Source organism: Ylistrum balloti, unplaced genomic scaffold (assembly GCF_031769215.1).
Source record: "Ylistrum balloti isolate Yb309-2 unplaced genomic scaffold, AGI_CSIRO_Ybal_v1 Utg372492, whole genome shotgun sequence".
In the NCBI taxonomy this organism is placed as follows: domain Eukaryota; kingdom Metazoa; phylum Mollusca; class Bivalvia; order Pectinida; family Pectinidae; genus Ylistrum; species Ylistrum balloti.
The window spans coordinates 1-54,075 of NW_026783112.1; the positions used below are offsets into that span (position 1 = coordinate 1).

General features: G+C 31.9%; 10 protein-coding genes and 1 non-coding gene across 11 annotated transcripts; 5 read left to right on the top strand and 6 right to left on the bottom strand.

Moving 5' to 3' along the window:
* Positions 1-2,402: 2,402 nt before the first annotated feature.
* On the bottom strand, positions 2,403-3,476 carry LOC132564667 (peptide chain release factor 1-like). The gene has a single exon (XM_060229305.1). The coding sequence runs from the start codon at positions 3,474-3,476 to the stop codon at positions 2,403-2,405; it is 1,074 nt and encodes a 357-aa protein (XP_060085288.1).
* Positions 3,477-3,485: 9 nt separating this feature from the next.
* Positions 3,486-4,622, bottom strand: LOC132564668 (5-methylthioadenosine/S-adenosylhomocysteine deaminase-like). Its single transcript, XM_060229306.1, has one exon. It carries the CDS (start codon positions 4,620-4,622, stop codon positions 3,486-3,488), a length of 1,137 nt encoding a protein of 378 aa, XP_060085289.1.
* A 1,030-nt stretch (positions 4,623-5,652) lies between these two features.
* LOC132564669 (swarming motility protein SwrC-like) lies at positions 5,653-8,604 on the bottom strand. Its single transcript, XM_060229307.1, has one exon. The coding sequence runs from the start codon at positions 8,602-8,604 to the stop codon at positions 5,653-5,655; it is 2,952 nt and encodes a 983-aa protein (XP_060085290.1).
* A 1,100-nt stretch (positions 8,605-9,704) lies between these two features.
* On the bottom strand, positions 9,705-10,799 carry LOC132564670 (beta-ketoacyl-[acyl-carrier-protein] synthase III 1-like). Its single transcript, XM_060229308.1, has one exon. It carries the CDS (start codon positions 10,797-10,799, stop codon positions 9,705-9,707), a length of 1,095 nt encoding a protein of 364 aa, XP_060085291.1.
* A 2,788-nt stretch (positions 10,800-13,587) lies between these two features.
* Positions 13,588-16,197, top strand: LOC132564671 (DNA translocase FtsK-like). Its single transcript, XM_060229309.1, has 2 exons — positions 13,588-13,595; positions 14,553-16,197. Exons 1-2 carry the CDS (start codon positions 13,588-13,590, stop codon positions 16,195-16,197), a joined length of 1,653 nt encoding a protein of 550 aa, XP_060085292.1.
* A 2,797-nt stretch (positions 16,198-18,994) lies between these two features.
* Trnaa-ugc (transfer RNA alanine (anticodon UGC)) lies at positions 18,995-19,067 on the top strand. Its single transcript has one exon. It is a non-coding gene; the product is annotated as a tRNA-Ala (tRNA).
* Positions 19,068-20,626: 1,559 nt separating this feature from the next.
* LOC132564672 (adenylosuccinate synthetase-like) lies at positions 20,627-21,898 on the bottom strand. The gene has a single exon (XM_060229310.1). It carries the CDS (start codon positions 21,896-21,898, stop codon positions 20,627-20,629), a length of 1,272 nt encoding a protein of 423 aa, XP_060085293.1.
* A 1,065-nt stretch (positions 21,899-22,963) lies between these two features.
* On the bottom strand, positions 22,964-23,488 carry LOC132564673 (flavodoxin-like). The gene has a single exon (XM_060229311.1). The coding sequence runs from the start codon at positions 23,486-23,488 to the stop codon at positions 22,964-22,966; it is 525 nt and encodes a 174-aa protein (XP_060085294.1).
* Positions 23,489-24,654: 1,166 nt separating this feature from the next.
* Positions 24,655-25,731, top strand: LOC132564676 (aspartate-semialdehyde dehydrogenase 1-like). Its single transcript, XM_060229312.1, has one exon. The coding sequence runs from the start codon at positions 24,655-24,657 to the stop codon at positions 25,729-25,731; it is 1,077 nt and encodes a 358-aa protein (XP_060085295.1).
* A 72-nt stretch (positions 25,732-25,803) lies between these two features.
* LOC132564677 (uncharacterized) lies at positions 25,804-26,673 on the top strand. The gene has a single exon (XM_060229313.1). It carries the CDS (start codon positions 25,804-25,806, stop codon positions 26,671-26,673), a length of 870 nt encoding a protein of 289 aa, XP_060085296.1.
* Positions 26,674-31,570: 4,897 nt separating this feature from the next.
* LOC132564678 (enoyl-[acyl-carrier-protein] reductase [NADH]-like) lies at positions 31,571-32,779 on the top strand. The gene has a single exon (XM_060229314.1). It carries the CDS (start codon positions 31,571-31,573, stop codon positions 32,777-32,779), a length of 1,209 nt encoding a protein of 402 aa, XP_060085297.1.
* The last annotated feature ends 21,296 nt before the right edge of the window (positions 32,780-54,075 follow it).

Sequence of the window (54,075 nt, forward strand, 5' to 3'; positions counted from 1 at the left end):
ACCTTTGATTCGATACCGAACCCGTGATTTAACCAAAATTCTACCAAGCAGTAGTCGGACAATGAGAAGAATTGACCGTATCAAAGGAAGAACCGATGACATGTTGATCATTAAGGGGGTCAATGTATTCCCTTCACAAATAGAAGAATTAATCTTTCAGTTTTCTGATTTCGAACCTGTCTTCCAATTACAGGAGGTTAAAGAAGGAGCTTTAAATAACCTTCACATTTTTGTTGAGTTAAAAGAGCATGGTGATCCAAATAAAGCTAAAGATTTACGGCAAAAAATTAAAGGAATGATTGGTATTAATAGCCAAATTTTTATTAAAAATAAAGGTAGCTTACCACGATCTCAGGGTAAGGCTGTTCGCATTAAATAGTGGTTACTAATATTAATTGGTTTAATTGAATTTATATTACAATAATGAATTAAAAGTTTTACGTTATTATTTAATAGCGGACTCTAATTGCCCTTCAATTTTCTCCTCTTTTTTATTTTTTAAATTTGAATTTTTTCCAAGATAGACAAGCAATTCTTCCTTTGATAAAGGAATGGAAGAAACAAGGATATACCATTGGTTTCACTTCAGGAAGTTTTGACCTCATCCATTATGGGCATCTTTCTTATTTAATGCAAGCGAAGAAAGTTTGTGATCGGTTGGTGGTAGCGGTCAATAGTGATAGCTCCGTAAGAAAATACAAAGGTTTGAGAAGACCAATCATACAAGAACAAAATCGACTGGAAATTGTAGCCAGCTTGGGAATGGTTGATGCTGCTTTTTTATTCATTGAAGAAAAAAATCAAGAAAACATCTTGACTATTCAACCGAATTTCTATGTTAAGGGTGGAGATTACAAAGGTAGTCAACTGAGCTCTGCAAAATACCTTAAGCAGTGGGGAGGAGAGGTTGTTATTATTAATTTTGAAAAAGGTTGCTCCACAACTAAGATCATTGAAAAGATTCTTGCCAAGTATCATGATACTCTTCCAGTATCCTTGCCTTTACCTGACACTCCTAAAAAGCCAACTATTTTTCTTGACCGAGATGGAGTCATCAATAAGGAAATAGAATACTTGCACGATCCAAGAGATCTTATTCTTTATCCCGATGTTGTTGGTGCTTTAAAAAGGCTAAAGGACGAGAGTTTTAGTTTGGTGATTGTCACCAATCAAGCGGGAATTGGTTTAGGCTATTTTAGCAAAGAAGATTTTTTCAAAGTTAATAAGAAGATGCTGTCAATTTTCAGTAAAAATCAAATCATCATTGATAAGGTTTACTACTGTCCACATTCACTTGGTCAGAAGTGTCAATGCCGTAAACCCGAAACCTTATTGATAGAAAGGGGAATTGCTGATGTAAATGTTGACATTGAAAAAAGTTTTTTCATAGGAGACAAGACTTCCGATATTTTAGCTGGCAGTAAGATGGGACTCAAAACAATTTTGATGAAAACAGGTCATGGAGGAGGAGATCAAGAATATGAAGTGTCACCCGATCATGTAGCGGATGATCTCAATCAAGCAGTTAATTGGATATTGACAAATAAATAATATGGGAAGAGTAAAAAAGTTCCATCTGAAATTCAGCGATCATGAAAATTTAAAGGGTAATCGAAAAAAAGAATCCAATTACTATCGCCGGCTCATCGCTTCCAAAAAAATAACCTACATTCATAGTTTAATTGAAAACATTGATCAACTTAGCATTGTAAGTTCCTTTGTCCATCCCGAAATTAAGTCCGGTTTAATTGATCGTTTTCTGGTGCTTGCTCACCACTTTAGTAAGGACGTCTTTATTGTTCTTACAAAAAGTGACTTGGTTGATAAAGAAGTGATTCAATATTATGAATCCATTTATAAAAATTACTATCGTGTTTTCGTAATTTCTAATAATGAAATTTCTAATAATGATAATGATGAAAAAAAAACCAAAGAAAAGAAAGGTGATTTTGAAAGAATAAAAAAAGTCTTTAAAAATTGCCATACAGCTATTATTGGACATTCGGGGGTAGGAAAAACTTCTCTGCTTAACAATATTGATGAGAATTTCAAAGGTAGATTTCAGGAAGTTTCAAGTTACACTCGTCGAGGTAGGCATACAACAACCCGAATAAAAAAACATGATTTTTATTTCGGAGGAGTGGTCTATGACATGCCGGGTCTTAAAGAAATTGATTACATTGACTTAGAAAAAAATGAATTAAAAAACTATTATCCCGAATTCAGAAATTTTGAAAATGGCTGTGCCTATAAAAACTGTCTCCACATTCACGAACCGAACTGTCAAGTAAAGCAGGCAGTTGAAAAAGAAGAGATTCATCCAATACGTTACCAAAATTATTTAAACATTTTGGGAGACCTTAGTCATTAGTATTTAGAATGGATGGTTGGAGAAAAAAAGTTTAGGAGTTAAAAGCCAAAATTTTTTCTTTGTTTTCTTTTTCTTTAAGTTTTTCGATTACCTCTTCAATATTGCCTTCCATGAAACTTTCAAGCCGGTAGAGGGTTAATTGAATTCGGTGATCACTGATTCGAGATTGGGGATAGTTGTAAGTTCTTATTTTTTCGGACCTTTCTCCAGTCCCAATTTGGCTCTTTCTCTGTTGGTCTTGGTTTTCTTTAAATTGTTTTTGTTGCTGTTCATATAATCTTGCTCTTAGAATCACCATGGCTTTATTTCTGTTTTTTGATTGTGATCTTTCGTCTTGGCAGGTTGCGACGACTTTGGTTGGAAGGTGAGTGATGCGAATGGCAGAGTCTGTCGTGTTAACATGTTGCCCTCCAGCGCCACTCGCACGATAGGTATCGATTTTTAAATCCTTTTCTAATATTTCAATATCTTTTTCCTCAGCTTCCGGAAGAACAGCTACGGTAACGGTAGAGGTGTGAATTCTTCCATTGGTTTCAGTCCGGGGAATTCTTTGAACCCGATGCACTCCAGTTTCATATTTGAGGCTTTCAAAAACACTTTTTCCAGTAATTGAGAAAATAATTTCTTTAAAGCCTTTAAGTCCACTTGAAGAACTGGATAGGGTTTCTAATTTCCATTTTTTTTTTTCGCAAAAAAAAGAATACATCCTAAAGAGGTCTGCAGAAAACAAACTTGCTTCTTCTCCACCAGTGCCAGCTCGAATTTCCATAACGACATTCCGATTGTCTTCAAGCGATCTAGGAAGCATGAGAATTTTTAGTTTTTCCCTTTGTTTATCAAGAGAAGCTTCTTCAGTAGTGAGTTCTTCTTTGATATAGGAAACCATGTCCTGATCTTTTTCTTCCTTAAGCATTTTCTTATAATCTGAAACCTTGGTCTCGGTTTTTTTAATCTCTTGCGAATGAGAATGAATTTCTTCTAATCGATTAAATTCATGAATGGTTTTTTTATAGTTGTGTGGATCCTTAATTAAATTGGGGTCGGAGAGTTTTTCTCTTAATAACTTGTAGTTAGCTTTAATGGCAACTAATTGCTTTTCAAACATGAATGGAAATTAAATTATGGGAATAAACTCAAGTTCTTTTTTAAAATTAACACTTTCGTTAATTTTCTTCTTAAGGAGATGGGGTTTCCCAATAAGATAGGCAGTAATTTTCCCTCCTTTAGACTCTAGACAAACCTTTTCGTAATTCTGTAAGATTGCTTTGGGAAGTTTAGAATAATATTCCTCTTTGAAATAAAGAGGCACCCCTTCCTTCCAAAGCATTTCGATGTCTTCCGTATTGGCGTTCACCACTTTTTTGTAAGGGTCAACCTCCTTGGATTTTTTTAAAATTAAGATATCAGCTAGTTTGCCTTCTTCAATTGTGCCCAGTTGTTGATCCAGTCTAAAAGCTTTTGCTGGATTGATTGTGATCATTTTAAAAAGCAACTTGGGAGAAATTTTACTTCCGTACAATTTTTGGTAGGTCTTTTGAGCGAATTGCAGTTCTGCAAAAAGGTTTACGCTTCCGGACATTGGTGAGTCGGTACCTAAGCAAACATTCACCCCTTGTTCAATGAAGTCTTTGATCTTGGCGGTTTGATTGAACATGTAATAGTTAGAGTTGGGACACCAAACCATGGATGCTTTCTGTTTAGCAATAAGTTTGATGTCCTCTAAAGAACAACTAACACAGTGAACCAATACCGAGTTTTTAAAAATTCCTTTCTTCCTGTGAAGGATTTCTGTACCTTGTTTAGATTCTTCATCAAAGCCCTCTTCCAAATGAGTGATAAAAGGAATGTTTTTCTTCTTAGCTCTTTCAATTTCAACCTTGTGATCATCTCCCCATTTTAATTCGTAAGAAGAAATTTCGTGAGCCAAGCAATATTCTTTAATAATTCTAACAAATGATCCACCTAAGAAGTCTTTATGAACAATGTGAGGAATGTGATCGCAGACGGTGGTGACTCCAGAAAGAATTTGGCGATAATAAGATATTTGGTAAATGTGTGCGTTTGTCAGCATGGATCGTTCTTGATAGAGGTCAGATGTTTTAAGATCATCGTCCCATGGTTTCCAGCTTAGATAGGGACCTCTTCCAACACGTGGCAGGTAAGTTCCCAACAAGTGATCATGGGCATTGAATAAACCTGGGTAGGCAATGCAATTCTTGAAGTCTAACGGGTTGTTAAGGGACTTACCCATTTTTTTAAAACTGATTTTCCCATTAACTAAATGTATTGTTTGGTTAGATGTCAATTTATCGGGATTACAAAGATCCACATGATTGAGCGAAAAAGAAATTTTTTTCGGAAAGGTTTGTTGCATTCCTTAAATTTTATTATAAAAAATCTTTTAATTGAGTATTTAACTCAGAATTCTTTATTTTAGAAAGAGCCCCTTTATTAATTTGTCTAATCCTTTCGCCTGATAACTTAAATTCTTTTTTAATTTCGTTAAATTTTTTTCGCGAATTATTGTTCAGTCCGTAATACATGGTGATAATTTTAAATTCTTGAGGAGTAAGGATTTTTTCAATTTTTTTTAGGTTCTCTTGGAGAGTTTTTTGAAAGAGATTTTTCTCTGGGAAGTTTTGGTCTTTTTGATTGTCGTTCAACTTACTGTCGACGTATTCTTGTTCAATATTTCCAATAGTTTTTTGGTAGATTTTTTTAGATAAATTACGAATTGCTTTATGCATTATTGATGTATCTACCCCAATTTGTTTTTCAAAAGGTTGGAAAGGGACCGGCGTTTCCCCTACTCTATTACTTCTTGAGATAGAAGTGAAATTTCGATTGTCGTAATAGAATTGACTGGAGATTCTACGAGTAATCTTTTCACGGTGCATGATGGCAGTAAGAATAGCATTCTTAACAACGAAACTCGCAAAGGTAGAAAACTTAATGTTTTTTTTATAGTCAAAGTGATCCACGGCTTTGATAAGTGCCAAATTACCTTCCTCAATCAGGTCGAATAATTGAATATAGCGATTTCGGTATTTCTTTGCAATTTGAACAACAATTAAATAACAACTTTCAACCAGACTATTTCGATAAACCTTAATTTTGTCTTCAATTTCTTTTTGTATTGTTTTGTTTTCAATTCTTTTAAATTTACTTTTTAATTGAGATATTTTTTTTGCGTAGTCTAATTGTTCATCTTTGTTAAGAATTTTCTTCCTACTGATTTCCTTTAGATAGATTTTTTCGCCGTAGCTGTGTTGAACCAAAATCTAATTTGTTTTCCTAAATAAATCTTTAAAATAGTTCACTATTGTATCATTAATAATAAACAATATCGGTACAATAAACAAAGCAGATAGAGTTCCAAAAAGCATTCCCCAAAGCATCCCCATAGTCATAGGAGAGACAATACTGTCTGTTTCTCCTATCACTTTATAAGCAATAGGGATGAATCCTATGACTGTGGTGATGGAAGTGATTAAAATAGGGCGAAACCTTGCTATTGCCCCTTGAATCACAGCTTGCTGAACAGACAAAGAGGGGACTGTTTCAGGATGACTTTCTTTGTTTTGGCTATTAATGAAGTCGATCATAATAATGGAAGAATTAATTACTACTCCACTGAAGCCGAGAATTCCAATCAAAGTAAGGAAGGTGATGTTCATATCTTGTAAGGCGAAAGCAAAAAAAATGCCAACGACTCCAAAGGGTATTGAAGAGATAACAAGGAATGGTTGGCTTAAGTTTTTAAATTGAATTACCAGGATTAAATAAATAAAAAACACAGATGCAAGAATAGCAAAACTAAATTTCGTTAAAGTGTCTTGACTCTCAATTGCTTCTCCAGAAAAAGTGATTTTCAAATCTGGATACTGCTCTTGCAAGGGAAAATATTCCTGGCTCAATTCTTCAATGATCAAACCCGAGTTCACTTTCTCGGTATCAAAACTGGCTGTAATGGTATTTTTAGTTCTTCCTTGTTCCTTGATTATTTCAGGTAAGCCAGTAGATTCTTCCAATTTCACTAATTCTTTGATGTGAACTAATTGCCTGAGAGGGTTGAGGAGGTAAATATCTTCTAATGGGTCTTCAATGTTTCTTGATGCTTCGTCAAGTTTAATAACCCACTCGAGATTGTCATTATCTTGATGAACCTCATTGACTTTAACTCCTTCATAAGAAAATCGAAGGGTGTTTGCAATACTAGAAGTAGTGATTCCCGAAAAGGAGATCTGTTCATTAGGAGTCACTTTAAATTCGGATTGGTTTTCTTCTAAGTCGGTGGAGATTCCCGAAAAGTAATTTCGGGTAGTCATGTGTTGCTTGACGAAATCAACGACTTTTTTTCGAGTTTGTGAGTTGTGTGAAAAAATATTCACCTCTATAGGCTTTCCAGCAGGTGGTCCACCAGAGTCAATATGAAAATCAATGGAGTTCAATTTAATGTTGGGGTCATGGGATATGGCTTGCTTAATAAAGTCTTGCACCTCTTGGGCAATAAGTTCTCTTTCAAGGAAAGGGGTAAGGGATAGGTAAATATTGAAATTATTTTCTGCATTGCCACCCACAATGGTTCTGTAAGCATGGACAATGTTTTCTGGCAATTGGTCGATGATCTTTTCTATTTTAGCGACCTGCTCACTCGTAAAATTAAGGTTTTTGTTTAATTGAGTGGATCCAGAAATGAAGATTTTACTTGCTTGATCATTTGAGAAAAGAAAGAAATTAATTTGTTGAATAGACCAAAAGGCTACTCCAGTAGCTAAGGCTAAAATCAAAAGGAAATAAATAAAAGGCCTTTTCAAAAACCTGATCAAAAGTTTCTGATAGAAGATGATAAGTTTTTGAATGAAGACATCTCCATAGGGTTGTTTGCTTGTTAATTTAGCGTGTGCAAGGTGACTTGGTAGAATAAACATGGATTCAAAAAAACTTGACAGCATCATGAAACTCACTGTGATGGGTATTTCAATGGCAAAATCACCTAACATCCCTGGAATAAAGAATATGGAAAGGAAAGCTCCAATATTAGTAATCAAAGCAAAGAGAAGGGGTTTAAAAATTTTCTTCACTCCCATGATGCTTGCCTCTTCGGATGAGTAGCCTTTTTCTTGGTAAGAGCAAACAAGTTCACCAATGACGGCTGGGTTGTCAACGATAATTCCAAGGGTGAGGATGATGCCGCAAAGTGAGACATTGTTAATGGTGATGTCGGTTAGCCACATGAGAGTTAAAGTCAGCAAAATTGTGACAGGAATTTCAAAAACTGCCCAAAACGCAATAGACTTTCTCAAGAAAATAAAAATAGTAATAAAAATAAGAACAAAACTCGTATAGCCATTATTAAGAGCGATGGAAAGGCGTTGTTCTGTTTCTGAAGCCCCGTTCTCTAAAATGACAACTTCTATATTAGGGTGATCTTTTGAAAATTTTTCGACTAATGGGATGATGTTTTCTGAAAAATCAAGAATATCACTTTGGGGTTTCTTAACCACATCCAATTTATACCCATTTTTACCATTATACTTAGTGATGAATTTTTGTTTTTCTAGAGCGTAGCGAACTTCTCCAATATCTTTAACTCTTAAAACGATTCCTTCTGTTTCATTAAGACCACTTGCACGAAGTGAAATATTAGCAATTTCTTCTGGATTTTGTGCTTCTGATAATGTGATGATATTTTTGATTTGGGTTTTGGATTCTAAATTACCAGCAGTTAGCCTTACTTGGCTTGACTTGATCATTTGATAAACTTCTTCAAAAGTGATTTTGAATTCCTTCATTTTTTTTTTATCAAGTAAAATGTGAAGTTGTTTTTTGGGAATGTCTTCATAAATTTGGGAAACGAGATCAGAGTTTAAGATAATATTTTTAAGCTCTAATGTTTTTTCTCTTAATTCAAATGCATCGATATTTTTAGAAACCAAACCCAGTAAAAGAGTGGGCATGTTATCAATTTTGATTTCAGAAGTTTTGGGTCGACTTAACATTTCTGATGGAAAGTCAGCAATGTCGCTGACCTCATCTCGTATCTTTCTTTTCACGTCTTCTGCTTCTGCTTCGGTATCAATTTCAATGAAGATAAAGGATCGGTCTGCAGATGAGGTGGAGGTATATTTTTTAATCCCTCCGATGGTTTCTAACCTTTCTTCTATTTTACTTGTTACTCTAGAGTTAATTTCAAATACGGAAAATCCTGGGACAATTGTTTCAATAGTCATTTGATTGAGGTCAACTCGGGGGTAGGCGAAACGTTTGAGATTGGTGATGGCAATAACCGCAACGGAAAATATCATTAAAATGAGTATCCATTTAATTAAAGTATTCTTAATGAGGAAAAGAATAATTTTTGACATATCTTCTTTATGAGTTTAGTTTTAGTGGAAGCTAATAGAGAACAACGGGAAAGTCCCATTTGATTCCATTTAAAAAGTCTCTACTTGAAAGTGTTTTCTTGTTAGATCGTTTGATTGCGGTAATTTCCAAACAACCGTCACTGAGACAAAGTATGAGTTTTCCTCCTTCCTTGTTAATGCTTCCGGGATTGATTGCTTTATTTTTTTTGATTTTTGATAACCCTTGTATCTCATATCTTATATTATTAACAAAAAAAAAAAGTCCTGGCCAAGGTTGGTAAGCAAGAAATTTAGCGTAAACTTCATCGGTTGTTTGATCTGTTTTAAGAAATCCTGCTTGTTTTTTTATTTTTTTACAATAAGTTGCTTTCTTATCTTCTTGAGGAGTGTAGGTTAAGTTGTCATCAAGTAATTTTTCAATAAAAATCGATAAAAGATCTCGGCTAGTTTCTTGACTTTTTTTGAAAACCTCTTGACTATTAAGACCTTTAATAGAGAAACTTTTTTGAAAAACAATGTCTCCTGCATCCAATTGATTATTAATTTTTTGAATCGTTACTCCACTTTTATTTTCTTGATGAAGGATGGCACTTTGTACTGGAGAGGCTCCTCGATACTTGGGGAGCAGGGAATAGTGTAGATTGAAACTTCCCAAAGGAGGAAGAGAAAAAAAACCTTGAGGAAGTATTTTCCCATATGATACAACAAAAATAAAGTCGCAGGAGAGATTTTTTAAAAAATGGATTTCCTCTTCGTCAATCTTATGGGGCTCCCTTAAATGGAGGTCGGGCAAAATGGGTTTTAACTCTTGATAATAACAAGCAATCTTACTTGATCGACTTTGCAGTCCCCTACCGTGTTTTTTGGGGGGAGTCGTCCAAAGAGCTTGAAGCGAGATTTCCGGGTGCTCCATCATCACAGATAAAATCTCCCTAGAGATAGCAGGTGAACCCATGAAGGCTAATTTAAGGGTTTTTGATTTTTGTACTGAGAGCACTATAGGTGTATCCTCCTCCTACTGAAATAAATAAGAAATTTAAATATTCGAGATTGGAATAATCTTTGGAATGGTTTTCTGTAAGGTGTAATTTTTCTTTTTTTTCTTTGAACTCTCTTAGAAAGCAATCCAAGGTCACAGGGATACTGGCACTGGAAAGATTTCCCAGTCTTTCAATTTGTTTGAGAATGACAGTGTTCGGAGTTTGGATTTTTTTTTCAAAACTCATTAAAATTCTCAGATTGGCTTGGTGGGGTACGATGTATTGAATATCTTCAAAACTTTGTTGACTGTTTTTTAATGTTTTAACAGCAATCCCGTGCATGGTGTTGACAGCATTTCTTTCTACCAGTGGTCCACTGTTAAAGAAAATATTTCCTGTTCTCTCCATGTAGACTTGTTCGCTGAAGGTAACCCCAGAAGCGAATCCCAAAACACCCTGTTGTTTGGATTTTTGAATAATGCAAGCTCCAGATCCATCACTAAAAATAATAGAGGATTTTGGATCATTAAAATCCATTTTGTCGCTTAAATTTTCTGAGGCAACAACTAATATCGTTTCAAAATGTTTGGATTCAACTTTTATTGCCGCATCTATTAAAGCATCTAAAAACCCGCTACAAGCCCCGTTCATGGTCACGGCTGAGGCTCGTTTCAAGTTGAGAAGACTTTTTAGTGTGGTTGCTGGAGAAGGCATGGTTCGACTGGAACTATAAGTTGAAAAAATAATTTGGTCGATGCTATCTGGATCAATACCAGCAGATGAAATAGCCTTTTTGGATGCCTCTGCGGCCATCAATTCAACAAAGATTTTTTTTTCCTTTCCTAAATCATGAATTTCGTCTTCTTCTGAAATGAATGGTCGGGAGATAATACCGCATACCTGTCTTACCCAAGTGTCGAAAATTTCCTCGTCACTAGAATAGGTGACATCGAAATTTTTTTTAAGAAGTGATTCTTTAGCTTTCTCTAATTCAAAATTTGAGATTTTTTGATAAAGCTCTTTATTGTCAATAATTTTTGAAGGGATAAATGAACCAACGCTAGTAATTTCAACATTCATAATGACAAAAAGTAATCATTATTATATCATATTTAGTTTTTGTAAAAATGAGGGGTGATGAAGCATTATTAATGTTTATCAGTTTAAAAAAAAATGGATTTAGTTGAATGATGGTTAAAAATCAATGAATCAAAAATCAATAATTATGCTACAATAGAAAGGTTAACAATCTTACTTTTATACTTACTTTTATAGAAAGAAGAGGATAGCACATGATACAACTCGAAGTTAGAAATGTCGTTAAGAATTTTAAAAAAACCAATGTATTAAAAAATATTTCTTTTGAAGTAGAAAAAGGAGAGTTCATTGTTCTTGTTGGTCCTTCAGGATGTGGCAAGTCGACTTTGCTCAGGATCATTGCTGGGTTAGAAGATTGTACTTCAGGCATGATCAAAATCGAAGACCAAGTTGTTAATGATATCGATCCGTCTGACAGAGGTATTTCCATGGTTTTTCAGTCCTACGCTCTCTACCCACATATGAATGTCATGGAAAACATGAGTTTTGGGTTAAAGATGACCAAAACCCCTAAAAGTGTGATTAAAAGAAAAGTTGAAGAAGCTGCAGAAATCTTAAAAATTCAAAATTTACTAAAAAGAAAGCCCAAGGAGCTTTCAGGAGGACAAAGGCAGAGGGTTGCTATTGGAAGAGCAATTGTTCGTGAACCCAAGATTTTTCTTTTTGATGAACCTCTTTCAAACTTGGATGCTGAATTACGGGTGCAGATGAGATTGGAAATTGCTAAATTGCATGAAAGTTTAAAAAGTACGATGATTTATGTGACCCATGATCAAGTCGAAGCGATGACCATGTCCGACCGAATTGTTGTTCTCAATAAAGGTGAAATCGAACAATTTGGCAAGCCTTTGGAACTGTATTCCAATCCCAAGAATTTGTTTGTGGCGGGATTCATCGGATCTCCTAAAATGAATTTTTTTAAAGTTTATGTCAGTAAAATTTCAGATAGAAATTTAGAGATCGCTTTCAAATCAGAAAAGTTAAAAATTAACTTGCCTATTAGCAAGAAAGATCAAACAAAAGCAAACCTTTCTAAAAATCAAGAATTGAATGTAGGTATCCGACCAGAGCACCTTCATTTAAAGAAGCATTCTCGCAATTCAATTCCCATGGAGTTAACCACGATGATTACCGAACGGCTTGGAAGTTTGTCCCACATTCATTGCAAGACAAAGACGAATGCTGATGTCGTCATCGAGCAAAGGGGTTACATCTCTCTTCCACCGAAGAAAAAAATCAAGACTTTTTTTGAGAAATCACATATCTATGTTTTCGATTTAGAAGGTAATCGAAAATTTTAATAAGTAAATTTGAACATATTGATTGTTGGATCAGGGGGAAGAGAGCATGCCCTGGCCTATATTGTTGAGAAATCTATCTCACGGTTTTCTAAGCGGGGGAAGGTCTTTGTCGCACCGGGTAATGGAGGAACGGATTTTCACTATGAAAATTTAGAAGTAAAAATAAAGCCCCCCTTCAATGAATTATTAGATACCATTAAAAAAAATAAAATTGATTTAGTTGTCGTTGGACCAGAAGATTATCTTTCATTAGGAATCACCGATCATCTCCAAAGTAATGGAGTCAAGGTCTTTGGGCCAAGTCAGAAAGCCGCACAGTTGGAAAGCTCCAAATCATTTGCAAAAGAAGTGATGCAAGAAGCAGGAGTGCCTACTGCGCCATTTCATACCTTCACTAATCATGCATCAGCAAAACAATTTCTTTTAGAAAGTGATCAAAATTGGGTTTTAAAAGCAGATGGTCTTTGTGCTGGTAAGGGAGTGATTATCCCTCAAAACAAGAATGAAGCAATTGCCTCTTTAGATCACTATTTTCTTGAAAAAAAATTTGGAAGTGCCGGAGAAAAAATTGTTATTGAACAATTAATGCAAGGACATGAAGCTTCTGTATTGGCTTTTACTGATGGAAAAACAGTTCGAACTTTACCAGTTTCACAAGATCACAAGAGAGTTTTTGATAATGACTATGGCCCAAACACTGGAGGGATGGGGGTTTATTCGCCCGTTCCTTTTTTTACTGGTTTCCACCAACAAATTGTAGAGGAGCAAATCATTATTCCAACACTAAAAGAAATGAGAAAACGAAACATGCCTTTTAAAGGGGTACTCTATGCAGGTTTGATGATTAATAATGAAGATATTCGAGTGGTGGAATTCAATGTCCGTTTGGGCGATCCCGAATGTCAATGTGTTTTGCCTTTGTTGGACGGTGACTTGGTAGAAATTTTAATCGCTTGTGTCGAAGAGAGACTTGATCAAGTGGATTTTAAAATACAAAAGAGACCCTCTTGCACGGTTGTCATGGCAAGTGGCGGTTATCCAGGTCAGTATGAGATTAATAAACCTATTAGTGGGCTGGATGCTGTTGATAAAGATTGCATGGTTTTTCATGCTGGAACAACCTACAAAAACGGAAAATTTTATACTAATGGAGGAAGAGTCCTATCCGTCACTGCTTTAGCTAAGAATGGCCAATCTTTTCTTAAAACTATAGAAAACTGCTATCAAGAGGTGGAGAAAATTCAATTTGAAAATGCTCACTACCGAAGAGATATAGGTCAAAAATCTCAAGGTTTATTTGATTCTATCTAGATCTACCTATAGTTATTAAAAAACTATAGAATAGCCATAAAATAAAATATCATTCTTTTTTTATTAAAAATAATTTGAAAACTTGAATTTTTTTTTAAAGGCAAAAAAATTCAAGAATAAAAACCCAAAAACGGATAATTATTAAGACAATCTTTTAAATGGCAGAGTTGGTCCGTACATTTTTCAATTCTTTTTCGAGTGGGAATAAGTATCTTAGTAGAAGTATTTATATTTTTTTAATTCTCATTTCACAGTTTTTATTCCTTATTTTAATTAGTTATACAGGTCAAGAAAATCACATTTTAGGGAAATGGGGGTATACCATTTCAAACACTTTGATGAAGGATTTTATAGGAATCACGGCTTTTGTTTTTCCTATAGGAATGTTTTATTTGGGTTTTTCACTTTTGAAAAAAACTCATAACATTAGTGAAATCATTCGGCATCTTACCTGGTTTGGAGCAGCATTTTTTTCTCTCAATTTGCTTTTACTCAATAGTTCTATCATCAATACTCCATGGGCAGGTCTTTTCCCAAGGTTTTTCCATGCCATTATCGTACATGGTTTTTCTCAGGAATTTGGGTTTAATTTTTTCGCATTTTTTTTTGAATTAGGATTTTTTATCCTTTTCACGGGGTTATTGATTAGAAGTTATCACGGGCTGGCATTTTATGAAATAATTAAAACTCTTAAAAGTCTCTTGACTAAAGGATTAACCTACACGAGGGGTTTTAAAAAGAAATGGGCTAATTTCTTTAAGATGGATGTTAGTTCCGACTCTAAAGTTTCGTTCATAAAAAGGGTCAAAGAGAAATTCATCGTTTTTTTCGATAATTATTTCAATCACTTAGTCGAGAAAGTTAATGAAGAAAATTTAGGTGACTATTTAAGTAAAGACCATCCTAAGGATTTCGTAGTTGCCACGGTTACTGGTCATCAAGCAAATTCGAATGAGAATAAACAAGGAAATAATGTACATTCTCATTTCCAACAAGATGCATCTGATGAATCTAGCTTACAAGTAGATGATTCTCAAGAACCTCAATCGATCAAAGAGGAAATGGAATTTGATTTAAAAAACAAAGAAATCATTGATTTGAGTTTACAAAATTTCTTTAAAAGTATTAATGAGGGTTTGGGGATTAGTGGTGAGGTAGACGAATCGAAAGCATCATTAGATGAGTTAGGTCATACAGATAAAGATAAAAAAGAAGAAAAAGAAAATGCTTCACTAAATAAACAGCCTCACTATGAACTGGCTGACGAAACTCTGGCGGGAGAAGGAGATCTTCAAACAGAGTTAGAAAAGTCAGGGCTAAGTGTAATCAATTTGGTTACCGACATTTCAAAGGAAAAATGTTTGGCGGATTCCAAACTCTTAGTTTTCTCTAACAATCCCCAAAAGTCTAAAAATTTAGAAGAAGAAATACAACAAACATGTAAAAAGCTTGAAAACACCATTCAAGAATTTGGCATTCAAACACAGGTGGTTAATGTCTCCCAAGGTCCAGTGATTACACAATACGAGCTGACCATTGAACCTGGTGTTCACATTAATAAAATTGTTTCTTTAGCGGATAACATTGCGTTGGCACTTGCTGCCGAATCTGTAAGAATTGTTGCTCCTATACCAGGCAAGCCGGTAATTGGAATTGAAATTCCAAATAAAATAAGAGAAATGGTCACTCTAAGGGATATTGTGGAAAGGGATGTTTTTAAAACTAAGAAAAATGCCCTACCCATTGCATTAGGGTCTTCAATTTCTGGTAATCCGATTATTTCAGATTTATCAATCACACCTCATTTGTTGGTAGCAGGTGCAACGGGAAGTGGAAAATCGGTATGTGTGAACTCGATCATTTGTTCTCTACTTTTAAGGTGCACACCGCATCAAGTACGTTTTTTAATGATCGACCCTAAGATGGTGGAGCTCAATATTTATAATGGTATTCCTCACCTATTGGCTCCCGTCATTACCGATCCTCCCAAGGCTTCCGCTGCTTTAAAATGGGCAATTGCTGAAATGGAAGCACGTTACCGACTTTTAGAAAAACATGGTGTGAGGAATATAGCTTCTTACAATGAAATAGCCGAAAAAGCCGAAAAAAAAAATGATTCAAAACTAGGTATCCTTCCCTACATTGTTATTATTATTGATGAATTCGCTGATTTGATGATGGTTGCAAGAAAAGAAATTGAAGATTCCGTTTCAAGATTAGCAGCAATGAGTCGAGCAATTGGCATTCACCTCTTGCTTGCTACCCAAAGACCCAGTGTCGATGTGATTACGGGAGTTATTAAGGCTAATTTCCCTTCAAGAATCGCCTTTCAGGTTTCTTCGAAAATTGATTCTCGAACCATCATTGATTGCATGGGAGCAGAAAAATTACTTGGTAAAGGTGACATGCTTTTCCAAAACGTCGCATCCAATGGACCTAAAAGAATCCAAGGAACTTTCCTAAGTGATCAAGAAGTAAGAGAAATTGTATCGGATCTAAGGAATAAAGGAGAGGAAGAATACATTCTTGATTTTAAAGATGGCTCCAAATCATTGAACAATTTTTCCCAGGATCATGGAGATGAAATCTTTGAAAAAGCAATTGAAATTGCCATGAAGGAAGGGAAGGTATCAACTTCTTTTCTACAAAGGAGACTTAGAATAGGTTATAATAGAGCTGCAAGGATTGTAGAAATTATGGAAGAAAAAGGAATTGTAGGAGCATCTGATGGTGTTAAGCCTCGAGAGGTTTTGGTTTCAAATTTCTAAATTTTTTTGCGGGCTTTCTTTTTTAACGAAAAAGCTATGGATCATTCTTTTAGCTTTGCTATCATTTCTATGTTCTCAGGACTTTAAAGAAATTAATCTTGAAGAGATTGGTGGATTTATCCAAAAAGTACAAGATCATCGTGACACCTATACAAATATTCAATTAGATTTTCGAGAGTATTCAAGAGGACGTTTAGTCATCGGGAAACTCTATTTCCAAAAACCTAATCAACTAAGAATAACTTACTATCAAGGAAGCCAACCAGCAACGGAGATTTATCTTGGTGAATCTCAATTAATCATTTACTTTATAAACAAATCAATTGTTTACCAACAAGAAAATTTCAATCGAATACCTAATGTCGCTAATTTAAGATTAGGTTCATTGGATTACTTATTAGAAAAATACAATGTCAATTTTAAAGAAAAAGATCCTGTATCGGCTTTTCAAAACAATGATTTCTTAAAATTTAATTTACCCAAAAACCCTGAACAACTTGCCTTTCACATGGTTCTCACTCCAAAGGATGTGACAAGTGGATTGGATGACATGGAGTTATGGTTTTTGGCTGAAGAAGATAAGGGTTTCATAGGGGAGGAACGCTATTATCCCACCCATATCGTTCGAAGTTTTTCAAAAAGTATTACTGGATTGAAAAGTGAAATTTACTTTTTTAATATCAAATTGGATAAACAATTTCCAACAAAAACATTTGAATTCGTTATCCCAAGACATGTTAGGATTGTCAGGAATTTCTTCTCACCGTTAGAGAATGACATTTTAGAAGAGGATTTGGGAATTGAGGTAAATGAGTAATTAAAAAGAAAGACCCAAGAATGGAAGAACCTCCAAATGATCATCAAGTAGATGCTCTTATCGATTTTGGTCAAAAAATCAAAGAGCATCGTCTAAGTAAAAATCTCAGCTACGAAGAACTCCAACAAAAAACTAAGGTTTCTTATAATTTTATTAGATTTCTTGAGGAAGAAAAATGGGATCAGTTACCAGCCTTTGCCTATTCTTATGGTTTGTTGGAAAATCTTTTGGAAGCGATGAGGTTGAGAGAAGAGGAAAAAAAAAAAATATTGATGGCTTTTAAAGAAATCAATCAAAATCCAAAGTCAACTATTGAGATTAAATTTCTAGAAGGCGATCAACAAGAAGAGAAAAAGGTTGATCCCAATGAAAAGAGTTTAAAAACGCATAGTGTTTGGCTTTTATTTTTTCTATTGATCCTTATTTTTTTATTGTTCTTTTATTTCAGTAGAGAAAAGAACGATAGCTTATTAAAAAGTTCTTCTTTGGAAGAAGAAACTGTTAAAAAAACCTATTACCTGTATAATAAATTCAATACTTTTGATTTAATTCCTAAGGATGAGGTGAGAGTTTTTTATAAAAATCAAACTTTGAGCTTTACTTTAAAAGAAATCCTCTCTTTAGACAGTGAACATATAGCGGTTTTAGATTTTAACAATCAAAAGATTATGAAAGTGAAACTTTTTGAAGAGGTAAGGTTGGATTTGGATGATGACCAGGCAAATGATTTGATCATTAAATTCCAAAAAACTATTGGAGAGGTTTCGATTATTTATTTTGCTATGATCAATGAAAATGTTGAAGATGTCAACTTTGAAATCATTTGGAATAGTCAGGAGAAAATTGAGATTGGACGAAAAGAATACACCTTAATAAAAAACCAAAGAAAAAGTCCAATCCAAATTTTTATTAAAGCTACCACTCTTCCTGTTTATCTTTCCTATAATATTGACGGTCAACGGCAAAACTCTATTAACTTGCAACCAGGCAACTCAGTAACTCTCATAGGACAGGATCATTTTGAAATTCAAATCGGTAATTTCCGTTCCGTCACATTGGTTGTTAACTATGTCCCGATTATATTTAAATTAGAAAATGAAAACCAATTCGGAATTACGAAACTAGTTAAGTGGCTTCCCAGTTTCAGAAATGAAACCATGTTTGATCTTGTAGTGAGGGATTTGGTTGAATGACAAACAATAAGGTTTTTACCATTCCTAATTTCATTACCTTATTTAGGTTTGTTGTACTTATTCTTCTTATTTGGGTATGGTTTGGAGTTTCTTTTAAAGATGAAATTGCAAGGCTCCTTCTTATAGTTTCCTTATTTATAATTGGTTCGGTCAGTGATCTTATTGATGGTTATTGGGCAAGAAAATATAAGGAGAAAAGCAAGGTAGGAGCTTTCTTAGATCCTCTTGTAGACAAGGTTTTTACACTTTCAATTTTTGTAGCCTATTTGTGGGTTGACTATATTGAAGTTTGGTGGGGGTTTGTTGCCCTGATTTTTTTGCGTGAAATCTATGTCACCCTTATTAGGGTTTATGCAACTATTCAAAATAAAGTCTTAATTACAGAAAAACACGGAAAAACCAAAATGTTGACCCAGGTTATTTGCCAATCGGTTATTTGGTTTTTCTTCCTTCAATATGCAATTACTTTTGAAATCCGTTTATTCAAAGACTACCTTATTGCTAATAACTTTCAATTAGACTTGTTAAATCTTAACTTTGAGGTATTTTCAAATTTTTATACGAATGTTTACGGTTTAGACAGTTTTTGGATTCAGTTTCTCTATTATGCTCCTAATTGCTTGGTGGGTTATACAGCTTTTTTCACCGTGTACTCAGGTATTAAATATATTATCAGCAATCAGAAAACTCAAGAAGCCTAATACCTTTGATCCATTACTTTTAAAATCAATTTAAAAATAAGATCCAATGATTGATTCACTCTTAGAATATGTTATAATATAACTTAGGGGGCGTAGCTCAGTTGGGAGAGCACTAGCTTTGCACGCTAGGGGTCGTGAGTTCAATCCTCATCGCCTCCATTTTATTTTAATAGCGAGGTATGAAAATGAAAAATAAAATTTTAGTCGTAATATTGATAACATTACTTTGTTTCAATTTTGTGTTAGGTGTTTCATATAATGTGGACAAGGCTCATTCGTCTGTTGGATTTGAAGTAACCCACCTATTGGTGAGTGAAGTGGATGGAGTTTTTGAAGATTATAAAATCGAACTGGATATGGTTAAAAATAATATTCGAAAATTCAATATTACTATCCAGGCAGATTCTATTGATACAAGGAATTCCAAGAGAGATGATCATTTGCGATCCAAGGATTTTTTTGAAGCAAAAAAATATGGAACAATTACATTTAAAAGTGTCGGTTATAAAAGAATTAATAAAAATCAAGGAATGATTCCTGGTGACCTGATTATGAAAGATGTTAAGAAAAGGGTTATCTTAAATGTAAAAATAAGTGATCCAGTCTCTTTTAAAGGTAAAAAGGTCCATGCGGTCAAAATTGATTCTAAAATCAAGCGCAAGGATTTTAAAGTAGGGGCTAACTTTCCTAATGCTGTGGTGGATGATCTTGTTAATATCAACGCTAGCTTAGAAATTTCCAAGAAATAATTCTTTTCAAAGAACAGCTCAAAGGGTTCCTCTTCATAATAATTTGTGGGAACCCTTATATATTTTAATCATTTCTTCTAAAGATTTGGTTCATTATTGATTTAATTTATAGCCCCAAAAACCCCAAGCCAATATTATGATTGACATGGGCAGAAGGTAGTAGCTAAATAAATAGAGCTTTTCACTTTTAACCATTTTCAACAATAGATGAATGGAGAAATACCCTACAATAAAACTAATTCCAAAAGCTGTGATGTAGCTTCCACCGTGTTCTATCAATAGATTTTCTTTTCCTAATTTAATAAGTTCTACAAACTCCAAAATGAACGCTCCTGATATTGCTGGTATAGAAACTAAAAATGAGTACTTCATTGCATCTTGATGTTTCATTCCTAAAAACATAGCGGAAACAATCGTAGCTCCTGATCGGGATATGCCTGGCAACACGGCGAATCCTTGTATTATCCCTATTACGACAGCAATCAATAAACTGATGTTCAGTACTTCAATAGATAAGGATTTCTTGAAATTGTATTTGCTCCAATATAGAATGGAAGCATTGATTAAAAATAAAATCCCCAATGCTATGTAATTTTGATAGAAATTTAAAATAAGCTCTTTAAGTTCCAATCCAATTAAAGCAGTAAACAATGAGCTGACAAAAACCATAGCAAAAAATTTTGAAAAAATCATTGACTTGATGGATTTTTTGGAAAATGAATTGGGGGAATTTAAAAAGGAAATGATCTCCTTAAAAAAGTTGCCAGTAAGATAAATAATGTCTTTTTTATAAAAAAAAATAGTGGCAAGTAAAGTTGCTAAATGAATAGTGATGTTAAAAAAAAGAATTTGATCTTGATCGAACTCGTATAAAGATTCGATAAGGGTGAGATGACCTGAGCTGGAGATTGGAAGAAATTCGGTTAGCCCTTGTAAAAAGGAGAGGCTGATGATTTCTAAATAATTCAATTAATTCCTAACAATGGTATCTTGTTTCTCTGGTCCAGTAGAGATGATTGAAATACGAAGACCTAAATATTCTTCAAAATAATTAATGAATTTCTGTGCATTGGGATGAAGCTCATCAAAAGTTTGAACTTGATAAACTTGATCTTCCCATCCTTCAAATTCGATATAGACAGGTTCTGCTTTTTTTAATTTTTGGTTGGATGGAGGAAACATATCGGTTTTGAAACCATCCACTATGTAGTGAGTGCAAAACTTGATTTTTTTATAGCCAGTAAAAACATCCAATTTGGTGATCACCAAATCAGTAACACCGTTAATCATGAGAGAATACTTGGCTTGAACTCCATCAAACCATCCACAAGATCTCTGTCTACCAGTGGTTGCTCCAAATTCTTTGCCTTTATCACGTAGTTGGATGTTTTCTTCGTTGCTAAGAATGGTGGGAAGTGATCCTTTTCCAACTCGAGTTACATAAGCTTTGAAAACACCATATATTTTTTGAAAGTGATTAACAGCAATTCCCGTACCAGTAGCAGCTCCTCCAGAGGTGGGAGAAGAAGAGGTAACAAAGGGATAAGTTCCGAAATCAATGTCAAGCCCTGCTCCTTGTGCACCTTCTAATAGAATATTTTTTTGAGAGATCGCATGGTTAAGGTAATAGGTAGTATCAATTACATAGGGTTGGATGATTTTAAAGTCTTTTAAAGTTTTTTCCAAAATTTCTTCAGCGGTCACCAAGTAATCATGTTGATAATAATTTTTCAATAAATTCTTTTGCTCGTCTAAACAAGATTTTATTTTATTTAAAACTTCTCCTTCATCAAATAAATCTCCGACTCGAATTCCTTTTCGGTCATATTTATCGGTATAGGCAGGTCCAATGCCTTTACAGGTTGTTCCAACTTTGTTTTCTTTTTGCTCTTTGACTTTATCAATTTCAAGGTGATAGTCCATGACCAAGAAAGCTTTATCACTTATAAAAAGGCGTCCCTCAAACGATATTCCCTCTTTTTCTAATGTTTGGATTTCTTTAACTAATTGGGGGAGATAGATGACCATCCCATGAGATAGGACAGCAGTTGTTTGAGGATGAAGCACGCTCGAAGGAAGTAGGTGAAAGACGTATTTCACTCCATTTTTGAAAACGGTATGTCCCGCATTGCTACCCCCTTGGAAGCGACATACAATATGGTACTTGTTAGAGAGAAAGTCAATGATCTTGGCTTTGCCTTCATCACCCCACTGCCCCCCTACAAGGATATCACATTTCATGGTTGATTGGTTTGCAGATGAAGCACGTAAGTAGCAATGACATGAATTTCGCTATCCGATAGATTGGGGTAAGCTGGCATGGTACTCTTTGGATTGCCAATAACTCCCTTTTTAATGGTGGTTTTGATAGTGTTTAAGTCGCTTCCTTGTCTATAGCTACTTAGATCGCTGAAGTCACGGGGCTTAAAATTATCTTCCATTCTTGCTGCGCGGTAGCCATCACCCTTCCCATAAGTCCCGTGACATTTAACGCAACCTCTCAAGTGATATTGCCTTTGTCCTTCTACCAAAGTTTGCTCAACAACTGAAATCTCTTTTTTATTGCTCTTCCCACAACTTATTATGAGTAATAGTAGTAAAAGAATTAAAAAAAAATCTAAGAACCTTAGGGACATAGTTAGGATTCTTTTAATCGTTCCTTAAAACTTAGAAAGATTTATAGCATTAATTCTATTCTACAGGTTGCCTCAAAATGGATTTCATGTTTTCAGGAATCACCTTACGCGGATAGGAAAGATGCACTTCATGGTAAAACCCGTTTTCCTGTAATCCTTGGAGAGAAATAAATTTTTTGATTTCCTTGTAGGAATAAACCTCTGATCCAATCTTCCCATAATGCATGATTTGTACACACTTTCCTATATTGATTTTTTCAGTAAAGATTTCATCTGCTAATTGAAAGTTTTTTTTGCGAATACAAAAATCCTTGGTTTCTTCGATTAAGTCTTCGCTGATAAAGTCGTACTTCCTCACTAAAAGTATCCAAAAGTTATCATCATTACTTATTTGACTTTGAAGTAAATTATCACCTTGAGTCCACCTGATTATTTCTAATTTGGGGAAAGTTAAATTAATATCCTGTTTCTTACAAGTTTGCTGAAGCATCTTATAAAAAAAGAAAATACCGTTAACTTTGTTGTTAAATTCCACTCCGCTAGTTTCACCTTTTCCTTTTAATTTAATAAAGTCATACTGACCAAGTTCCACAATGGATGGAGCATTAGTTGCTGTGTGATAAAAGGGATCCTGTTTAACAATATTGTATTTTGTATTCATAATCTTATCCTAAGTTTTTATTTTTTCAAATTCATCAATAATTTGATCAACCCAATTTTTAATTCTTTCATCGGTTAGGTCCTCCTGGTTATCGTTATCAAGTGACAACCCAAGAAATTTTCCTTTTTGAAGGGCGAGTGATTTTTCAAATTGATGACCTTCTGGAAGAGTTTTCCCAATAAGTAAAGCTCCTCTCTCCATCAATTTTTCGGCAAGGATTCCAATGGCATCTTGATAAGTATCGGGATAGCCTTCTTGGTCGCCGCATCCGTAAACCGCAACGATTTTACCTTTAAAATCCAGTTCATTAAATTCTTCGAATAATTCCCCCAAATCTGCTTGCAATTCACCAATATTCCAAGTTGGAGAACCAAAAATGAGGAAGTCATATTCCTTTAAATCATTTATCTTGATATTTGCAATGTCAATCGGGTCGTCTATTTCAAAATTCTTTGAGGTCAGTAAATTAACAATATCAAAGGCATGTGTTTTTGTGTTCCCAGTTTCTGAAGCATAAACTAAGCCCTTTCTCATAAACAAGACACAATTGATAAAAGATATTATAACATAAATTAGATAATAAAAAAGTAATGAAAAAAAAATAGTCTCATTCTTTGTTTGATTTTCTAAACTTTCTTCCTAAAATCAAGTTTTTAGTTGAGATCCTCGTATCTTATGATTTTATGTTATAATTATTAAGATCTTAAACATGTATAAATTTTCTCTAGGAATTCATTCCCTTAACCGTTATCTGGTTTTCTTGTTATTATTAGCAGTCATCGTTAATTCCCTTGTCAAGTGGGTCAGTAAGAAAGACTTTAATAGACAGGACAACCTTCTTTCTTTGTGTTTGATGGTTGTAGCCCACATTCAATTGCTCTTGGGTGCAGTACTTTTCTTCACTAGTGGGCTGGTGAATTTTGAGGTTGCCACTAAAGTTCCGATGATACGCTACTGGACAATGGAGCATGGCTTGGGCATGATCATAGCGATTGTCTTAATCACACTCGGGCGTGTTCGATCCAAGAAAATGGCAAAGGTAAACAGCAAGAAAACCCATCTGGTATTGTTGATTTATAATGTTCTAGCATTCGTTTTGATCATTATGGTTCTCCTACCAAGCGGTCGAAGAATTATTTAAAAGAGAATTAATTAGAAATTTTTCTAATTTTCTAATTTTCTAATATCATTAGTAATTTTTAGAGTGGATATTTATAAGATTTAATAGATAGCTCAACTCATGGTGAAAAATAAAAAAGAAATTCGAAGGAAAAGAATTGAAAAGACTCTCTCACAAAATATTTCTCAATTGGTACTTTTGGAAATGCAAGATGACCGCTTGAAAGATGAGATGATCTCTATTGTAAAAGTGAACTTAAGGGAAGATTTAGAAGAAGCATCGGTTTATTTCAATACTTATCATCCCCAAAATAAAAACAAGGTTATTAAGATGCTTTACCGAGCTGAGCCTTTTTTCCAGTCCGTACTAAAAAAAAAAATCCTCATAAAGAAAATCCCCAAACTAAAATTCTTCTATTACGAAGAAACTCAGAACAAAAACTCAGAGGTCGTGAATCTCATTGAAAAGCTTTCCGTCCAATATAATAATCCTCAAGATAAATTGAACCAAGAATGAAGCGAAACAACAATCAAGTAAAAATCCTATTATGAAAAAAATTGGATTCATTGGGTGGCGTGGAATGGTAGGGTCCGTATTGATTGATCGCTTCATAGCTGAAAAAGACTTTGACGACACCTCCTCGTTTGCCTTATTTAGTACTTCCCAATCTGGAGAGGAAGTCCATCTCTTTCCAGATCGTAGTCATCGATTGCAAGATGCTTATGATCTGAATGCTCTTGCTCAAATGGACATATTGGTTTCATGTCAGGGAGGGGAGTACACTAAGAAAGTTCATCCGCAACTTCGATCGAAGGGTTGGGTAGGCTTTTGGATTGATGCAGCTTCTACTCTGCGGCTTGACGAGAAAAGTGTGATTGTTCTTGATCCTGTTAATCGGGAGATGATTGATCGCAAGCTGGAGCAGGGTGTTAAAGACTTCATAGGGTCAAACTGCACGGTGGCTATCATGGTGATGGCCATTCACGGCTTGTTTAAAGAAAATCTTATTGAATGGGTGAGTAACATGACTTATCAGTCCGCTTCTGGGGTCGGTGCCAAAGGGATTGAAGAGATGATCCAGCAAATGAACATTCTTTCTCATGTAGGAAGAAAGTCTCCTGGAGAAAGTATTCTTGCCTTGGAAAGACGGCTTACCGAAACAATGAATGATTCTTCCTTTCCACAAGAGAAATTGAAGACCGCTTTAGCGGGCAATATCATTCCATGGGTGGATCGTCGCATGGACAATGGACAGTCTCGTGAGGAGTGGAAGGGCTTTAAAGAAACTAATAAAATTTACGGGTTTAATCCTCCCATACCGATTGACGGGACCTGTGTGCGTGTAGGGGTAACCCGTTGCCATAGTGAAGGACTTACTATTAAACTCAAGAAAAATTTACCCATTGAAACGATTGAAGAAAAGATTCGTTCAGCCCATGAATGGGTACATTGGGTACCTAATGAGGGGGATATTACTGTGCAAAAACTTACTCCTTCAAAAATTTCTGGCAAACTCTCCATTGGTGTGGGGCGGGTAAGAAAAATGGAGATGGGGGGAGAGTATCTTAATGTGTTTTGCATCGGTGATCAATTATTGTGGGGTGCAGCAGAACCCTTGAGGAGAACAATTCTCATCCTCATGGGTTTACTTAAATGACAAGGAGTTGATATGTACCAAGTCATTGATCTCTACTTTCAAAAACAAAGTAAAAATATTGCTTGTTTTCTCATGCCGATTAAGGAAGGTGATCGAACAAAGTGGATTATGTTTGAAACAGGTCCTTACAGTTGTTATCCAATTCTAGAGACAAGTCTCAAGGAAAAAGGAATTGCTATTGAGGATATCACCAAAGTCTTTGTGACCCATATCCACCTTGACCATTCTGGGGGGGCATGGAAATTAGCGGAAAGTGGAACTGATATTTATGTTCACCCTATTGGAGCTCCCTTCATGGTCGATCCCACAAAGTTAGTGGAGTCGGCTTCTCGCATCTACGGGGATCAGATGGAAACATTGTGGTCAATGGTGAAAGGAATCGACAAAAAAAAGGTTTTCCCTGTAGATGACGGAAAGGTTTACTACTTTAAAGATCTAGAAGGAAACGAATTTTCTGTCCAAGCGCATCACAATCCAGGGCATGCAAGTCATCACATTGCATGGCAAGCTGGGAAAATCCTTTTTGCGGGGGACGTTCTTGGTATTCGCATTGATAACTGCCTAGTAGATGTTCCTTGTCCGCCGCCTGACTATCATCCTGAATTATGGTTGGATTCAATAACTAAAATTCAAAAACTGGATCTGGATGAAGTGGTGCTAACCCATTTTGGAAGTTTCACAGACATTGATCATCACATTGACCAACTCAAAAACCGCATGCGAAAAGTCATGGATTGGTTTCGCAGGCAACTTAAGCAATCCATCACGCGTAATGAAGTAGAGAAGCAATTCATTGATTTTATTAAACAAGGTTACATTCAAAACGGCATGACAGAAAAGGATATTGAGAATTATATTAATATCAACCCCCCCTTCATGACAGTGATGGGAGTGCTTCGCTATTTGAAAAAGTATGAGGAACTTACCTGTAGTGATATTTAGAAGTCAAAACTGTTTTTCCCAAATACGATTTCCCCATAACCATTAATAAAAAACAACATCAGGTTCTAAGGTGCCAGTTCCCTCTTTTAGTTTATAGTAAAATAATGTAGTGAAAAAAAAATCTATTAATATTGGAATGTTTGGTCTTGGGGTGGTTGGATCAGGGGTTTTAAAGTTACTCCAAGAAAACCAACATATCATAAAAAAACGTTGTGATAAAGTTTTCAAAGTTACCAAAGTAGTTGTTAAGGACATAAAAAAAAAAAGAAACCTCACTCCTCGAGCCTTGAAAGGTACAAAAATTTCTGATGATCCCAATACTATTTTAAATGATCCAGAAATTGATGTTATTCTTGAACTCATCGGTGGCAAAGGTTTAGCATACAAGGTATTCGAGCAATGTGCTAAAAATAGAAAGCCCATCATTACTGCAAACAAGGCCTTTCTTGCCGAGAAAAGTGATGACTTAAACCATTTTTTCAAGAAAGGGCGAACTTGTTTAGGTATTGAAGCCAGTGTGGCGGGATCAGTGCCTATTCTCCAAACTCTTCGTTATGGATTAAGTGCAAACGATATTCGAAGTGTTCATGGGATCATCAACGGTACCGCGAATTATATCCTCACTGCCATGGAGATGCGAGACTTGTCCTTTAAGGAAGCTCTTAGCGAAGCTAAAAAATTTGGTTATGCTGAGCAAGACCCAACATTTGATATTAAGGGACATGACAGTGCTCACAAACTTTCGATTCTCATGGGGATTGCTTTCCATCATAGTTTTCGCTATGCTGAAATCAGCAAGCAAGGAATCGATCAAGTGGATGCGACTGACATCCACTATGCTAAAGAATTCGGTTATGTAATGAAGCTCCTTGGCATTGCAAAAAAAACTAAACTTGGTTATGAAGGGAGGGTTCATCCCACTTTGATTCCCGAGACTCATTTATTAGCAGCGGTTCATGGGGTTCATAATGCTGTCTTTGTAGATGGGAATTACTCAGGACCTCAACTTATCTATGGAATGGGTGCAGGATCCAAGCCCACTGCCTCGGCTGTCGTTTCAGATTTGATTGGTATGTTTGAGTATGAGAGTATCCATTCCTCTCTTAGTTCGCCCGAAGAAAGATATTTCTTTGAAAACAGCTTGGAAAAAATCATCCCACTTGAAAAGATTTTTTCTAAATTCTATATTCGTTTTCGCATCTTTGATCGCATTGGGGTGATGAGCCGCATTAGTTCCATCTTAAGTAAGAATCAAATCAGTATTTCTCAGATGATTCAAAAAAGGTTAGTAAACAGCAATGCAAAAGTTGATCTTATTATCATCACTAATAATTGCTTGGAAAAAAACATGAACCTAGCCTTAAAAAGTATCTCACAAGAAAATTTTGTTTCGGGGTGTTATCATTGGTACCGGATAGAGGATATTAATGAGTAAATTCCCGCAATTTCCAGAGTCGCCGTCTTCTGGTAAAGACTCCCATTCCTATTATAAAAGTCTTTTTCGATACACTTTTTGGGTTTTTTTTATTTTTCTTTTTACCTTTGGTGTGGTGTTTGTGGCCCTTCTAAAGAAAAATGAAACACACCAGTTAATTGATTTTCGGGGTCGTAATATCGTTTCTGCCATGCAGTGGATCAATCGACACTCCCTTCGTGTAGTGATTTATGAAAAGATTGATCTTAATGTACCTCGCTACCATATCATCTCTCAAAATCCCGAACCTGGCGATACAGTCAAAGAAAACCGTACGATCTCTTTAACGGTGAGTTCGGGGAATAAGACATTGATGCCCAATTATGTAGGAAGTAATTATACCGAATCCTATAATAACCTTTTCGCTCATTTTTCTGGCTATCAGGTGATTCCGAAAGTAACTAAAGTTGAAAGGTTTTCGGATATTAACGAGGAATTGATTATTGATCATTATCCTCGGTATGATGAACCTGTTGATCTTCAAGAGGAAATTATCTTTGTTGTAAGTAAGGGCCATACCTTTGGGCCGATTGTAGTAAGTGATTACATTTCTTCAAACTACATCGATATTGAAGAGAAAATGCTTACAGCTGGGATTAATGTGAAAGAGAATTATATTTTTACCCGTAATCGTAATTTATCAGGGAAAATTGTTTCCCAAGACCAGACAAATGGCACGACCCTCAATCGAGGAGATAGTATTCAATTCACTGTGGGAATTTTTTCAAGCAAAGAACAAATTGACGATAAAGTCATCAACAAGATTGAAATTTTAAGAACCTATGAACTTGTAGTACCAAAGATAAGCAATATAGAAAACTTTAAAGAAATTATCAGTAGCAACAACCAAATCCTTTTTTCAAGTAATGTCCAAAGCATCCTTTCGGTCAGTGATCAAAGGCGAGTAAAGGTTATATTGAAAGATTCCTTAGGCGAGAGGGTACTGATTGACGATTTTTATCGTTTTGAAGAAAAAATCTTCCTTCCTTATAAAACGGTGGGAAGAGCAGAATTGCAAGTTTACATTGATGAAAAGCTTTTTGAAGAAATTAAATTAAGTAAGTAAGTAAGTAAGTGAATTGACAGATCTGTGTTTTTGCTCAATCACCAACAAGAAAAATCAGTCAAAAACAAGAAAGGGAATACTCTCATCATTGCAGGGGCAGGTTCAGGGAAAACTCGAACCCTCATAGCCAAAGTCATTCACCTTATCTTAAATGAAAGGATTCATCCATACCACATTCTTGCCATTACTTTCACTAATAAGGCTGCGAGAGAAATGAGAGAAAGGGTAGCTCCTTTGATCAGAGATTTCTTGGAAAATGCACATGGGATGAATGAACAGAATTTTTTTCGTGCTCTCCAAATTAAAACTTTCCACAGTTTTGGGATGTTCATCCTAAGGCAGTTTATAGAAAACCTTTCATTTGAAATCAACGGCAAATTAGAGTTTTATAATCGAAACTTTTCTGTCATTGATCCTGGAGATCAGAAAAGAATCATCAAGAAACTTCTTCCGGACTACAATGCCGATGAAATTCCAATTAAAAAAATACTTAATTTATTTTCTGCTTGGAAGAATGATCTCATCTACCCTGACAAAAAAGACTTTCGTGATAGAGTACGGCACTATTTTGAAGACTTTGTGTTTAAGATTGACCCTATCCAACTTTATGAAGATTATTTTAAGTATAACCTTAAAAGTCATGTCGTTGACTTCGATGATCTCATTGGTTTTACTATTCGATTGTTTAAAAAAAAAGAAGTTGTTGACTATATGATTCGAAGATGGAAATATATCCTAGTCGATGAATACCAAGACACGAACTATCTTCAAGAGAAGATTATTGAGTTTTTCATCAAACATGGAGCACAGGTGATAGCAGTTGGGGATGATCAACAATCGATCTATGGCTTCCGTGGCACTAAAATATCGAATATCCTCTCCTTTAGGAAAAAATATCCAAATGTAGAAGTCTTTGTCTTGGAAGAAAATTATCGAAGTACTCAACATATTCTTGATTTAGCGAACCATGTCATTGCAAAGAACCCTACTACATTTCAAAAAGGATTGTTCACAAATAATCGTACTGGTCAGAAGCCAAACTACTACCTTTTTGAGAACGACATGGAATGCACTAAGTGGATCATGGAAAAGATATCTGATATCAAGGACAAGATTCCCTTAAATGAGATTGCTATCTTTTATCGTACGAATTACCAATCAAGAATTTTTGAAGATGCAATGGTGAGCAATGAATATCCTTACCACATCTTTCGAGGACTCAAATTCTATCAAAGAAAAGAAATTAAAGATTTGCTTTCCTATCTTTTTTGGATATTCAACCCCAATGATCGAATTGCCTTTGAGAGAATGGTGAATACTCCACCGCGGAGAATCGGCGAAAAAAGTGTTTCTAAAATCTTAAACTACTTGGAAGAGAAGGGCATGGGACTTGATCGAGTTTTTGAGGAAGAAATTGCTGGACAAATTAAAGATTCCAAGGGGCGGGAGGCATTTATTCTTTTAGGAGAGATGTTTAAAGAGGTAAAGGAGAAGTTAGATGATTCTCCCCATAGTGTCGTCGAGTTTATACTCAATCGAAGTGGTCTGCAAAAGCAAGCCGAATCTGATTCTGATTCTGCATCTCGAGACTTAAAGCTGGGAAATTTCGATTCTTTTATGGATACATTACTTTGGTTTGAAAAACAGCATGGTGGTAGTCTAGAAGAATTCATTGCCTCTATTGCTTTAGGAGATGAAGAAAACGATACCCCAACACCCAAGATAAGTTTAATGACAGTTCACAATGCAAAAGGCTTGGAATTCAAAGTGGTTTTCTTGGTGGGCATGGAGGAGGACGTTTTTCCTCATTATCTTTCCATGAATGATATTGAAGAGATTGAAGAGGAGCGACGACTTTTCTATGTTGCCATTACGCGTGCAAAGGAACAACTTTATATTTCTTCAGTAAAGAGAAAATATCATCAAGGAGAATTTCGTGAAATGGAAGAATCACGTTTTATCAAAGAAATTGATGAACAATTTTTTGAAAAAAATGAAAGTGTGCAAGATGAACACGATTTTTTCTAATTTTGAAAATACGAAAATTTAAATCTAAAAAGTGTTCATATTTTAATTAACCCAAAAGCAAGAAAAAGTTTAGTTATTCTTTTATTAATAATAAATTCTAAATTTAACTAATAAATTTAACTAATAAATTTAACTAACTTAGCGTAGACAATAATAAATTAAAAAAAATCCAACTGATTTGGTAATAAACAATTATGCCATTTGTGATCGAATAACATCAATTTATTAGAAATTAGGAATTTCTTGATTTTTTGAATTATTTTTTGTCTATATATTGTTCTAATCATGTTAGAATAATATGTAAAATAATAGTTATTTAGAATTTCCTCATGGTTATTAAACCAAAAATCAAAGGTTTTATCTGCACAACAGCCCACCCAAAAGGTTGTTTAATGAATGTTGAAGCTCAAATCAAGCGGGTTCAGTTACAATCTAAAATCGACAATCATTCCAAAATCAATAATGTGTTGGTAGTTGGTGGATCGACTGGATATGGGCTTGCTTCAAGAATTGTCTCTAGTTTCGGACTGGGAGCAAACACTTATAATGTCTGTCTTGAAAGACCTCCAAAGGAAGGTAGAACAGCCAGTCCAGGTTGGTATAACACCGCTTTTTTTGAAAAAAAGGCAATTGAGTGCAGTTTCGGGGCTCAAACCATTATAGGAGACTGTTTTTCCGACGAAACCAAGAATGAAGCTATCAAACTCATTAAAAAGGACAAAGTTAAAATTAATATGGTTATTTATTCAGTAGCATCTCCTAAACGAGTTGACCCTGAATCCGGAACTATCTATAAATCATCCCTTAAGCCTATTGGGAGATCTGTCGAAAGTGTTACCATTAATCCTAATACTGCTGAATTAAGCAAAGTGAACATCGATCCTGCCCCCCAAGAAGAAATAGAGAACACCATTAAAGTCATGGGCGGTGAAGATTGGAAAAGATGGATTGATTTTCTTGAAAAAGCTAATGTTTTATCGGATGGTTTTCTTACCTTTTCTTATTCCTATATGGGACCAGAGATCACTCAATCTATTTATCGCCAAGGTACCATCGGTCAAGCAAAACTAGACCTTGAAAAAACAGCCCAACTTATCACTGATAATAATCAAAAAAATGGTAAAGCTATTGTTGTGGTGAATAAAGCATTGGTCACCCATGCATCTTCTGCTATTCCCATACTTCCCCTTTATGTGTGTATTCTCTATAAAGTGATGAAAGAAAAGAACTGTCATGAAGATTGTTTGGATCAGATCGATCGATTTTTGAGAAATAAAGTTAAGTGGAATTTGGAGAATTCATTTGAGATGGACGATAATCAAATGATAAGGATGGATGACTTGGAGATGAGCAAAGATGTGCAATCAGAAGTTAAAAGACGATGGGATAATATTGAAAAAGATCTTGAAAATGCAGATTTGTCGTTAATTGACCAAGAAGGTTATCTAAGCGATTTCTTGAAATTGTTTGGTTTTGGAATGGATCTTGATTATGAAGAGGATGTCAGTGAAATGGTGGAAATCCAAAAAGTTTTTTGATAATGATCAATAAAAATAAAAAGAAAATTTCAACTTGATTGAGAAATTATTTTTAAATTACAGTTATAAAGACTTTCAGCACGATCGGCAATTTGTCGACAGCCCGAAATTGGCCTTAGAATATAAGAAGAAATTCCTTAGTGAAAAATACAATCATCTCTACAAGGAAGGCAATAAAACAGTCGGGGTTGCTTCTATGAGGTATTTTAAAACCCTAAGTGAAATTTGGAAGAAAAACGCTTTCTTCATTAGAGATTTTGTTGTTGATGAAAATATAGAAAATGCCTATTCCAATTTATTAGAAGCCTTTTTAGATAAATATAAGAAGGAGATCGATTTTCTTATCACTAAGCAGCCAATCGATAACTATAATGGTATCAATGCCTTAATACGAAAAAACTTTTATTATGTTTGTAATGAAGTCATTTATACTCTTAATCTTGCCAAGAACACTCCTAATCAGGCAAGATTTTCGCCATTTGTCCAAGAAGCGACTGAAAAAGATTTAGGCATTATTAAAAAAATGGTCTATGGTAACCATAAATTTAATCGTTATCTATTTGACCCTGTTTTTTCGATTGATGATGTTACGAAACTATATGAAAAAGTGATTGAACAAAGTTTCCAAAACGATCATCATTCCATCTATATTTATAAAAAAGACGAACAAATATTGGGATTCCTCACCACTATTTTTAATAAAGAGATCTCTTATATGATGGACGATCGTTATGGTAGTTTTGATTACATTATTGTAGATGAAAAATTTCAAAAAAAAGGCATTGCTTCTTCCCTCATGTATCATGCCTTGGCAGATTTTATGAAAAAGGACATTCGTATTGTGAGTGTTAAAACTATGGCGAACAATTATCCTTCCATTAGGTTGCTTGTCAAAGATAATTTCTTTGTCACTTCTCAAAACATGGTACTGCATTATAAAAACTAAATTCAATGATTGGTCTTTAAAATTCGATGTTAAATAAAAGGCTTTTTAAAAATTATTGATTTTCAATCTTTAAAGCATTAACATATTATTATGAACAAACTGGTTAAAATTATCATCTCGGTGCAAATGATTTTAATTGTTGCACTTATATTACTTCTTTTGGGAGTGATTAAGAATCCATCTGACGAACTACAAACAAATATTGCTAAAAAGAAAGATTTTTATCAAAAATCTCATTCTAGCCCACAGTTGAAAAATCAAATTTCTGACATTATTGATTTTGGTGCGCTTAAAGGAAATAAGAAAAACAGGAAAGATGTTAACAAGAATTTGCAAGTTAAAAAGACTAAAGACGAATCTCTTGTTAAGACGATCATTCTTGGATCCGATAAAAAGACCTTCGCACCTAAAGAAATTTTTGATATCAACCCTCAGAAAAACCTTTGGGGATACTACAAAGATAACAACCAAAGGTTAGGAGAGTTTAAAATTTTAGACCCCGATCTCTCGCTGGTTGATTTTAGGAGCAAGGAATTTAAAGGTTCTCATTTGCGAGAATCCTTGGAAAGCTATTCTAAATTGAAAGTCTATGTCTTGGTTGAACTTAAAAAAAAAATTTCTTTTAAAAACCTCTATTCTTTGAGGACAAAACACCTTACTTTCATTCCAGGTTTGAACGAGAAATATTATCTTGGTAATTATGCAGGGGTTTTTTATATTGCCTACAAACATCTAAAGAAAATTTACAGTGATCCTTCTATTCGCAACATTCATATCTTAAAGAATTACACCACTTCTTCCAAATACCAGATAGGTATCAAGTCGCCAGAGAACATAGATTCCCTTAAATTTACAATTCATTATCCCTACTCCAAGCTCGGCTTGAAAATTTTTAATCAAGAAAATCAATTTCTTGGAAATGCTGATTTTTTGCAAGAAGACGATAAAGAAAACCACCGATTGTTTGTCACAACGCCCATCAACAAAAATATGTCCTACAACTTCACTAGTCTCATGAATATCAAAGTTTCACTCCAAGACAATTTGAATCGCAGCATCGCAAGAGGGGAAGGTGTGAGTTTAGATGATTATCATGAAATTATGCAAGACGACCATCAAGACACTTATGATCAATTCACGGTTATGGGGGAAAAAATCGTTTCGTCAGAATACATCAAAAGCATTGTTAGTCAAATTGACACCTCAATGGATATTCAAGGCATTTGGAGACAGATCACCTTTTTCTTAGATAAGGATATCCGTTATGATTGGCAGAAACGAGAACTCTTTTTTAGTGGCAATCTGGTCTATTACAACATTAAGGACATGTATCTTAATGTCAAAGAGCTTTCGGAGAAAAAGGTAGGTGCTTGTACAGAAAGGACAGCCTTGGAAATTGCTATTTTAAGGGAATTGGGAATTGCTGCTCGAAGTGCAACACGTGTCTACCATATTTTTACTGAAATCTATTTGCCTGAAGATGGGTGGGTTTCAACCTCACTTACTTTGAATGAAATACCTTTATGCCATTCCATCAATGAAAAGATGGCATATTTTATTGAATGGGATCAAAAATTCCCTATTCGCCTTAAGTGGAAAGCAAAAAACTATCCGTTAATCATAGAAAGTTTATTAAAAAATACTTCATTGGCTAAAAGGTAATTGAAAGTAGTAGCTTCACGATGAAAATTGAAGACCACCTTTTCGCTAAAAAAAATAAAAACCAAATATTCTCATCTGCTATTATCACCCATAAAAACTGTCCAGATGGTGTAGCGTCCGCGATCATTGCTAAAACTGTTTTTCCTAAAATTGCTGTTTTTTTCACGAATCACCACCAAATTAATTCACAAGTTGAGAAATTGGCCAATGCTTTGGACAAAGGCGAACAATTAATCATTTGTGACATTTGTTGCGATGAAGAAACCTTAAAAAAGTTCTTACCTCTCATGGAAGAAAAAAATATTTCGCTTGGTATTTACGAACATCATGAGAGTACAAAGTGGCTACAAAGTATTAAATTATCGGAAAAAATAAAGGGCGAAATAATATTTGATTTCGATCGTAGCGCTTCAAAAATTTTATATGATACTTATATAGAAAAAAATCCCGACATCAATGTCTTTGAAGACTTTATCAATGTTACTAACGATCGCGATCTTTGGTTGCAAAAGGATGAGCGAGGTTTCTTGCTTGCAAAATTACACCAAATATTAGGCGACCAAAACTACATGAACCGTTTTTTAAGGAATCATAAAGTTATTTTTGAAGAGAAGGAGCAACTCATACTCGATCATGAAATTATGAAAGAGAAAAAAAAACAAGACCTCTTGCTTAAGAACATTAAGATTAAGAATGATGAAGAAGGGTTTAAGTATGGAGTGGTTTATGGTGAAGCCGATGGTTCTGACATTCTTAACCGAGCGATTAAGCAATACGATTTGGAATATGCAATTCTCGCCAATCTCAATGCTCGTAAGGCAAGTATTCGAAGCCGGGGAAATAAAGACTGTGTAGTTTATTCCAGCAAGTATGGGGGAGGTGGTCATCGATGTGCTAGTGGCTTTAGGATAGATTTTAAATTTCCAGAGTTTTAAAAGTTTGAAATGTATTGTAAAAAAGTAAAAGAATTTGTGAATGCCTGCGGGGATAATCAAGATAAGCCGATTCTCATGAGTCGTGAAAAAATCGATTTTCTTTTTCAAATGGTGAAAGATGAGTTTATGGAACTTCGTGAAGCAAAAGATGAGGTGGATCAAGCGGATGCTTTAGTGGACATGGTTTATTACATCATACATACTGCTGTCAAGAACGGCTATAATCTTGATTCTATTTTTGAAATTGTTCATCAAGCCAACATGAACAAAATCATTGATGGCAAGGTCATTCGACGAGAAGACGGAAAAATTTTAAAACCAGAAGGTTGGGTTTCACCGGAACCTCTTATTGCTGAGGAAATCAATCGGCAAAAAAACCGCGAAAATTATTAAATTGCTTTCTATTATCCTTTCACTCATTAAAGTTAGGATCACCATTACTGTGGCACTGATTACAGTGATTGGGTGGTATATCGGCAATCAGAATTTTGGTGACATGAGATTATTCGGCTGGGTAATCTTTTCTACCATTCTCGTTTGTGCGGGAGTTTGCACACTCAACCATGTGATTGAATGGCAAAGTGATTCCAAAATGAAACGCACCCAAAACCGTCCTGTTCCGTCTGGTCAGATTGCTCTCACGCATGCAATCATCTTAGCAGTGATTCTTGTGATGGCAGGACTGTTTTTTATGTGGAGGTTTGTGAGTGTTGGGATGATGATAGGTGCCATAATAACCTCCATGCTTTACCTGCTTGCCTACACGCCTCTAAAAAGAGTCACTTGGTTGAACACTTCAGTTGGAGCTATACCAGGAGCTCTGCCGATCATGGGGGGGTGGTATGTTGTGAAAGATGGGCTTGGTTTGGAAGGGTGGGTATTGTTTGCCATATTGTTTTTTTGGCAACATCCTCACTTCTATGCTATTGCTTGGGTTTGTAAAAAAGATTATCAATTAGGAGGATATAAGATGTTAGTGGCTAATGATAACAATGGTAAGACTACTTTCTTTCACTCTTTTATTCATTCAATTTTTTTAATCATAGCTAGTTTCATGATTATCTTCACTGACTTTTCCGCAGGTTGGGTGTATTTATTGGGAATGGTTTTGATCAATGCTTGGTTCACTTTTAGGATTTGGCAAGCTTACCAAAATGCCACCATTAAAAATGCCCAGCGAGTTGTTAGTGGTTCCATTATTTATTTAATAACACTATTTACCTTAGTTTTTATTGATAACCAATTTAGGGTTGAAGTAATTTAATCTTATTGGTTTCTTAACCATAGTATTTCCATTTGTAGCCGAATCTGAATAGTTGGTCAATTATTGAAAGACCAGTAGCAGTTTTTTAACAAATTCACACATCGATTAAATAAAATTAGATATTTTTGTTATTTAGTATTCGCCGTTTTTTTTAACTTTTTTTATTTCACAGTTTTTCATATCGGTATTATATGTTAAAAGTAAGTGTTGTTCTTCTTTTGTATTTGCCCATTTCCTAAGATAATTTGGTAAATTGATAACATATGTATTAATATCCCATTTTTTATTGAATTCTTCACTTTTACCATCAAATTTATTATTATACATAAAATGAGGCATGAATATATTATTAATATTATTACTTAATAAATATATGAGGAAAGAGAATATACTGACCCCAACAGCTAAGTTAGAGCATGAACTTAATTCTAATAAATCATTATATAGTGAACTAGATTGAAATGTCATATTATTATATTTTAAATTTTTTAATAGATTAACACATGGGTTTTTTGAATCTTCATAAATGACAACTATTTTATCCCATTTTTTATAATCAATAATTGATTTCCAATATGAAAATGGACACGGTATATACGCAGTATGTAGGTGTGAATGAAATATATCACCACCCCTAATATGTATATGTAATGTATTATCTGTATTTATTTCAGAAGGACTTACAAAGAAGATTGGTTGTATGTATTTTTTAAAATATTTCTTCATTTGAAATGGTTCTATCAATTCAGTTTCAAATTCATTTGGGTAAAAAAATAGTCCTATCTTTGAAGGTTTTGCTTGACTATAATTACTTATATTAATTATTGTTTTTTTAAATGATTCATGATGATAAAAAAATACATTATTATATTTATATTTTGTAGCATAATGAATTGCTCTTATTATTTGCAGTACATTATTACCTAACCTTCCATACCACCGTTTTATAATTATATCCGTATCATTATTATACTTATGTTTCATAGTACAATAACTTGCTCTTATTAGTTGAAGTGCATTATTACCTAATTTCCTCTCCCTTAGTTTTCTAATTAAGTTCATATTGTTATATATAACACACTATAACATAGTATTGAATAGAGTGGAGATCGCTCAAGCATTGGTTGAATGGTATTCTTAGCAGCAAATGAAATGTTAAAATATAGAAAAATATATAATGATCTTGTAAAAAAATTTTGGGTTAAAACAAGTGTTATAGGAAGTCAAAAACAAAATGCAAAGTAAATTAAAAAAATATTACTTCTCTAATAATGTAGCTATTTTTGTATATAGAAAAACAATTTTAGCCATATATAGAAAAATAATTTCACTTATAGAAAAAATGTCTAAAGATGTAAAAATCTTTATGAAAAAAAATGATAGAAATTTATTTAAAAAAAAATTAGAAGCATCAAAGTATTATTTTGAATATGGTTCAGGAGGATCAACCTATCAAGCAAGTTTAACAGATAAAAGAATAATCATATCAGTAGAAAGTGATGTGGATTGGCATAATCAATTAAAAAAGAAAATATCAAACAAAAAAAATATAATATTTAAATATATAGATATAAAATCAAGGTCTAATAATTGGGGACAACCTGGTACTGGTAGCACAGTAAAAGATTGGAAAAAATATAGTGATGTTATAAAAGAGATAGATAGAGAAATAGCAAAAAAATTAGATTTGATATTAATAGATGGAAGGTTTAGAGTAGCTTGTTGTTTGAAATGTTTTAATGTAATAAATAAAAATTGTATAATAGCATTTGATGATTTTTTAGATAGAAAAGAGTATCACATAGTTTTAGATTACTATAAAATTATAGAAAAGACAAAAGATGAAAGTTTAGTATTATTAAAAAAGAAAAAAGTAAAAGAACCATCAAAAGAATTAATAAAAAAGTATGAAAAAATAAGTAGTTAAAATTGCTATAAAAATTTAAATACCTTTAGGTGAGACTCATTATTTAAATCCCAAATTTAAATTATTATATAAATCTATCTTGTTAAGGTTTTGATTATTTAAATTATAAAAAATTGAAAATCTTCTGATTTTAAAGTTTTTATATTTTTTAAGTTTTTTCTTGTCCAATGTAATTTAGCTTGATTCATTAATAAGAATATTTTTATAAGTTTGATAAATTTCTTTATTATCAATTAATTGGTTTAATCTTTTTCTACCTTGAATCCCCATTTGAGTACTTTTTTTATAATTGCTTGAAATTTCAACAATCTTTTTTAATAGATCACCTTTTTTACAAGGATTAAAAATAAAACCTGTTTTTTTATCCCCAACTAAAAATGTACCACCTCCTCTATTACTTGTTATTACTGGTTTTGAATATGCCATCGCTTCTAAAATGACTGTTGGAAAATTATCAAAACAAATACTAGGAACAATCAAACAAATAGATTTTTCTAAATATTTTTCTATATCTTTTTTCCAACCAGTAAAAATTATATTTTTTTCCAAATTTAAATCTTTGACTTTTTTTTCAAGTTTGCCATCTCCATATCCACATAAAATTAATTTTAAATTTTTATTTTCTTTTAAAGCTAAAGCAAATTCTGAAACTAATAAAAAACACCCTTTTTCTTCGCAAATTATTCCCATATATAAAAAACTATTTTTTTCAATTTTAATTTTTTTATCTTTTATTTTTTTTCATCAATATCATCAATAGGATTACAAATCCATTGAACATTTTTAAAGTTTTTTTTCACCATAGCATCTTTAAGTCCTAGTGATGGCGTTATAAACATTGAAACATATTTTTTTAGTAGAAAATTTTTTATGTAGTAAAAATAAACAGAAGACAAATATATAAAAAAATTAGTTTTTCTGTATTGTTTAAATATTTCTTTTAATTTAAAACCATCTTTACAAACTCTAAAATCTTTATATATATTGAAAAAAACTGGAGATACAAAACCATAATCATGACATAACATAATCACTTTATACTTTCTAATTGCAAGCAAAAAACTGATTGTCAAATGATTAACATTATTTAAAAAAATAAGATTTGGCTTAATTCTATCTACTTCTTTTTTTATTTTAAAATAATAGAAAGGATTAAAAATTAGTCTATTGATATGTCTAAATAATGTTGTTTTTGGAAATTGTAATATTATATTATTTTTTTCTTTTCTCTCATTGTAATCAAATCCCATTTTAAAAGATTCAAAATCTTTATCTTTTTCAAAATGATTAGCTATTCTTAAAAAAATTTTTTGGGCACCACCAACTTTTTCCCCTTCATAATTAAATGTCTCATTAAAAAATAATATTTTTTTTTCATTTTATATTTCTATATTTCCACCAAATCATAATCTTATATATCCTATAAGAAATAAAAAACTCTAATTTATTTAAATATCTTTTTTTAACTTTTATAAAATTTTTTTCATTTTTTTTTTTATTTTTTGGATTAAAGCTCTCTGCTAAAAGATGGTGCCTTCTTTTACAAACCATCACAGGGAAAAAACTCCAATTGGTTTTTTTATTCAATCTAAACCATAAATCATTATCTTGTCCTGAAGTTAAATTTTCATCAAAATTTCCAAATTTTTTAAAAACTTCTTTTTTTAAAAAAACAGATTGATGTGGGACAAAATTATTAGCAAATCCCATCATGTAATTTACAAAAAAATTTTTCTTTTGATAAATTTTTGAACTTGATGAATATTTTCCTTCTTCTTCTTTTTGTTCATTTAAAATGGTTGCTTCTCCATAAACCCAATCTAAATTTTTTTTTTTTCTAAAAAGGCTTTTGTTTTTTTTAAAACATTTTGATTATAAAACAAATCATCTGAGTGCATATGGATTAAATATTTCCCAGTTGATTTCTTTATACCCATGTTCATAGCATTGGATATTCCTTGGGGTTTGTATTGAAATAATTTAGATTGTATATTTTTTTTTTGAAATTTTAAAATTAAATTTTTGGTTTTATCTTTTGAAAAACCATCAATGAAAACTACTTCAAAATCTTTCTCTTTTTGAATTTCAATACTTTGTAAACACTCTCCTAAATATTTTTCAGAATTAAAAGTGCAAACGATTATACTAAAAAAAGGTTTTGATGTTTTTTTATGTTTTGAAATCAAAGTTATAAAATAATTTTAAAGTAGTTTTTTGATAAACTTCTATTCTTTATCTTTGTTTTGAAATTTTCCAAAATTTTTGAGTAAAAATTATCTTTAATATTTTTTACTTCTATTTTTTTTAAATATAAACTATTTTTTTTAAAATAATTTATATTTAACATATTATTATATTTTTTATCGTCTCTATCAAGTTCAATTATTTTTTTAATCATATTATCAAATGATTTGTAATCATCATAATTTAATGAACGATTTCGTATTGAAATAATCTCCAACATTAGGTGCTCCTTTGTATATAGGTATTGTATTTCCCATCATAGCATTTGGAAGTTTTTCAGTTATATAATTTTCTTCATAAGAAATTTTCAAAACAAATTACAAATTTATAATCTTGAAATAATTTATAATTATTAAAATAATTTTTTTCTTTTTCTTTGTAGTTTTTATTTATTAAAACTTTTCCAAAAGAATCTATCTTTTTGTATTTTGAAAGTTTTTTAAAAAAATCAATTCTGTCATAATTACTTGGATTTGAGAATATAAAACAACAAAATTTTTTCTTTTTTTTCTTTTGTTTTTTTTTGTCTAAATTTTTGTATTTTTCTATTTCTAAAAAATAAGAGAGATTTAAATTATTTTTTCTAATTTGAGATAATTTTGAGAAAATATTTTTATTTTTTAATATTTTTTCAAATTTTTATAAGGATAAAAATTTAATTTTGATAAAAATTTAAGTTTTACTAAAAAATTAAAAAAATATCTAAATTTGAATATAATTTTAATATTTATAAATCTTAAAAGTATAAATAAAATATTTATTTTAAAATTCCAAATAGGTTCGTGAGAAATTAGATATTTTAAAGAATTTTTATATATCTTTTTTTTTAAAATATTTATATATATTTTGTGTGAAAAAACAACTAAATCTATTTTTTTATTACTTTCTTTTATTATTTTTATTTTATTTCTTTTAAAAAAGGCTTCTAAATCTTTTTCATAAAAATTTTTATGGAATCCTAAATATTGAATATTTATCTCTTTTCTCATTTTGTGCTTCTACATTTCCACCACAACCACAATACTATTTTTTGGGGTAAAAATAATAAACCTAATTCTAAAAATAATCTTATAAATTTTTAAATTAAAATAGTCTTTGCATTTCATATACTTCAACTTAATCTTTATTCCATTTAAGATAGTTAGTTTTAATTTTTTTGATTTTGATTGATGGGGGAACTGTCTATATTTATATAAAATTTTATTAATATTTGTCATATTGTTTTTTTTTAAAAATTCTCATCCATAAATCCCAATCTTCACAAACTTCATATTTTTCATTGTAGTTTCCAACAGTTTTTACAACATCAACCTTTAGCATCATGGTTGGTTGGGGCATGGGGCATTTTATTAAACTAATTTTTTTAAGTTTTTCAGGATCACTTTCATAAAGCCTTTTAAAATTTTTTTTAGGATTTTCGCTAAAATATTCTAACCCTGTTCCACAACCAATAAATTTTTTATTTTTTTCTAAAAATGTTACTTGGATTTTTAATCTTTCTTTATGAGAAATATCGTCACTATCCATTAAAGCAAAATATTTACTTTTATTGGAAATTTTTTTAAATAATAAATTTCTTGTTTTCGTAATGCCCAAATTTTTTTTTGTTTTGAAAAAATTTTATTCTCTTATCTTTTTGCTGTAATTTTTTAATGACTTTTGAAGAACTGTCTGTTGAGGAATCATCAATAATGATAAGCTCAAAATTTTTATAAGTTTGATTTAAAATACTTTCGATTGATTCTTTTAAATAATTATCACAATTATAATTTGGCATTAAAACTGAAATTAATGGATCTTCCATTTTAGTTTTAAGATTATGCACCGCCCCCCAATGATCTGTCTAAAGCATAAAAACTCAAATATGATAAATATCGAATATTAATTTTATAGAGTTTTGTATTATATAAACAATTTTAGCATGAATGTTCCTATATATTTATGTGTTTTAAGAACCTAATTCATATTAATTGTTAACTATTTATTCACTTTATTAAGCTATCTTGTAGAAAAAATTTTAAGATATATTTTTTTAAGTAATATATTTTTTTAAGTAACTTATAAAAAGTTTTAATTTAATAAGTACTTTTTTAATGAAAAAACTATCTGATCTTTTGAAATAATTTTTAAAATTTTTTAAAATGATTTTATCAAAATCGACATTTTCAAAATTACATTTTTGATATGAAAAATCAAACTTTTCTACTTTTTCTTGAAATCTTCTAATACTTTTATAATGAACACCACTGCCATCAAGGCCAATATTTTTAACTCTTGAAATGACAGGATAAATTGTAAATAAATTATTTTTAAAATTAAAATATGTATATCTTATAGCCCACGAATTTATTTTCCTTTCATTTGATTATCTAACATTTCTAAAATATCCCATCCACATTCTTCAAAATTTTTTCTTAAGGTTTCTATTGTTTTGAAACTGATTATAATCTTTTACATCCCAATCAACTTTTTTCCATCTATCTTTCCAAGTTCCCCATCCCCAACTAGATGTTCTTTTTGCTAAGTAAATATCTTTTTTGTAATATTTTGGAATTTAAATTTATTTGTATAACCACTAATTGAACATATTTTTTTATTATTCTTATAAAAATTAAGTCCATTATTCATGTATTCAAGAAAATCTTTTGAAGTTAATATATCATCTTCTAAAACTATAACCTTTTTATATTGATTGATAATTTTAGAAACACCACTTATAATCGAATTGGCTAATCCTTTATTTTTTTTTGAATGAATAATTTTAATTTTTTTAAATAATTTTTTTTTCTTATTTTCTTTTTCAAATAACTTTAAAATTTCTAACTTCTAAAACTTCTTGTTTACTTTTTTCATTTTGTTTCATTCCATCAGAAAATATAAACAACTCACTTTTGTTTGATAAATAGTTTTTTGATAGATGACTTAAAGGTTTTTTTTGTATGTTCTAATCTATTATATACAAATAAAATTATTGGGGCTAAATTTTCTATTTTTTTCATATATAAAAGATAACTACATATTTGATAATTTTTTTATAAAAGTTAGATCATTTATTTTTTGAATTCAATTTTATAAAATAACCACAATACTATTTTTTTGGGTAAAAATAATAAACCTAATTCTAAAAATAATCTTATAAGAATTTTAAATTAAAATAGTCTTTGCATTTCATATACTTCAATTTAATCTTTATTCCATTTAAGATAGTTAGTTTTAATTTTTTTGATTTTGATTGATGGGGGAACTGTCTATACTTATATAAAATTTTATTAATATTTGTCATATTATATTTTTTTAAAATTCTCATCCATAGATCCCAGTCCTCAGAAACTTCATATTGTTCATTGTAGTTCCCAACAGTTTTTAAAACATCAACCTTTAGCATCATGGTTGCTTGGGGCATTGGAGTTTTTATCAAACTAATTTTTTTAAGTTTTTCAGGATCACTTTCATAAAGTCTTTTTAAAGTTTGTTTAGGATTATTCCAAAAACACTCAAGCGATGTTCCACAGCCAATAAATTTTTTATTTTTTTCTAAAAACTCTACTTGAGTTTTTAATCTTTCTTTGTAAGAAATATCGTCACTATCCATTAAAGCAAAATATTTACTTTTATTGGAAATTTTTTTAAATAACAAATTTCTTGTTTTCGTAATGCCCAAATTTTTTTTGTTTTGAAAAAATTTTATTCTCTTATCTTTTTGCTGTAATTTTTTAATGACTTTTGAGGAACTGTCTGTTGAGGAATCATCAATAATGATAAGCTCAAAATTTTTATAAGTTTGATTTAAAATACTTTCGATTGATTCTTTTAAATAATTTTCACAATTATAATTTGGCATTAAAACTGAAATTAATGGATCTTTCATTTTAGTTTTCAGATGATGTTCCCACCTCAATGATCTACCAAAAGTATAAAAACTCAAATATGATAAATATCGAATATTAATTTTATAGAGCTTTGTATTATAAAAGCAATTTTAGCATGAATGTTCCTATATATTTATAGGTTTTAAGATAAAAATTTATTTTAAACTTGTTAAACTTTTATTAAAACCAGTTATAGAATTTGGATGTAAAAAATGTCTTTTTACTATAAAATTATTTTTTTCTAAAACTTTTGAAATTATTTTGATATCTGCTTTTGGATTAAATTGTGGATGACACTCTACTTGAATTTGTTCAACTTTTTTAAAAAACTAATATCTTCATCAAATAAATTTCCTTCTTCTCCTTCAATATCCATTTTTACATAATCAATAATTTTTAAATTATTTTTTTTAATTATTTCTTTAATTGAAATTCCTTTAACTTGTATTGATTTATTTCCTTTTTTAGTTTCTATATGGTATTCTTCTGAACCAACATCTTTAGAATAACTAACAAATTTTTTATTAGTTAGGGCATAAGGATAAACTAAAACATCTTTTAAGGAAGAAATATTTTTTTTTAACAAATTATAATTATCCTTATCCATTTCACAACCAATAATTTTAGAATTTGGATATTGTAATTTGAAATCAATAATTGTAAATCCTAGGTTTGAACCTAAATCTAAAATAACTGGGTTTTTTCTAACTATTTTTTTACTTGGTCTATGATATAACAAGAAAAAGCTATATATAAAAGAATATTTAGAATCTTTTTTAAAGTATAAAAAATTATTAATCCCTCTAATTTTAACTTTACATACTTTATTTTTATCAAAAAAAGAATCAGAAGAAATTATATTGTAAACTTTAAAAAGATACTTTAATTCTACCTTAAATATTAGGTATACAAATTTTTTAATAGACTTCAATTTAAATTTCATCAAAACAATAGGGTTTGAATATATACGAAGTAATTTATTTTTTAATTTTTTTAGCATTATAATAATATTTCTAATAAACATATTTAAATAAATTTTTTTTTATTTATAAAACTAAACTTTTTATTCTTTTAATTAAATTAAAAAGTTTTAATTTAGTCAATACTTTTTTAATGAAAAAACTATCTGATCTTTTAAAATAATTTTTAAAATTTTTTAAAATGATTTTATCAAAATCGACATTTTCAAAATTACATTTTGGATATGAAAAATTAAAATCTTTTACTTTTTTTTGAAATTTTGGAATTTTGTTACAATGAACTCCACTACCATCAAGACCTATATTTTTAACTCTTGAATTAACAGGATAAATTGTAAATAAATAATTTTTAAAATTAAAATATGTATATCTTATACCCCAAGAATCTATTTTTCCTTTCATTTGATTATCTAACATTTCTAAAACATCCCATCCACATTCTTCAAAATTTTTTTTTTAAGGTTTCTATTGTTTTGAAACTGATTATAATCTTTTACATCCCAATCAACTTTTTTCCATCTATCTTTCCAGGTTCCCCAACCCCAAGTAGATGTCCTTTTTGCTAAGTAAATATCTTTTTTGTAATATTTTGGAATTTTAAATTTATTTGTATAACCACTAATTGAACATATTTTTTTATTATTCTTATAAAAATTAAGTCCATTATTCATGTATTCAAGAAAATCTTTTGAAGTTAATATATCATCTTCTAAAACTATAATCTTTTTATATTGATTGATAATTTTAGAAACACCACTTATAATCGAATTGGCTAATCCTTTATTTTTTTTTGAATGAATAATTTTAATTTTTTTAAATAATTTTTTTTTCTTATTTTCTTTTTCAAAACATCTTAAAAATTTTAACTTCTAAAACTTCTTGTTTACTTTTTTCATTTTGTTTCATTCCATCAGAAAATATAAACAACTCACTTTTGTTTGATAAATAATTTTTTGATAGATGATTTAAAGTTTTTTTTGTATGTTCTAATCTATTATATACAAATAAAATTATTGGGGCTAAATTTTATATTTTTTTCATATATAAAAGATAACTACATATTTGATAATTTTTTTATAAAAGTTAGATCATTTATTTTTTGCTGTAATTTTTTAATGACTTTTGAGAAACTGTCTGTTGAGGAATCATCAATAATGATAAGCTCAAAATTTTATAGGTTTGATTTAAAATACTTTCGATTGATTCTTTTAAATAATTATCACAATTATACTTTGGCATTAAAACTGAAATTAATGGATCTTCCATTTTAGTTTTCAGATGATGTTCCCGCCCCCCAATGATCTACCAAAAGTATAAAAACTCAAATATGATAAATATCGAATATTAATTTTATAGAGCTTTGTATTATAAAGCAATTTTAGCATGAATGTTTCTACATATTTATATGTTTTGAGAGTTTAAAATTTCACCTAAATGAAGTCCAAAGCAATATTGAAAAAATTTGATTTCCTAAACCCCAATAAATTGATACTTTTTTATGACTCAATTAGCTCAGATATAGATTTAATTAATCGTAATTCAATTACCACAAGGAAATTAATTTTGATTTTATAGATTGGAAGTAAATTTTTATTTTTTTAATTGGAATCCTTAACAAATTAGTTTTTCTCGTTTATTTTTAATAGTACTTAGTGGGTTGGTGTATTGCCGATAATAATTACACTGAAACTTATTCAAAACCTGGCTTTTTATATAATTAAAATTCTTTAATTATTCGATAATAATACAGGAGAAGTATTTATGTTAAAACTCTTCAGCAATGAATTAATGAAAAGTGTTAAAATAATAACCTAAATGACATCAATGAATAAAAAATTTCTTTTAACTGTCCTTTTCTTATTTTTTTCCACCCACGTGCTTGCTCAAAATTTCAAATATGAGAAACCAGAGCAAATCGTTGAAGAAACTAAGTTGCCGTCTGAAATTCCAGAAGAAGAATCGTTAAAACCTATTCTGGAAGAATCCCCTCTCCATCGATTTGCTCTTGGCTACTATTTTGTTTTAAATGGTGATGATATTGGTTTTGGTATTAACTTTACTTCCCCTTATCTTTTATCTAATTTGCTGTCCTTTTATTTGGACTCCATTATTTTTATGGTGGATAGTGAGACCCTATACCCTGAGGAGCCAGTTAATACAGATTACAATCTTTATCAGATTTACGGAGTTTTTCGATTAGGATCTCAAATAGCCTACACTACAGAAAAATTTCGAGGTTACGGGAAATTTGGTTTGAGCTTGATTTTGGTAAGGGATAAAAGTTGGGAAGACTATTTTAACGTTCGAAACAATATATCAACCGTGAATAATAAAGGACCAGACATCATGGTGGGGCTTCACTTCATGCTTGGTTTTGAAGTTCTAGTTTCAAAGATGATTTCCCTCTATACGGAAGGTGGATTCGAATTTCTAATTGAAGGGAACATTAATCCAGAAAATGCTAGAAACCAAGCCGTTATTTCTTCAAACAGTAAAATAAGGGAACTCAGTTTTAATTTTCTTTTTGGATCTAAAATTTATTTTTAAATTAAATCTCGACCCTAATTTATATAATCTGGCTTTGAATATGCCTAATCATAAAACTCAATGGGTTTGTCATATTTTAATGGGAACTAAACTACATTATGTATAGTATGAATATACTGGATTAGGTAGGCAGTTGACTTTTAAGTTGACCTAGTGGAGTTACTTATATTATAATTAATATCATTCAATATGAGGAATTTCCAATGTATGACAAAGTAATGACCGATGAGATGAAGAAGGAGTTAACAAGTAAAGGAGTTGAAGACCTAAGCTCTCCCGATCAAGTCGACAGTTTTTTAAAAGAAAACTCAAGAAGTGTTGCAATTTTTATTAATTCTGTTTGTGGGTGTTCAGCTGGAATAGCAAGACCTGCTTTTATTGATTCAATTAAACACTCAAAAAGGCCAGACAAAATTGGGACGGTTTTTGCCGGAGTTGATAAAGAAGCTACCGAACAAGTTCGAAACTACTTGGAGGGCTATCCTCCATCATCACCATCGATTGCTCTTTTTAGGGAAAATGAAGTGGTACATGTTATTGAAAGAAGTGATATTGAGGGATTTGATCCCCAAACATTAAAACAATGCATTGAGCAGGCCTATCAAAAATTCTGTGGTGAAACCATAGATGAAAGTATCGAGCTCAAACGCCCAGCTGATTTTTTAGAAAAAGAAGTAGAAGAGGTCAAAGAAGCCTTATCTAATCGAAGTATCCAGTTACTTGATTGCCGCAGTCAGCAAGAGAGAGAATTAGCAAATATTGAGGGAAGTATCTTTCTTACTCAAGAATTAGCAGAGGAAATGATACAAAACTGGGATCGCGATCAAGAAATAGTCTTCTTTTGTCATCATGGAAATCGTAGTTTGCAGGCTGTGCATTATTTTAAACAGAATGGTTTCCCCAATTGTTATAGCATGAAGGGGGGTATTAATCTTTGGTCTCAAAAAATTGACAAAACCATACCTACTTACTGATTTTAGACAATCCAAAAATGGACTTCATTATTCGCAACATTAGAAATTTTTTAAGTGATGAAAAAAAAATAAGGCTTCTGTTAACTCTTTTCATATTAACGGTTGTGCTTGTTCTATTAGGTTACGGATATGTGATTTATCAAGATCAACAAGAGAAAAAGGTGAGTTTCTTGGTTAATGAGTTGGTGACTAAAAAGAATGATGCTATCCAAGTTCATGAAGAAAAAGGGGACTCAGAGGGAGACTTCACATTTAAGAAGAAAATTACCGAAGTCAAAGATCGATTCAATGATATTTATATTCAATATTCCTCAACAAAGAACGGGTTAAGGGCACTTCTCATTTCTTCAGAATTAGAGATTCTTCTAGAAAACTATGCAGAAGCAAGGGATAAGCTTCTTGTAATCGTTGAGAAGCATCAAAATAGTTATTTATCGCCTATAGCCTTTTACAGTTTAGCCATGGTTTACGAGGCGTTAGATGACTATCCCCAAGCTCTTGCTACTTTAGATGTTTTTAATAATGAATTCACCCTTCATTACTTAAAACCCATGGCTCTTTTGGCACAGGCACGTTATCAAAAGAAACTTGGCAATACAGATCAGGCTATAGAAATTTATAATAATATTCTTGCTAATGAAGAATTTAACTTCGTAGCAGAGAAAACTCAAAGAGCGATTGCTATCATAGAGTTGGAAAATAGTAGGACGACTTCAAAACGAGAGGGGGCATCAGATATCAAACAAGATTTTGAGGAAGAAAGTTCAGATCAACTTTATGAACAATTCAATACTAATTAAAGAGGGTAGAAAAGTTTATTTTCCTACCCTCAAAGGGCAACCACGTATCTCGGGAGGGAAAATGACATACTTAGTTGACCTTATTATAAGGTCGGAAAGTAACCTTTTAATTTTTAATTAACCTATTGTTTTTTAATAATAAATCCCCTAACTTTCTTCTTTTTTGCCTTATTTTTTCAAGTTTTTTAAACGCCCAAGACCTGGTTTTGAAAAACCCTTTTTTATTAAAAAAACAGTTTTTCGGGGTCAAATCCATTAGCAATGTAGTTGTTTCGACTAAGGAAGTAGGTTTCATTGATTCACCCTCCTCCGTCTACATTCGTTTTAAATTGCTTAATGAAAAAGGTTGGATCGTTACTGATCAAGTAAAGGATTCAATATCTTATCGGCTTAAAAGAGGAAAGGAAATCTATCCGATAAAGCATCTTACTCATTCAGCTCAAGATGGTTCTTTTGGAAAGCTACAGCTACCCCGAGTAGAGAAATCAGGAAAGTATGACTTTGAAATTACTTATCAAAATTCATTAAAGAAAGTTAGTCGCGTTTTTAAACAGTTTTTTATTTATCGGGAAAGGAAAGTCGACTTGATTTTTCTTATTGATAATAGTGGAAGCATGACACGCAATGACCCTTCTAATCTTCGTTATCAATCCATTTACAAAGTGGTTAATAGTTCCACTATAGCTTCTAAAATTAGTCAAGTTGCTATTATAGGGTTTTCAGATACAACAGATGTTATTTTTCCATTCAATCCACCTTCTAAGTTGATTGCTGATTGGGGAAAAATTCGATTTGCCATTAAGGGGAATACAGATTTTGGATTGGCATTCTCTCGGGTGGAAGAAGTTATCAAGAAAGATACAAGTAGGAATAAAAAGGTCGTTATTTTTCTTACGGATGGAAGGAGTAATGTTGATTATAAAGATCAGCATCTAAAAATTCGGGATTTAGGTTTTCCAGTCTATACTGTCGGTTTATTTTCTTCTAATAATCCGAAAGAATACACTCCGAAACTTCTTCAAAAGATTGCTCAAGAAACACAAGGGGAATTTATGGAAGGCGATCAAAGGCTTGTTGAAAGCATCTTTGAAAGAATGATTATTCATTCTACAAGCGATAAAAATGACTTTGTAATGGCAAGATTAAAGAGGCAATATGCTTTTAATGAAATGATTAATATTCACTATCAAGCCTCTCCTCATTATAAAGGGAATCTAACTTATCAAATAGATATTGAATCAAGGGGCAAGCGAGTGGAAGCTCAATTATTTTCCCAAAAATGGGGAAGAATTAGTTTGTTTCCCTTAGAAATTCAAGACAGTGATTATTTTTTAACCAATAATTCAAGAAATGGGATTTTTTTATTGAAAGTTACTTTTTTTATCAAAGGTAAAATTATTTTTAAACGGACTTATCGTATAGAAATAAAGGGTGACCCATTGATAAAAGTTCAAACATTGCTTAATTTTGAAGAAATTAATTTTCTTAACTATGACACCCGTTATTTCGAATTAATTAATGAAGGTGATAAAGGTTCATTTGTCAATTTTGAACATGTTTTTTTAGAAAATCCAGGGGTTGCACCAGTTATTTCTTTCAATAAAATTCTTATCTTTATGCGACCTGGAGAGAAGAGCTTACAATCTATTACTTTTCACCCTTTTTCTCCACTGGTCGGCAAGGAAAACGATCAATTCTATCTCATTATTAAAACGGATATCGGAGATTTTCTAAACCAAATTCATTACTCAGTGACTTCAAAAATTGACCGATTAACAAGAATTTCTAAAAAAAATCAAATTGACAGTATGATTGTTTTTAATAAAACGGTTAGTTTTTATCTTCTTTTAATTTTAACAACTTTTTTTTTTATATTTTTTTTAATTTTAAAGGTTTTAAGAAAAAAATAAAGATTAATTTTTTAACTTTTTTCTAATAATAATCAAGATTTTTTTAAAATTTATAAAAATTTATTGTTATAAATTTTTGATTTTTTTTGTAGATTTTTAATTTTTTTATAAGAAATAATATCAAATATTTCATTTCTTTATTCTAAAGTTGAAAATATAAAACCTAACTTTCTTATATTTTCAAGACTTTATAATAATGGGGCAAAAAGATAATCAATTTTTTCATGATTAGTTAGAGTATTGTTGTTATAATTTATAATAACAGTGATAATATAAGCAGGTATTTAGGGAGTGGAAAATGACAAAAATTAATTATATAGTTAAAAGAAATAAAACTAAAGAGATTTTCAATCCAGATAGGATTTACAATGCTATTCGGAAGGCTTTCATTAGTCAGGGGTATACTGCTAATCAAATACCAGAAAATCTAACTTCGGAAGTAGTTGCTAAAGTTGAAAAGCAATTTAACGAAGATAATCTCCCTGAAGTCGAATCAGTGCAGGATATTGTCGAGAATATCCTTATTCTTTCACATTTTGGAGATGTTGCAAGAGCCTACATTATTTATCGCGAAGAGCATAAAAAAATTAGGCAAGAGAAGGTTTTAAAGGAAATCAAAGAAAAGAAAATCCACTTCACGACCGATGATGGGGAAAGACTTATTTTAACCGAGGGCATCATCAAAGATCGCATTGTTACATTAGCAAAGGGACTTGATCATGTGGAAATAGAAAAACTAGTTGATTCGGTAAGTCGCGGTCTTTATGATGGTATTTTACAAAAAGAAATTAGCCATCTTTGCCTCAAAGAAATTGAAAGCCTGACAGATCGTCATTACGATTATTCTAGCTGTGCTGCTCGCCTGCTTTTAGATGAACTTTATAAAAGAATTTTAGGGTCTCATTTTGGATCCAAGCAAATTAATAAACTCTATCAAAAAAAGTTTAGCGATTATATCAACCTTGGAGTCTCTCAGGAATTACTTAATCCTCAATTACAAAGCTTCGACCTTGAAAAAATTTCTAAAGCTATTAATCATAATAGAGATTCCAAATTTTATTATTTGGGGATGCAGACTATTTATGATCGCTACTTGTTAAAAACTAGAAACAAGGATGTACGTAAGAAGGCAGTTTTTGAACTTCCTCAATGGATGTGGATGAGAGTAGCAATGGGTCTGTCCTTGTCTGAGAAAAAAGAAATTCAAGAAGAGAAAGCAATTGAATTTTATAATGTTC

Excerpts from the sequence above, each read along its gene's own strand:
- LOC132564672 (XM_060229310.1), bottom strand. The coding sequence starts at position 21,898 with ATGAAATGTGATATCCTTGTAGGGGGGCAGTGGGGTGATGAAGGCAAA.
- LOC132564670 (XM_060229308.1), bottom strand. The coding sequence starts at position 10,799 with ATGAATGTTGAAATTACTAGCGTTGGTTCATTTATCCCTTCAAAAATT.
- LOC132564668 (XM_060229306.1), bottom strand. The coding sequence starts at position 4,622 with ATGGGTAAGTCCCTTAACAACCCGTTAGACTTCAAGAATTGCATTGCC.
- LOC132564673 (XM_060229311.1), bottom strand. The coding sequence starts at position 23,488 with ATGAGAAAGGGCTTAGTTTATGCTTCAGAAACTGGGAACACAAAAACA.
- LOC132564669 (XM_060229307.1), bottom strand. The coding sequence starts at position 8,604 with ATGACTATTGAAACAATTGTCCCAGGATTTTCCGTATTTGAAATTAAC.
- LOC132564667 (XM_060229305.1), bottom strand. The coding sequence starts at position 3,476 with ATGTTTGAAAAGCAATTAGTTGCCATTAAAGCTAACTACAAGTTATTA.
- LOC132564676 (XM_060229312.1), top strand. The coding sequence starts at position 24,655 with ATGGTAGGGTCCGTATTGATTGATCGCTTCATAGCTGAAAAAGACTTT.
- LOC132564677 (XM_060229313.1), top strand. The coding sequence starts at position 25,804 with ATGCCGATTAAGGAAGGTGATCGAACAAAGTGGATTATGTTTGAAACA.
- LOC132564678 (XM_060229314.1), top strand. The coding sequence starts at position 31,571 with ATGGTTATTAAACCAAAAATCAAAGGTTTTATCTGCACAACAGCCCAC.